Source organism: Juglans regia, chromosome 2 (assembly GCF_001411555.2).
Source record: "Juglans regia cultivar Chandler chromosome 2, Walnut 2.0, whole genome shotgun sequence".
Classification (NCBI taxonomy): Eukaryota; Viridiplantae; Streptophyta; class Magnoliopsida; order Fagales; family Juglandaceae; genus Juglans; species Juglans regia.
Genome location: NC_049902.1, coordinates 18793058 through 18865146, shown reverse-complemented (window position 1 = coordinate 18865146; position 72089 = coordinate 18793058). Strand labels below are relative to the sequence as shown.

The following is a 72089-nucleotide window of genomic DNA, read 5'->3' as shown; positions in this document are numbered from 1 at the left end:
AAAAAAAAAATAAAATAGTTTAACCTTTTCAAATCCTAAAATAAAAATTATATTAAAAAGTTATATTCGAATCCTCTTTTAATTTTATAATTTTTTATTCAACTTTTTCTCTCTCATTTTCCAAAACCTCATAAAATCTTAACTCAAAGAATTTTATTACTATTTACAAATTATTTCACTATTATTCATAGATTTCTAATCTCATCTGGTTTGTTTGGTTACCAATAGTTTTTGCAAAATTTTTCAATATATTTTAAAATTTTAAACCAAACATATTCAAATCTAAAAAATACACTATTTCAACTTTTTATCAAATAATTTATCAAAAAAAAAAAAAGAAAAAAAGAAAAAGAGAAATGATAAACTACCAACTAATTTACTACTCTTAAACTATTATTGAATAAAATAATATTTTTTTCAAATTTGATTTTTCTTTTTGGTTTTGATTTGATGTATCTAAAATTTGAAAAAATTATATTTTATAAAAAAATAGTAGACAAATTGTAGATGGGTTGTTAGTGTATCACTACTAAAAAAACAAGTTCCTGAAAGTGAGAGTTGTTGAATGGAAGTGCATAGGGGTATTGTGGTATTTCAAGATAAGGAAGTAATGGCGCGTGAGATCTACACGCATTTGAGATGGTGCTTGTGGCTCAAGTGCTCATCATTTGGGGACAATTATGTTGTCATTGGAAAGTGGATGGTGAGGGTAGGTGATTTAGTTGGCTTTTGTGGCAGTGTCTGGAGGGTAGCAGATCGGAACTACAAACTTCATCCTACAAAAGTGAAAAGACACCCTAAACACCCGAAAATAGACCAAAGAAAGGAGAATGGTTGACTAGAAACTAAGGTTAATGGTGAGGAGGGGAGGAAGAGAGAAGAAGGAGGGCAAGGGTGGTCTTGGCTAGAGGGCAGGGGCTACAAATCTCTCAGCTTGCTCCTACATTTTCTTGAGGAATCACATTTTTTCTTATCGGTAAATAAAATTGTATTGATCATAAGAATAGGCAAAGCCCAAATACACGGGTCATATACAAGAGCAACATCTAGGAGTGATGTTCTAGTGATACAAGAAATTCATAAATGATCATGCTATTAAAAGCAATTACAATCAACCATTGGAATAAGGTGTTAAAAAATAAAGTTCTAAGTTCATCCAATGACCGCTAACGATCTTCTAAGTTTTGCTCATTCCTCATCCTCCAAAGGCACCACCATAGACGTATCAAAACCATTTTCCAAATTGCAGCAATTTGAGAAATGCCTTGAAGACCTCTCCATGAAACTAAGAGGTCAATCATCCTTCACCCAAGCTACACCCACCCGAGTAAAAAAGTCATTTGACAAAGTCGTGGCAATTTTGCAATGCATAAGTAAATGATTGACGGATTTTTCGCTCTTTTTACACATACAACACCAATCTAATACTATGATACGACGTTTTTTTAGGTTGTCAATAGTGAGAATCTTCTCCAAAGAAGTTGTCCATACAAAACATGATGCCTTTAAGGGGGCCTTGTCTTCCAAATGTTCTTTCACTAAAATGGATTTGCATTATGCTTAGAGATGGATTGGTAGAAGGAATGTACAGTAAACTTCCCTTTAGCCGAGCCCCCCTCTCTCCCTCCCTCCCTCCCTCGCTCATAGGGACTGAATAGACTAGGGTGTAGAATTCAGAGATTGCGTCAACTTCCTAATCATGAACATCTTTAAGAATGTGACATATTCTATTACAGGGTGCTGTTAGAATAATGAAGGAGGTTTGCGATCGAGGCTTTCTTCATGCTTGCTATACAAAAGAAGCATGGATAGGCTTCCTTAAGAGCCTTATCACCACACCATATATCATGCCAGAATTTGATACATGACTTGTCACCTGCCTCAAAATGGGTAAAACTAGAAAATATATTCCATCCAAGTCTTATGTGCTTCCAAAGCCCCATTCCATAAGATCCACTCACCTCATTCGAGCACAAACCTCCCCATGCTCTACCATACTTTGAATCTAATACTGATCTCCACAAAGCTCCATGTTCTAGGGGATATCGCCATAGCCATTTACTCAACAACACCTTGTTAAAAAGTTACAAATTTCGGATACCCAAGCCTACTTGATAAGTTGAGGATCAAATGGTTGCCCATTTACCAAATGAAATTTAAACTCATCATTCATCTCTCCCCATTGGAAATTCCACTGTATTTTCTCCATGTGGTAAGCTACTGTTTACGCCCAAAGAATAATGCAGTAGTTGTAGCACAGCTTTGGGGTGTCGATTCCACAGAGAGACAAATTAAAAGAATTGTAGAAAGAACAAAGACACTAAAGAAAGAGATTAAATTCTTAATGGGAAAACAAAGATTAATTTTAAATGCAAATTAAAGTGAAACGAAGTGACTAAAGGAAAAAGTACTCAGTAAAGCGTCGGGAATTCCTTGCACAAATATGGTATTTTAATTATTCTTAATTCATTGAATAACTCAATTGAGAACTCAATTCCTAATATTCACAATCGGAAGGTATAGATTTATAAACAAAGATCAAACCAAATGTAACCGTTTGAAAAATCATTCACTACTTTTCAAATACGTAAATTATTATCACTATTGAGAAAATCCAACGACGACAATACTCAGGAAGCGATATTGCAGCAAAGAATTAACCAATATAGAAAAATAATTGATCCAAACATAATCAAAGATTCAATCAATTCAATAGAAAAAGCATGACTGAATCCATAAACAGAATAAATTCTATGATTATTTGGAGAAGAAAACATTAACGATGAATTGAGAATGATAAAACAAAAGAGTTTTAGTAATTGAAAATCAAATACATGAATCAAGAATAAATTAAAAATACCATCTAATGTGCAAGTTCATCCCTAAACTTACTTGAGAATTTAGTTATCCATAAATATAATGGACAACAAAAATTTCAAGAGAACTATAAAGCAAACGGTGGCCATGGAAATTAATTTTAGATCTTTCTCCTTCAAATTGAGCCGTCTCCCCTCTTCTCCACTCCTAATTTCGTGATAATGATGTGCTTAAATAGGGTAGGAAAGAAACCCTAATGTCTTCATACTCCCGCACACAAAATTGCCTAAATTTTAGGACTCAACTTGGCAGCCACGTACGCACTTCAGAAATTCGAATTTGGAAATCCTTACTTGGGGCAACTTTGTATCCCTTTAAGATAGCTTTCTAACACATCAAGAATCACACCAATCCGATATCTGAGCGAAAAGTTATGATTAAAATAATAAAGTATGTCCATTCTGTCTCCTAGCGCATTTTGGACTCTGATCCGAATTACTCTCAAACCACATCATTATCCTTATTTGAAGAGTCCTACACTCGTTGAAAGTTCTTAAGTTGTTCCAACGTCTTGCCCACTTGAAAGTCCTTTGAATTTGAATGGGTTTGGACTTGCTTTTTTATAAACTCTGAAATTAAATATAAAAATATGCTTAGGAATATCCTAAAGTAAATAGAAACTCAATTCAAGAATGCACATTAATTCCAATGATTTCTATTAACATTTTAGAATTTTAGTCAAGTAATAGGGTATTTAGAGTGTACTTTCGTACACTCATCAACTACCTATGATGGAAGCAGAAACAAAGGGAGGAAATAAGTCCGTATGTTGGATAGGGTACTTTTAATGAGTGCAATTCTGCAACCTTTGGATAAGTACATCCGCTTCCAAGTAACAAGTTTCAGCTCCATCTTTTCTAGGACGTCATTCCAAATGGATATCGATTTGTAATGAGCACCCAACGAGAGGCCAAGATATGTGATTTCATATATTCTGCAAAATTTCTGCAATGTTTGTAGAGATGTTTTCACAAGTAAATACAATTTCATTAAGGAGCTTTGATTTTAGGGGAGCAAATGCAGAAGATTGTCTCTCAATCTCCCACCAATATCAAGCTTGCAATAGAAATGGACCCTTATGAATGAAAGAGGAAAAAGGAAGTGGGAGACAAAGGGATCTTCTGCGTTACTTGAGAGGAGCTATAAAGTCAAGTCATTTAAAATCTCTTATTATTAAGTTTTAACTAAAAAATGATCAGAAAAATGGAACCCTACCATCAAAGTCACATTAATTGCAAACCTTTGACAACAGAATGGAAAAATGGAGAAACTTCTATGATTCTCATTGAGTGCTTTGTGTAATATTTATACATAAGTAAAAGAGAATAAAGAATAATAGTTGTTACAAATAACCTGATAGAAATAATGAAGACTTCCTCTACAGTTCTATTCTAGAAGGCTCTTGTGAATTGCTGTACAATGTGAGTAGAGTAATATCGGGCTTCATGTTATTGCCGTACCACCCGTAATGCCATCCTTGTGTTTGTGTAAAGTCTCAGATGAGTCATTTAGCTTGATACACCCCTTCGAGGCCAATGAGGTGTCTACCACATTGAGGCTCGATCTTAAACGATGAAAACGATCAGCAACAATAGGTTTGGTAAGAAGATTAGCCAATTGGTCTTGTGAACTGCAGAATTGAACTTGTAAGGTGTTTGCCGCAACCCTGTCTCTAACGAAGTGAAAATCAATGTCCATGTGCTTTGTTTTTGAGTGATAGATAGGATTCATTGATAGATATATTACTCCAATATTGTCACACCATAAAGTAGGAGCTGTGGAAAGGAAGACACCTAGTTCATGAAGTACTGTTTGCAACCAAATAACCTTTGCTGCTAAGGAAGCAAGGGACTTGTATTCGGCCTTAGTGGAAGAACGTGCCACTGTGCTTTGCTTCTTTGAACTCCATGATATTAAGTGATGACCCAAGTAAATGCAAAATCTTCTAGTTGATCGGCGATCATCCGGACAACCCCCCCAATCAGCATCAGAATATGCTTGAAGAGAAAAATCAGTTTGAGGCTTGAAGAGCAGAACATAGTTGATGGTTGCTTTCAAGTATCGTAAGCTACATTTCACAACAGTCCAATGAGAAGCTTTAGGTGTGTGCATGAATTGGCACACTTTGTTGACTGCAAAAGAGAGATCTGGTCTGTTCAAGGACAGATATTGGAGGCCCCCAACTATGCTTCGATAAAGTGTAGCATCTTCAAAATCTGGTGAGTCAAACTTGGAAAGTTTGAGATTAGCAGCCATAGGAGAATTGCTGGGTTTAGTGTGAAGCATTTTGCTACCGGTTAACAGTTGCTTGATGTACTGTCCTTGAAAGAGAATCAAGCCGTGTGCTGTGTGATCAACTTCAACTCCAAGGAAAAAGGAAAGATCACCGAGGTCCTTTACTAGGAAAGCACGTCCCAATGCTGAAATAAGACTATTAATGGTAGAGGAATGTGAAGATGTGATGACATTGTCATCTACATACACCAAAAAATAAATTTTGCTATCAACATGAATTAAAATGAATAAGGAATGGTAAATTTTGGAGGCAGTGAAACCGAAATCAAGAAGCCAAGAACTAAGCTGAGCAAACCCTGATCTTAGGGCCTACTTGAGGCCATAGATGGCCTTATGGAGTTTGCAGATATAATTTGAATGATTCAATCAACAAATCCTTGAGGCTGCTGCATATACACATCATTTGTTAAGGATCCATGCAAAAATGCATTTTGGATGTCAAGCTGCCGTAAGGGCCAAGATTGAGTCACTGCAAGTGAGAGGATTAGTTGAATGGTGGATGGCTTCACCACTGGACTAAAGGTCTCAGTGTAGTCCAAACCATGGAGTTGATGGTAGCCTTTAGCTACCAGTCGTGTTTATCTTCTTTCGAAAGAACCATCAGCTCTGGTTTTGGTACGAAACACCCAGCGACAACAAGGATGTTTGCCATGGGAGGAGGAGGGACTAAGCTCCACGTCTGATTTTGTTGCAGTGCAATGAATTCTTGATACATCGCGTCACACCATTTTGGAAATTTTACAGCTGCAGAGAAACTAGAAGGATAATCAGGAACACTTATAGAGGTAGTAAAACAATACCGAGAGGTATACAACGCGGTTCCATCCGTGAAGACTCGAGGACGAGAGGAATTTGTATGGGCACGAGTTATAATTGGTGAACGAGGTGGAATAAGAGAGATAGAAGGAAGAGAGGAAGGTGGGTGGGTGGAAACCGATGGTTGAATGTTAGACGGAATGGAAGTGTTTGTTGCAGAGGAGGATGTGCAAGAGGTCAAAGACGATTGTAAAGGTGAAGCTGAGTTAGAAGATGATGGGTTGGGCCTAGGCCCAAGAATAGAAGGTGTGAGTAGAGGTAAAAGAGTAGTTTCCACACTGGAGGAATTAGAAATGAGACTGGGCTGAGATGTACGAAAAGGAAATGATGACTCGTTGAAAATGACGTCCCTGGAGATGTAGAGTCTATTTTGTTTGAAGTCTAGACACTTGTAATGTAACGCCCCGTCCCCGAGGGTCCGGAGAGTTAACTCATATAACCTGATAATCAACTCTAACAAGGCTAGAGTACTTCCAAATTCAAGGATATATATATTTTCCCAAACCTCAAATCAAACGTAAATACTTCAATTAAATAAACGATATAAACTCATCTATCCAATTTTCAATCTAGCAACTCAAATAAAACCAACTCTTCTTCATGTCTCAAATAACAAACTAGAAATAATGAAACATTAACATAAGTCTCCATAAACCGTCTAAATCCATTGAAGCAAACTTAAGAAATATAAATAACTTCCAACATCAACATTAATACCACGAAATACCCAACAACCATTCACTGCTAATCTTCTCCATAAACTCTAATATTGATCCTCAGCTGAACCATCAATGTCATCTGAAATATTATGGAGATAAGGGGAGGTGAGTTGGGGAGTGTAGAAAGGAAAATGGGTCATGTTTCCGATGTGGAAAGACTGGCCATTTCATCAGAGAATGCCCATTACTGTCAGACGACAAGAATAAGACCAATACACCTCCAGGTCCCCGTCAGACGACACAGGGAAACAATCAACGTAGAATGGGACCAGCTCGAGTGTTTGCATTGACAACTGAAGATGTTGAAGACGATAACAATGCGATCACAGGTACCCCACTATTTCTTCTCCTTGAAAGCTTTTGTTTTAGTTGAGTTGGGATTAATCTTATGATTGCATGAAACTTTCCTAGTTGTATAGTTTAGAATATTGTGGTTTGGTTGGAAAGGTTTTCAAAGGGATTAGACCCAATATTTTATATCTACGAGGCTCTAGCTTTTGGTGTTTGATGAGTTAGTATGTGTTTTGGAAGTGAGAAGTTTAGGAAAATTTATGGTTGGAAGTAGATTTTCTAAGGATTCGGGAATTCGTGACTTGAATTACCTAGGACTTAATTTTTGGAGCATTTGATTGTACTATTATTTGGAGATTCAAATATTATTTTGGGAGTTATCTTTTGGTTATTTGTGAGGCTTAGCTGGTAAAGACTGATTAAATGTGGAGGTTAGCTCTTTCCCAACGTATGTGTTTGAGATTCAATGTTTTAGGACTAGAAGTTGTTAGAGTGAACAGCGGAAGCGTGGTTGTAGTGATATAATAGTTTGAGAGTGTCTTTCGTTATTTATTGAGGTTTTATATTAGGTGAAGATTTTGGAATTTATTGGTTGGTCTTTAATTGCATTATGGAGGTTTATATTCTAAATTTGATAAGGCAGTATGTGCGAACGTGTATGGCTAAGGATATTATAGGAGAATACAATCGATAATATTGGAGAGTTAGGATTTGAAATATGAGGTTCGACAATTTTTGGATTATTTATTAAGTGCAGCAATATAATCGACGTTTGGGGTAGGCATGAGATGTTTGTAGTGGATAAATATTTAGGCCTTGTTTGTGGTACTAGCAAATTTCGAGGACGAATTTTTTTTTAAGGAGGGGAGAATGTAACACCCGGACCCAAAATTGGTATGGTTGGACTTTAGATTATTTATTTATTTATTTATTGGAGCTTGATTTTTTTTTTATTCTTTTACTCTCCCTGCATGTTTAATTAGTTATTTTTGTTTTTGTTTGTTTTCTTCTTTTTTCTGTCTATTTTTTTTCTTTACTCCCATAGTGTTCCTCTCGCTCACTCCATGCACACTCACGGCACGTCCGAGCGCACGTCTCTCTCTCGGCTCTCTAGGGTTTTCTTTTCTTGTTTCTACACTTATATATTTATATTTTGTACGTATTCGAAAGATGCTTCCGCCGTGCCCTCCTACACAAACCTTAGCCCAGTATATATTTTTTTTTCTTCTCCTCTTGGCAAACAGCGCTCGCCCTCTAGCTCGTTCACCACCCTGCCACGCCCAACCTTTGTTTCACGCACACGGAACGACAACCACACAAAGTCCACCACTCAAGCCGGGCGCCACCACCCTCTCCGTGTAAACACCATCTCGGTTGTACCTCCAAAAACAGAGCACCAGCCCAGGCAGCGAGTCGCCACTCCCCGGACCCAGTCCACGCAGAACCTCAGCCACGAAGCCACCTCCCAACGCCTCCATTACCAGCCGAAAATCCTCTGTTTTAACTGTCCAAAACAGAGCAACCTACAGCCACTGCAATCACCCCCCACCGAGAGCTTCACCACGCTGTGCCTCCACAGAAACTACCGGCGAGGACTTTCCCCCACCCCGGTCCTCCGCACGCTGCCTCAGTTTTCCCACGGTAAGCTCGCGCCACTTCTGGTTGAGGGTCCTTTCCTTTCGGTCTCTCTCGTTCTCTCACCCTCTCTCTCTCTCTCTCTCTCTCTCTCTCTCTCTCTCTCTCTCTCTCTCTCTCTCTCTCTCTCGGTTTCAGCTCTCTCTCCCTCTCTTCCCGTGCGACGCCGTCGAGGAAAGTCATCACCACCTCTGTCCAGCGTCTGTCGCACTCCCACAGTGCTGCTGCCTCGAGTTTCTTTCTCGTGAGTATGTCCCTACCGTCACTCGCATTTTTGCCTCTTCTGATTTTAGTTTTTACTGTTAATAAGAGTTACTTAAAAAGAAAATTGTGGTCGTCTCGAGTAACTGGTAGGAGAAGAACGTTTTTACCGTTTCGCCCGTTTGTTTAAAACATCAACTAAGTTGGTTTTTTTTTTTTTAACTGAAATGTGTTTCGGATGAAGGGAATTTATCTATTTATTTATTTTTTTTGTTATGTTAAAATGAGTTTTGGGTTTAAGTCTCATAAAGCATTATTTTTGTGTAGAAAATATTTTAACAATATTGTTAACAAAAACTCTAATTTTTTTTTTAGAGGAGTTTTGCATGGCGTATTTTATAAGACTTTTAAAGTAGTCTAAATATTCTATTAATTTATAATATATTGTTGGTACTTTATATATTTTTGAAGATTACTTTTTATTGAGTTCCGCAAATGCCTAAATATTTGCTCGATTAAATCTCTTATTCGGTACAGATTCGACTAAGTGGATATTGGTGATTTTAGATAATGGTGGTATTATAGGAATTATTAGAATTCTAGGTTTTGAGGATTTAAATAGGTTCTTGGGTTCAAATACGAAATACGTGATTGATTGAAAATTTACGAGAATTACTTGATTATTTGATAGGTGACGATTGTTAATTATCGACATTTTGAGAAAATTTCTGAAAAGCTAAGAAGTCCAGATAAGCGGGGTTCCTATGCTAGAATTTGCATTAACTAAAATGAACTGAGGTCCGTTTTGGAAAATATGCATGCTTTGTTATAAAAAGAAATTTGAACTACCTCAGTTATTTGTTCTACATTACTCATAAGATTCTGTTTAAGAAGAAAGTATTTTCTGTCATGACTGGTGTAGACATAAGCTTATTTTTGACATTCTGTTTCTAAACTTTGAAAATGAGAGCGAATATGAATTTTGTGCATAAATTATGTTGTGATATGATTTTGTTCTGTTCCGAAGATTTTTGTTCGGTACTCTATTTGGAAAAGACGTGATTTCTGAAAACCTTTAGCATGACTCCCTGATTCTGAATTTGATTTTGTTTCCATTCTGTTCAGTTACGGCCCTGTCACGGGTTATAAGAAGGCAAGTAAAGCTTTGGGCTTCTATGAACTGGATCCAATACTCTGACTTTTTCAATCCAAACGATATACACAATTAAGAATTATAGCACCAAATTCAGAATTGGAAGATATGACATTATATTCATCTACTTTCTCAAATTTAATTCTAGAATCTATTCTCCCTTTACAAACCACAGTTTTCATATATAAAAATAAATATCAGATCTAAAGACGACCTTATGTTCATAAACAATAGTGTAGCAGAAGATCACATCAATGGTATGAAAAGCTTGTTTAAGTCACAATCATATATTCATAATCCAATAGTTCAACAAAATCAAACCATAGCAAGATTTAATATAATTCTCTCAAACTTATAATATCCAAAACAAATGGAGAATTGAATCTTAGAATCTTAAACAATAAAGCTTAACATATGAATTGAAATAAAGCCAAAGTATTTTCATCAATCAATTCTCACCCTAGGCTTTATACAAGATTTAGTTCTCCATAGAAGAACTAAAAAATAAAAATGGTATTTTTTTTCTTCTCTAGATTTGTTCCTCCTCCATTCAAAAACTTCCTAATTTTGTGCTAATGATATGCTTAAATAGGTGAGGAAAGAAGCCCTAATATTTTCATGATTCTCGCATAAAAAATGCCTAAATTTTAGGACTCATCTTGGCAACCATGTACGCACTTCTGAAGTTTGAATTTGGAAATTCTTATTTAGTTATATTTGTATCCATTTAAGATAGCTTTCCAATGCATCAAGAATCGCATCAATCCGAAATGTGAGTGGAAAGTTACGATCAAAATATTAAAATATCTCCAGGCTGTCTGCTAGTGCGTTTTGGACTCTGATCCGAATTACTCTCAAACCCCATCATTATCCTTATTTGTAGAATCTTACACTCGTTGAAAGTTTTTAGATTGCTCCAATGTCTTGCCCACTTGAAAGTCCTCCATTGAATTTGACATGGCTTTCACTTGCTCTTTTGTAAATCCTGAAATTAAACATAAAAATTTGCTTAGAAGTATCCCAAAGTAAATAGAAACTCAATTCAAGAATACACATTAAGTTTTATGGTTTATATTCATATTTTAGCATTTTTAGTCTAATAATAGGGTATTTAGAGTGCAATTTCATGCACTCATCACACTCTCCAACTTACTCATTGCTAGTCCCTAGTAATTTTCATGCCAAAACAACGAAAGAGACTAAAGAAAATCACACATAAAAGCCACCAAGTCACACTTTCCAGATTCACATATCAAAGCAATCTTAGGAATTCAATAACCATATCATAAGCAATCCATCTATAGCAATCCACAGAGTGTGTGTGTTCCAAACTATATCCATCAAACCAGAAGCCCTGACACATGCAACATCAAGAACATCTCAAGCGAAAGGTTCAACTCCATAACTCGCAGGTATGAAAGTGTTTCGTGTGAGAATTCTCTCGATGAAGTTAACAATGGGTGTACACACACTCTCATGGGGAATTAGGCAGTTATGTACAAGTAACAAGCAAACCTTGATCTTATGATAGGAACACTAACAAATGAGACTTCCACCATGCTTTCCAAAAGCTTACTGAGGATCAAAACAGTCAACACAAAAGGTTGTAACGTGGCTTGGGTTCGGGGCTATAAAAAATGAAAAAGGATTCAAAAACTTCCAAGTACATACAAAGTGAATCTTATTAAATATATCAGTAGACCACACTTCTCACTTGATGTACTCTCCAACTTTTCAGGTTATCGAATAATAATGTTTTTCCTTCTTCTTCTTCTTCTTCTCTTTTTTATTTTTACTTTTATTTTTATTTTTATTTTTATTTTTTTCCAACAATTTGATGAACAAACACAGGCCACTTTGGTATTCTTACTATTTCTACCCAACCTTGACTTGTTTTTTATATTCAGGAGCCCAACACGAAAGAAAGAAAATGCAAATTTCACACCTAGTATACACTTGGAAGTAAAAAGGGTAGAAAAACCAGTGTATAGGCTATACTCCAATGTGGAGAGGTATGGATGATGTGGGCATATGTAAAGAAAAATCTACATGTGTTTATTGGCTCAAAGTTGGCTACTAGGGGTCTATGGTGGAAATTGTTAACTTGAAAGGCTCAAACGTTGATCCTAAGTTGACATTCGTCATATCCCAAGTATATCCACCATCTTGCCACAAACCAAATAATGATATTCTTAAAAGAAGTGCCCAATTCAACAGATCAATGAACACTTATCACAATTAACTGCATTTGTAGGTTCTCAATCTTGTCCAAAACTCACATGAATACTTAAGTAAAAGAGTTCTCTAGTTATATGTGTCAAACAACCATCTCACCGCAAAGCTTGGATGAGTGCATTAGGGATTCTGTGAGTGCTTCAGCAAAAAATGATTATGGTGGGTTTGGTGAATTCGTGAAGATGGCTATAAATGAGAATGAGTACACATGTGAAAAAGATGCACGTGTGATGCAAATCAAAAAAAATTTGACACATGAAATTAAGCCATAGAGTTCCAACAAGCATTTTAAATACTGAATTTGCACCACCACCCCCAACTTAAATGAAACATTGTCCTCAATGTTTAAGAATCAAATTTGAATGAGGAGTAACTAAAAATGGTAGACTACACCTGATGAGAGACATGGGAAACTCGCTAAGCACCAACGATGGTAACCTGAAATGACAAAATGAAACTAACCTACAAAAAAAAAAAAAAACAAAAACCAAGAAAACAACATCAAACAAAAAAAAAAAGAATGAAAATAAGAGAAAAAAAAAACAAAACAAAACAAATAAAGAAAAACATACCTGCGTGGTGTGGTCTAGGTTGATAGACAGGATCCACAAGTGGAATGTCTTCCACTTCAAGAACTTGCCTATCAATTAATACTTTAAGGCATTGACCATTTGCTTTAACATGGCTTGGGTTCGGGGCTATATACTAATGTCTTATATAATTATATACATATGCTTTATTCATATGAATTATAGTTATATGCATTGTTAGTAAGTAATAGACTATAATTGCGATTATAAGAAATTAGAGTATTTGTATTTGTTTTTTTTTTTATTTTTAATTTTTAATTTTGGTTATTAATATAAGATTGTTACTTTTGTTTTTAATTTGTTTTAGTTTGTTATTTTTTAAAATAGAAAAAAATTTAAAATGTTAAATGTAAGGGATTTTGTAGAGGGAAGTTAACTAGGAAATGGGATGAAGGAAATAACAGAAGTAATTGAAAGGGAAAAATGGTGCGTGGCATTTCATAAAATGGTGCATTTGGTGGAGAATAAAGGAAGGTTTTAGCTAAATGAAATAGACGTTGCAAGCTTTAATGAAGTAGTGAGTTTTGGGCAGCGTAGGAGACAATAGAAGACTTAATAAAGCGATTGCGTATTGATGTAAATAAATGTAATAAAACGATACGTTTCTCTGGTTTGTAACCATGGGTATAAAAGCTTGAATTGGTGAAGTGTAATTCATTTTGGAGTTTGAAGATTGTTTTGGGAGTTTAGAGATTACTCAAAAATCGCTTTTGATTGTTCTTGAGTTCTTTAGTTGTTTCTTACGTTTCTCTTCCATGATCTTGTGAGTTGTGTTGGAGATAAAGACTTGTGATAGTTGGTATCAGAGAGATTGGCCCTCTTATGGTAGAAAACACGCGATCAATAGCCTTGAACGCACAATAGGAAGGTTTACAAAGGCAGCAACAAGGGATTTTGACTCAGATGGATGAGCATCATCATGCGATCAGTGGAATTACAAGCAGGTTAGACCAACTCACTGATATGATTAGATCTTTGGTATGAAGTCAACAAGTTAATTTTGTGTCTGAGGGTTCTTATGGGGATATAGGGAAGATCATGCTGAAAGGGATCATTGCCAAAGGGGGGTTAGGTTGGAATTTCCCCACTTTGATGGAACCAACCCTACTGGGTGGATTTTTAAGCCACTAAGTACTTCAAATTCCATAAAAAATAGTGAATTAGAGGCTTTTAATGGCCTCTTATCACATGGAAGGTGATGCTCTTGTGTGGTATCAAGATGTTGTTGATTGAAGGGGTTTTACAGGTTGGGATTCTTTTGTGAAGGCCCTTCAAGTGAGGTTTGGCCCTACGGCCTATGATGATCTTATGGAGACTTTGACTCATTTAAAGCAAATTTCATATGTGATTGATTATAAGGCATAATTTGAAACCTTGTCAAATAGATTAAAAGGATTATCTGAAATATATAAACTAAGCTATTTCATGAGTGGATGGAAGGATGAGATTCGGTTGCCTGTTAGAATGCTCAATCCTGTCAATCTAAATGCAGCTTTTGGTCTTGCAAAGATCCAGGAATAATTGTGAGCTTCGAGGAAGTCATGGAGAAATAGCACAGGGAATATGGATAAAGACCAGTCTGAAGTAGGGGGAGATTGTGCTAGAGTGCAGAAGAGCAGTGTTCCAATTATGAGGATCTTTTCTTTCCAAATGGATGAAAAAAGAAGAAAAGGCCTCTATTATCATTATGATGAGAAGTGAAGTCCAGCTCATATGTGTAAGAATCCTAAGGTGTATTTGTTGCAAGTGAAGCAGCCTATGTTAGAATAATCAGTGTTGGATGACAGTGAAGAAATTCCTAGTGTAGAAGAGGTACAAGGAGGTGAGGAAGAAATTTTAGAAGTTTCTATCCATGCTATCTCAGGGTTTTCTAATAATAATGCCATGAGATTACATGGAAGAATTGGGGCATGTTCTGTCAAGATCCTAGTGGATTCAGGAAGCACTCATAACTTCTTGGATCCAATAGTTGTTCAGGAAGCTAAGGTGACAATTGAGAGGGATTCCAACTTACAAGTTAGGGTTGCTAATGGGGCCAAGATACTGAGTCAAGGTAGGTGTGAGGAGGTGATTAGAATACAAGGGTCCAAGTTTTCAGTTCATTTCCATGTATTGACTTTAGGGGGCTGTGATATTGTTCTTGGGGTCCAATGGACCAAGACCTTGGATTCAATCAATTGGAATTTTACAAGAATGTCTATGAGTTTCAGATTGGGGAAGGAAACTGTGATGTTGCAGGGAATTAAACTTGGCAGCGTTGATGTGTTGGTTGGTGGAAAGGGGCTGAACTCTGATTTTGTTAGAAGACATGGCTAGTTTTTACAGTTGATGGTTGTGGATCAGAACCAAGAGATTGAGAGTCCTCAGGGGGTCATTACTAATGTACTCGATGAGTATAAAGAAGTGTTTGTAGAACTTGTTGGATTACCACCAAGGAGAGAGCATTTGACCATTCTATCAATCTCAAAAAAGGGACTACTCCTGTATCAATAAGACCATACAGATACCCTCATTACCAAAAGTCAGAAATAGAAAAAATAGTTTGGATTTGTTGGCATCTGGGTGGTGAGACCTAGCCAAAGTCCATTTTCTTTACTTGTTTTGTTGGTGAAGAAAGTTGATGGTAATTGGAGAATGTGCATAGATTATCGTGCCATTAACCAATAAACTATGAGGGACAAGTTTCTCATACCTTTCATTGATAAGTTGCTTGATGAACTCTTTGGACCTATAGTGTTTTCTATGTTGGACTTGAGGGCAGGTTACAATCACATTCTTGTTAGGGAAGAAGATATCCAAAAGACAACCTTTAGAACTCATGAGAGCTAGTATGAGTTCTTAGTCATGACTTTTGTCCTTACAAATGCCCCAGCAACTTTTCAAGGGTTAATGAATGACATTTTCAAAACATTTTTAAGGAAGTTTGTGTTAGTTTCTTTTATGACATACTAGTGTGTATGGGTGTAACCAGTCCGGTTTTAGACAAAATCTAGGACCGAACTAGTATGTACTGGTTTTGCATTTGTCAAAACCGATTACGCCCCGATCATCCTCCTAAACCGGTACCTCCGGTTTTATCGGTTTCCGGTCCATTTCGGTTCGGTTTTCAAGTTTTTTTTAAATGTAAAAAATATATAATAAAGTGTTACTTCTTATGATAAAATGTTATTAATAATTTAATATATATATATATCATGTTTAAAGCATATGATCAATTAAATTTTCATCTTTAAGATTAAACTTTTATTTTATAAATTATAACAACATTATCTTATATATAATTATATTAAAAACATATGATCAAGCAAATTACAAATGTTCATATTTAATATTAACATTTTATGTTATAATTTATAAATTATAATATGAAATTATTTTATATATGATATATAATTATATATATTAATTCTTTTCCTTTTTTCTTGCTCATCGTGAGGATTTCTGCAAGAATTCACGGGTAAGAAAATCAGGAATAGAATTTTGAGATCCTTTGATGTATTCAATATCAAAGTAAAAAATACTTAAAATAGCTTGCCAACGTGCAAAAATATGTTTTGATGCAATGTTTTTAACATCTTTTTCTAAAACAAATTTAGCACTCATGCAATCAATTCGAACCAAAAACTTTTGATTAAGTAAATCAGGTTGAAATTTAGAAATACATAATACTATTGCCAAAATTTCTTTTTTAATAGTACTATATTTTTCTTGTGCAGAATTCCAAGTTCCAGAATGGAAGCGAACAATTTGTTCAGAGGAACCTGGTGAAACACATTGTTTCAGAATGCCACCATAACCAATGTCAGAGGCATCTGTTTGAACAATTTTGAAAGAATTAGAAGTAGGGATACCAAGGCATGGGAGAGTTTTGACATGTGCTTTGATCTTCCTTACTAGATTAGTATGAACTTCTGTCCAAGGAGGAGGATTGGAAATGAGCCGTTTGAACAAAGGACGACACTGTTTTCTCATATCTTTGTAGAAGTCAGCAACATAATTGAGAGATCCTAAGAACCTCTGCAATTGTTTTTTGTCTGTGATGACATCAGGAAATTTGTCAGCAAATTCAATGGCTCGTTGGATGGGCCTGATTTTGCCTTTAGAAATATCATAACCAAGGAATCTAATTTTGGTCTGAAATAATTTGATTTTTGTTGCCGAAACAACAAGACCATTATGTCTAATGATGTCAAGGAACGATTGCAAGTGTTTCCAATGTTCATCAATAGATTTGGAAAAAACAAGGACATCGTCTATGTAGACAATGGTGAAAGCAGAGAACGAATTGAAAATGTCGTTCATGATATTTTGGAATTCACTAGGAGCATTTTTAAGACCGAAAGGCATCACATTCCACTCAAAGTGACCAAAGGGGGTAACAAATATATATAATTATATATTATATATAAATATTTTGTATAATGTATAAAATTAATTTATATATATATATTTTCCAACCGGTCCGGTCCTGGAAACTACGGAATCGAAACCGGACTGGATCTGGCCGGTTTTCATAAAATAAGAACCGGTTCAAAACCGGACCATCTGGTCCGGTTCGGTCCGGACCGGTTTTTTGGTTTCCCGATTTAAATTTACACCCATACTAGTGTGTCATCAAACTGTTTCTGGCCATTTGTTGCATGTGAGAACTATTTTGGAGGATACCTTGTATTCCAAAAATGTCAAAATGCAAGTTTGGTGCTCATGAAATCGAGTATTTGGGTCACATAATCTCAGGCAGTGAGGTGCTGGCAGACCCTTCTAAAACAACAACTATGGTGGAGTGACCTATATTCAGAACCTTGAAGTCGTTGAGGGGATTCTTAGGTCTCACGTGTTACTATAGAAATTCATAAGGAATTATGGGTCTATAGCAGCCCCATTAATTGTCCTATTGAGGAAAAACTCATTTAATTGGAATGAAGAAGCAGCGACAACCTTTGAGCAGTTGAAGTACGTTGTAAGTCATCCTCCTGTTTTGAGAAGGCCGGATTTTTCCAAGGAATTCACCATCAAGTGTGATGCTTCTGGGGTTAGTTTGGGGATTGTGCTTATGCAAGAAGGCCAGCCTATTGCTTTTTACAGCAAGGCTTTGAAGGGCAAGGCCTTAGTTTTGTCAACCTATGAAAAAGAGTTGTTAGCTCTAGTTTTTGTTGTAAGCAAATAAAGGCCTTACTTTTGGGGGCATACTTTTAAGGTCAAAACTGATCAACATGCCTTAAAGTATTTGCTTGAACAGAAAATTGGGATTGAGACCTAGCACAAGTGGATATCCAAATTGTGGCGCCCCAGACCCCCATGTAGAGAAAACACGGGAATCGAGACGCCGGGATGATGACAACACGGTCACACATTCCAACGAAGTGCCAGTGTGTGTACATGCAACGGTGTACAAATAAAAAACGCAGCGGTTAATCAAGTCTACTAAGTACCAGAATTTAAATACAAACTAAACATCAGTAAAGTTTTAAAAGCAGTTATACAGTCATCCAAAAATAAAGTTAACACATGTCCCAAAAATACAAAAGGGTAAAATAAATAACAAGCTAGTGATCCCAGATCACTCCTCGGGCGGAGCCGTCTCCTCAGGCTCACCCTCCTCCTCCTCATCTGCATCAAAATCTGCGTTACCACAGAATGGTACCGCAGGTAAGTATAACCCAAAAAATAATATCCTCAGGAATAAAAATGCATTAATGCCACCAACATGTATGCATATGAAGAAATATGCATTTTCCTCAAAATATCATTTTCCCCGAAAATGATTAATTTTCCAACACACGCCAAAATCCCATTTGGCCCAAAAATAATCCGTAAAACATTTTCCCAGAAAATGAATTACACAAAATCCAACACACGCTTTTTTCTCAGAAAATAGTCCATTATTAATGTATGCACCATGATCTCCCCTATAGGTCATCCGCACACCTTGGCTTCGTAGCGATGCCCACTTTTGCGCCCAACACGTTAGTGGGAAACATCCACTACACAACGAGCGATGCCCAGTTCCGCGCCCAGCGCGTACGTAACCAAGCATCCTCTAGTCCCCGCCAGCAGAAGGACCACGGAGTCGGCACGAATCTCTCGTCCGATCCCATTGTCGCCCAGCGACAATCTAGGGGACGTTACTCAGTTTATTCCGCTCCCGAGTAACCAGATGAGCTCCACCGAGATAATGCCCCATCTCGGCTTGGGGTTCATGATACACACGCACCCAACAAATCATTCACATGAAAACCCAGTTTTTATAAACACATGAACATGAATGCAATACACGAAAACCCAGTTTTCCTTTACAAACATGAACATGCATGAAATAATGAAATGCACATGAACCAACCAATCCAAAATCCATCAATAACCAATATCCAATAACCAATCCAATCCAATCCAATCAAACCAACAACTCCAATCACAAATCCATCCGACCCCCGTACTCCTCGGACTCAGTCCGGCATGCCAAAAAATACAGTGAAATGGGTTAGTGCAAAAATACATAAAATTCATGAGAATTCTTTGGAGAAATACTTACAGCGCTATATGATAATTTCCGGAGGATCACGAAGCTGAAAAAGGCGACGTCTGAGCAACACCACAGTGTAAAATACACTGTGGCCGTGGGTCACAAATACTCACTTTCCAACGGAGACAAATGAACCAACGGCCAATGGTGGTGGTGGATTGCCGTGGATGACGGCGCAAATGGTGGTTTAAGGCAAAAAATGTACAAATCGGAAATGGACTTGGTGGGGCTTCACCGGTGACGGATCGGAGCCGGGGTTGGGTCCAATGGGTTGCCAAGAGGTCGGGGATGAAGTGGTAGGAAGATGGTGGCCAATGGTGGCGCGACGGCGGCGCGCGAAGGAGGTGAAGGCCGCGGCTTCAAGCCGTGCGTGGAGGCTAACGGCGGCGAGTTAGGGGCTGAGGTTGGTGGGGGTTGATGACCGGCAGGAGGGGAAGCTACTGGGCTGGGCGGTGTAGGTCACGGCGGCAGTGGGTTGGGGGTGGACGACGGAACGCACGGGAGAGAGGGAGAATGCAGCTCGCACGGGAAGAAGGAGAAATAAGGAGGAAGAAAAAGAAAAGAAAGAAAAGAAGAGGAAAAGAAAAATAGGAGAAAAGAAATGAGGTCCAATCTTCCATAACTTGGGTAACAAAAATGATCCAACGGAAACGACTTTAAAACCATAAGTTAAATAAAATAATTTAAACGTAATGGTAAAGTCAAATTGAAATAATTAAATCACACAGTAGTTAATTTAAATATTAAAAGCAATTTAAATGCATATAAATAAATAAATATCAAGAAAGCACATAAAAATAATTTTCACCAAATTAAAAATCCTAAAAATAACCCAATTAAAATCCAGAAATTTTAAAACAAGAGAATAATTTTTTGAATAACATAAAAATAATCCTTCAATAAAAATACACTAAAATACGGGGTGTTACACAAATTAAACGGGTATGACTTCACCATTGACTACAAGAAGGATAAGCAAAATTTGGTGGCTGATGCTCTCTCTAGAAGAACCGAGGAAGAAACAACAACTATTGCCTTGATTTCCTTTCCAACTCCCCTTTGGATAGAGGAACTTAAGGATAATTACTCATCATGTCCCAAAGTGTATGAGATCATTTCTAAGTTGCAGCAAGGGCAGGAAGGTCCCAAGCATTTTTTTTTGTGTAGCAGAGTTTATTATTGAGGAAAGAAAGGTTGGTGGTGGTTCCTTCTTCATCTATCCAAGCCAAAATCTTACAGCACATGCACCACAATCCACAGGCAGGCCATGTGGGCTACCATAAAACTCTACAGAATGCAAAGATGGACTTTTATTGGGAGGGTATGCACAAGGACATTAAGAGATTAGTAAGAGAATGTGAAGTGTGCCAGGCCAATAAATATGAAACAATCCATTCCCCTGGTTTGGTATAGCCATTGCCAGATCCTGATTCTCCATGGTTAGATATTTGCATGGATTTTATTGAAGGCTTGCCCCTATCAAATGGCTATTCTGTGGTCTTCTTTGGGGTGGACAGATTGACCAAGTTTGCACATTTTTTCCCCTCTCACATCCCCACATAGCTAGTAAGGTGGCATAGGTGTCCTTCTTTGGAGTTTTTTTTTTTTTTTAACTCCATGGGTTGCCTAAGTCTATTGTCTCGTATAGGGACCCAACTTTCAGTAGCTCATTTTGGAAGTAGTTATTTTACTTTCAAGGGATTTCATTGGATTTCAGCTGAGCATACCATCAGCAATCTGATAGCCAAACGGAAGCATTGAATAAATATTTGGAGAGTTACCTTTCTTTTTTTTTTTTTTTTTTTTTTATAGAAGAGTCGGAAGCCACCTGTCCATTAGTGACCCCGTCCCAATTTTATTAAAAAAAACCTCACTTATGGCGGAGGAAAACCGTGGTTACAAAATCGAGACTCGAGAATTACAAACATCCCTTATATCTAAACCAAAACCGAAAAAAACACAACCTAACACATCAGACCCAACCTAACCTAACCAAAAACCTGCTACTTCAAAAACTGCCTATAAAAACAAACCACGATAGAAACCCAAACGCGTCCTCCACGAAACAAAAATCAGCACGAACGAAAACCAGTAGCAACCCACAACACACACAGATCAACTAACTATCTCTTCCGCCTGATTGAAGGGAGACCCCATTTATCAACTCTAAGTAAACCCCGTAACAAAGGAGCAACCTCCCCCATACTCTGCCATTCCACATCACCATCAGTTGCTCCCCTTCTAGCTAACCAATCTGCAGCAGCATTTCCTTCCCTATGAATGTGCATAAACCGAACATCCATAGCAATGAGCTGAAATTTCAATTCCTCCCAAAAATCCTCCAAATACCAGCTACCGCATCTGTTCTTATTTAACCATGCCAGAATCACTTTAGAGTCCATTTCTATATCAACTGCACTGAAATTCATTTTTTTACAATGTTTGACACCTTCTAACAGTGCTCTTAACTTCGCATAAGTGCTATTTCCATACCCGAGATTCTTAGCAAATGCTAACAGCAACCTCCCATGCATATCCCGAATCACACCGCCTGCCCCTGACTCACCTGGATTCCCTCGACTACTACCATCCGTGTTTAGCTTCACACGGCCTTGATCCGGCTTAGTCCATGCAATGTAATTAATGTTTCGTTGCTTGATTGGAACTTTTTGTATATTGAAGCAATTAAGAATGTAAAAGTCAGTTTGAGTAAATTTCTTAGGCTTTGAAAACCCTTGACAGATAATGCCCACCCACTGTTTGATAGAATACCACACAACTTGACCAGATTCCATCTTCCCTTCCATACGGGCCTTACATCTCCAATTTCAAAGCCTCCACGAAATAACTATAGGTAAAACACCCAATATGACACCAGCTTGAGAGGTATTTGAAGCCCTCCGAAACCAACTAAGACAGGTTTCATACCAGTTTCTTCCAATTGGAAGACCAAGCAAAACTCCAATTTTTTTCCAGACTTCAGCAGCCACTTCACCAGAAAATAAAACATGATTTAAATCTTCATAATTTCCTTGAATACAACAGTTACATCTCGAGACTAAAGGGATACCAAGTCTACGAATTTTATCATCCACAGCTAAGACTCCATGCCAAGCCTTCCACATTAGAACAGAAAATTTTTTTGGAAGAATTTTGTTCCAAATCCATTTATGCCCCTCTAAATTCTGACCTCTAACACGAACACATTCCCAAGCTGATTTTGTAGAAAACTTACCATTATCACTAGGAGCCCAGATTAGCAAATCCCTTCCTTCCTTACAATTAGCAATAGCCTCTAGAACCCTTTCTGCAGTATCAGTCCCCACGAGCCTCTCTAACCGAGCCATATCCCATCCTCTATCCAAAGTACAATCTTTAATCTTCAAAAGAGGCTGTTCACTCACAAAATAATTTTCTGCAAGAGGACCCTGCTCCAACCAATTATCATACCAGAAAAATACATTACCTTCTCGGATTTTCCATTTAGAGTTACTCAAAACTGTGGGAATACTTCTAACAATCATCTGCCAAAAGCTTGTACCCTTTTGAGCATCCATCAGAAACAAAGGTTTATTCTCCACATATTTCGAACGAAAGAAATTTGTCCAAAGAGAATCCTCAGTCATCAATTTCCAGGCAAGTTTTAAATGAAGGGCCTTTTGCATATCATCAAACGATCTAATACCCAAACCTCCTTCTTCTTGTGGCTTACAAATAGACCTCCAAGCAACCCATTTTTTCTTACTCTTTCCATCCCTTTCTCCCCAAAAACAAGAACTCATTAACCGATTTAATGAAGAAATAACTAGCTTTGGAACTTTTAAAACTGCTAATTGATGTAACGCCATACTAGACAAAACATGCCTCAATAGAATCACCCTACCTCCTGCTGAAAGTAATTTCATTTTCCAGCCACTAATTTTATTTTTAACCTTGTTCTCCAACTCTTCCAAATCACCAATTTTCATTCTACCCGAAACAATAGGCACCCCCAAATATTTAAAAGGAAACTTACCTTCCGAAAACCCCGTCAATCTTTTGAGATTCCTTCTTCTAGCCATTGGAAGTGTTTTAGAGAAATACATAGCAGTTTTCTCTTTATTAATCAATTGACCAGACCACTTTTCATAAGTATTCAAAATATCTAGAAGACACCGAATTGAACGACAACCACCATTAGTAAAAATGACCACATCATCCGCATACATTAGATGAGAAACTAAAATCGTACCTCTAGGTTGAGAGAAATGTCCAAAACTATTTTCTGCCACCTTTTTTTTTATTAGCCGAGAAAGAACCTCTTGTAAGATAATAAACAAATAAGGCGACAAAGGATCACCTTGCCTCAATCCTCTACCACCTTTGAAAAAACCTTTCGTTGTACCATTTCTTAAAATAGAGTACCAAGGCGTAGTAATACACTCCCTAATTAATCCACAAACTGTTGGAGAAAATCCAAAAGAATGAAGCACCTTCAAGAGGAACTCCCACTCAACACGATCATATGCCTTGGCCATATCAAGCTTCAAAACCACATTTCCCCCATGTATTTTTTTATTAATAGAATGGACCATTTCTTGAGTTAGACTTATGTTTTCAAAAATACTTCTTCCAGGAATAAACACACCTTGCTCAACGAAAATAATTTTTGGAAGCAAAATAGCCAAATGGTTTACAATCAGTTTTGAGCAAATTTTATAAAACACCGAACAAAGACTTATTGGTCTAAATTTCTCAAACCCTGTTGGTTTATCCACCTTAGGGATTAGGACCACATATGAAGACGAATAAAATCTCGACCATTTACCTCCTTTAAAAAATTCTTCCACTGCTTCCATCATATCCACCTTAATAATATCCCAGACACTCTTAAAAAAACCCGCCCCAAAACCATCCGGTCCTGGCGCACTATTAGAAGGAATGGAGTCCAAAGCATTTTTCACTTCATTAATCGAAGGAACAACACCAATAGTCTCATTTTCCTCCAATGAAATAACCGATGATATAATATGTGATAAATCCGGTATACTATCTTGACTTTCTGCTTGTAAAAAATTTGAGAAATAATGGACTGCACCTAAATGGATCTCCTCCGGAGATTTCAAATAAGTTCCATTTTGAAGCCTCATTTCCGTGACTCTTTTTTTTCTTTTATAAGATAAATACGTATGAAAGAAAGATGAATTTTGATCCCCTTCCGCACGCCATTTAAGTTTAGCCATTTGAGCTAATCTAATTTCTTCCCGGCTGCGCCAACTAGCTAATTCCATATTTTTGCTCACAAGATCCTGTTCGAGCCCCAGGTCCCAATGCTGTTGAAGTTCGGATTCAATCTCTTCAATTTTCGCTTCTAACCCCTGAATATGAATTTCAGTTCTGCCAAATATACTTTTATTCCATTCACGTAAAGCACCTCTCAATCTTTTAAGCTTAAAAGCCAACTTCAGAAGTCCCATTCCACTCACTACCTCTTTCCAACTTCTACCCACAAACTGATGAAAATCTGGATGCTCAATCCACATTTGTTGAAACCGAAATGGAGAAGGCCCATACGAAAAAATATCAGACTGAAATTGAATAAACATAGGTGAATGATCTGATGTAGATCTTGATAAATAGCAAGTATTAACATTTGGAAATCTGTTCAAGCAACTGGCATTTAATAAACCTCTGTCCAATTTTGCCCAACTTCGAGCTAACCCTCTTTGGCCATTACACCAAGAAAACCTTCTTCCCGACGATTTCATATCCATTAAACCACAGTTATCAATCCAAGTATTAAATTCCTCCATTGCCAATCTCGGACGCTATCTGCCACCTCGACGTTCCAAATCTTCCCTTATAATATTAAAATCCCCTACAACAATACAAGGTTCATTTCCTAATATTTGACCATTAAGAGACTCCCACACTTCTCTCCTAATAACCATATTACATTTGGCGTACACAAAACAACAAAAGACAGTATTATTTCCAACCCCAACAAGAAGTAAGATATATTGTTCTTTACAAAGAATCAGCTGAACTAAAATATCATCCTGCCAAAGCACCCAAATCTTACCAGACTCCCCCTCATTAGTAACAACCTTATCCATATGTAGAAACCGAATGACATCTTGCACCTTATCCGATGAAGCAAAAGGTTCCATTAAAGCAACAATTTTTGGTTTTAATTTCCTAACCAAATTTTTTAATCGACCTCTAGAAGTTCCAATCCCTCTAATATTCCATGATAAAATAGGGCCAATCATAGAGAAAATTTATTAGGCCGAGAACTCACCTGATTTGAACTTCTGACCTTTTGAAATATTTTCCGAGCTCCTTTTCATTTAGCAACCGCACCCTCATTATCCGAGGCATAATCTTTTTGTTTAGAAAAATGTTCCACATTTAACTCCGTATCTGGTTTAGAAACCGTATCCTCCATACATTCAGGATTCTCCTCTGGTATTTTTTCTAGCTCCGAATCTGAAAGTATCTGCTCAACTCCCTCGTCAAAATTCAAATTACTCTCCAAATTTTCTTTGATGACATCCCCAGCAAACCTCTCTTCCGGCAACCCCTCACCTGCCAAATTCACCCTATCTTTCACTTGCAAGCCCTCTGTTTCATCTTCTTCTATCTCCTCTACAAGATATTCCTTACCCGATGATACATTTTCGCCAAACAACCTAACTTCCATTTCTTGTCCCTCCAAATTTTCCAGAGGATCCCCCTCCTTTTCACCCAAGTCTTGAATTTGATCTTGAGCACCACACTCCCGTTGTTGATCCTGAGACAAATCTATTATATTTTCCGAATCTCCTTTTTCCATTCCTGCTTCCATCATCATCACTCCTTTGCCTTTATCCAACTCCACATTTATTTCTGTTTGTAGCTCTTTTTTTTTTTCTTCAGTATCCTTTACATTCTTTCGCATCCAAATCTTTTCTCCATCTTTCCGATTCTTTAAATTACAGGTATGTGCATTATGCCCTTGAACTTTACAATTTATATAGAAGGCTGGAAGCGTCTCATAAAGAATTTCCTGTTTACGTCCCGACCCTGGCATCCCAATCCAAAAATAAGAAATAGGTTTTTTTGAAGCATCCATCTCCAAGCATAAACGTGCTCCATCGGTGCGAGTTGCACATTTTGTTGGATTATCTCTTCTAATGTATCGACCAATCGGAGCAGTGAAAATCTTTAGAAAAGATTCATGATAAAAATTTGGCGGAAGACCCGGCAGCACAATCCAAACTGGGACCAACGACGGCTCCTCATCTTCATTAAAATCTGGTTTCCAATGAAAAACTCGATACTGAACCCCATTCACCTCACAAGCTTCCCGAGAAAAAGCTTTCAAGAAATCTTGCTCATTTGTCATTCGAATGAAAACATTTCTTGGTCTCCGCATAGCTGTAACCATCGGCATGCAAGATAATCCCCAGCGGAGATGTATAAACGACCGAATCACATCCAACGAGGGTCTCTGTCTTAGGAATTTCAACACAACAGAAAAACGAAAAGGCTCCGCAGATTGAGCAATTTCCTCCTTAGTGAATTGAAAACATATTTCTCCATCCACATACTTTGGCCCTCGAAGAGGCACCGATAATTCTGGAAGTGGTTGCGGAACCACCGAGACCAGTTCTGCAAATGAACGTCGACCTGCCTCGACATTCTTGGCCGCCATGGCCCCCTGGGAGGGCCCGATGCCAAACTCTTGATCAACTTCCCAGATTCTTGGAGCTTTCTTGGAGCATCATTCGGTCACATGCATTCGGTCTCCAAACTCGACACTCGGATCCTTGCTCAGTGTTGTTTGGAGAGTTACCTAATATGTTATAGCAGCCAAAAACCAAAGGAGTGGAGTCTATGGTTGCCCATGGCTGAATGGTGCTATAACACACAACACACTTCTATAGGGCTTACTCCTTTTGAAGCTCTTTATGGGTATTCCCCACCTAAGATGCTATCCTACATTCCAGGCACTTCCACCAATGATGCAATGGATCAACAACTAAGGTCAAGGCAACATATGTTGTCTTTGTTAAAAGAAAATATGCACAAGGCTCAGCATAGGATGAAGTTTTATGCTAACAGGAAAAGGACATAAAGAACTTTCCAAGTGGGTGATTGGGTCTTTTTAAGACTCCAACCCTACATACAAAAGACTATCTTGATGAGGCACAACATGAAATTAGCTCCAAGATTCTATGGGCCCTTATGGGTGCTGGAGAAAATAGGGTGTAACACCCCACTTAATTAACCCTTAAGCATTTTAGATTAGGCTTTTAATTTTGGGTTAGTTACTTATATTAAGGTTGATAGTGAGGTTAGCCTTAATCTTGGTACTTAGTGTCATTAAGTTAAGAATTTGAAAGGCAAGCCCAATAGTGATCTTAGTGAGGCTTTTTAGGACCTTAGAGCATTCATGGGCCTAGCCTTAAACCTTTTAATTCAAATTTTCTTGAATTAATACTCCATTAAACCATGATTAGACCCTATTAATACCCTAGCTAAACTACCCTACATGTTATTAAGAAAAATGACATAACAAGCCCAAACCTTGCATCAATCGGTTTTGTGCATTATCCTTTATAATGCTTAGACTGTTTTGCCCTTGAGTCCAACATTTTTGTGCTTTGTACTCAAGGTTAATATGGTCCGTAAACACCTCATGAGACCCTCCCAAACCCATTTTGAGCCTTGGACAAATTTAGTTGCACAAACCAACTCAAAGAACCAAACCGGGTGTACCTTGGTCTAGTTTGTGTAGGAACCAATTGGGTTGATTCTGAACCAACCTCCTGCCATGGTTTGTGCCACGACCCCAAGTCACCTCCTTCACCACCCAATCACCAAGAGGTTCCATGGCCATCATGAAGGATTTTGACTCAGTTTTGTTGCCCAAAACCATCCAAAACCGAACTGAATTTCTGCCACCTCAAAATCACCTCTATCCGTTGGTTTCCAAGGGTGGTTTGAGGGATTTTCTGCCACCCAAATGATGTCTCATGACCTGGACATCTCTACAGGACACTTGCAGCTACTGTGGACACTTGCAGCTACTGTGGAGAGGGAATCATGCTGGTTTTAGGCCACAATTCCCCCTGCACAAGGTGACATAAGCCCATGGAAGCAACCTGGAAAATTTCCAAACTTGTGCACCTCCCACTACAGCCAATCACCAAGCACCCAAGCCAATGCCTCCTACCTCTTGGCCACCTATAAATACCTCCCTCACCTCCTCATTTCCTCCACACCTCAGCTCCAAGCTTCCTCTTGAGCCTTGAGAGCACTTCTCCCTCTTAGAGATCAAAAGAGTGAAACCAAGTGAGTTCTTGGTAAGTTCTTGTGTAAGGCTATCTTGAGTGCTTGGAAGGCCACAAAATTTGTAATTTTTCTTAATTTTGATCTTAGTTAGCATGTCAAGCTTTGTTTCCAAGTTTTGGTATGAAATTTGGTTGAGTTTTGAGAAGGTTATCATGCTTAGTTCAAAACTGGGTCAATTAAGAGATGGTTTGAATGATTAAATCATTTTAAGTGAGAATTTAGCTATGGCATGTCTTAAGTATGATTTGATAAGATTTATCATTGTATTAACATGATTATGGAAGGTTTAAACTATGGTTAGAAGCATTCCATGGTAGGTTTTGAATCTATCTTGTTTTGATCATTAGGCATGTATCGGTTTTGAACATATTGGTGATTAAGGATTTCTTAGTCATGATTAAGTATGGGATGGACTTGATTATCCAAGAATTAGCCTTAATTATGTCATTGAATATGTTAGTGATAATTTGTGATTAAATAAAATCTTATATGCATGCATTCATAGGGATCAATAGTTTAAAACATACTTAGGTATCAACTAAAGTGCATGCCACGGGTTGGGACTGTTTGGGCAAGTTTTACTTTGATTTTTGAAAATCCAAGGGCATAGATGGTTTTATAATGCCAAAAATATGAAGTCCATGAAATTTGGTTAAATTGGGAGTTCGTTTGCAATAAGTAAAAATTTAGGGCCTAAATGGCAATTTTTAAAAGTTTAGGGGTATTTTTTGTAAATATCCAATTTTTGAAGCCTTTATTTGTGAACCTTATCCATAGAAGTACTAACTCTAACTTAGTATACACATGATTTATGCAACTATGACGTTATTTTTGAAATTCTCCGGAAGTTTGTAAGTTGGCCTCTAACTTACACATTGATTGATTATTTATGAATTATTGATAAATATTTCATTAATATTTCAATTATCATTTTGAGCATAAAATATCTTGTTATATGATACATTGAGTGCATACTTACATGACATGTGAGATTTTCACCATTTTTAGCATATTGCATATAAATGTTATTTTCACATGAAAACTTGCTACATATACACATGTCATGAAATACATTTTTCAAGCATAGCATAAAAATAATTTTTGTCACCACCTCAAAAGCTAGGATGAGGAATTATCCTAGTAGAACTCCTCTGTCACTCTAGAGTGTTTAAGAATGGAGTGGTAACCCCTAAGTTAACGAAAAATAGTCAACAGGCTTCGAATGAGTTCTTTTTAAAGAAAGCTGGAGCAGAGTCAATATGTTATGACACCTAACGCTAGTGGATTTACACGTTATGATTTTTATGATGTTATGTTATATTACCAATACATTGAGAACGAGTCTATAGACAACGTAGTTTCAACGTAAGTTGTACTACGATCACCGGCATGCACTCACAGTGCATATGGGGAACTATGACGTTATCACACATTATGATGTTAATTATGAATTGCTAATAATGATGAAAGCTATGATGAAGTTATGCTTTAAAAAATAATGGCAAAATTGTTTATTGAAGGAAAACTCGTGTCTCCATTTTTCTGAAATGTTGAGGAATCTGGATGGGAGACATGCTGTCACAACCCCGCCCCGGGAAGGGCGGGATCATGACGTACATGCCTGTTCTTTTCCTTACATTTTCATTTTCTTTATTTTCTTTCTTTTTCTAGTAACATGCGATCAACATGAACATAACACACGTGCACTCTAAATTTTTATTTAATAGAGGGAACACCTGATAGACATTCTATTCGAACATTCATCCATAAAGGACTCTCAGAGTCCATACACTCATAAAAAAAACATAACCTATCATCCATAAACATAACTGTTCTAGTTAGGGAAGGTCCTAAGCATCTACCTCTCCCTTTGCAGTAATGCCTTGCTCACTAGCCTTTTCATCATTACCTGGACGTTTAAAACATTTAAAACAAAATGAGTCGAATACTCAGTAAGTAGTACACCATGCAGTGAATATATTAGGCATCTATTCTGTTCTTTTCAAAACATGCATACATAAACCTTTTTGCTAATTCTTGACAATGCTTTCATGCATAACAGTTTAAGGAATAAACCATACTTTCATGCATAGACATTTCTTTGCATTCATGCATAAACATTTCTTTGCTTTCATGCATAAACATTTCTTAGAAATAACTTTACCTTACATTTCACTTTCTTTAGCCGGTACACACTATTACGTCCCATGTGTTGGGGTTAGCGATCTTCCTTTGGACCTGGATTCCACCCATGGCCACAGGTTGGGAATCCCATTCGGTCAGGGGGTAGCACTGGGTGCACTACCAGTACTACTTACCCGGCATTGCAATCTGCCCATTCCTTTGGTACCCTTTTCATCCATATGACCGTTACGTATTTTCATACAATAAGACATTCATTCATTCAGTCATTTCTTTCATTCATTTTAGTCATTTCAATCCTTTTCCTTTAATAGTTCATTCATGAAAAATATCATTTAAAAGCATGAACATAAACATCATCTTTTCATTTAACGGTGCATTCATGAAAAAAACGTCATTTTAAAAGCATGAGCTTAACATCATTTTTCATGGCATCCATAAAGCGTCAGTTCATAGGAACAATTTAACATCAATTCATAGGGACATCTTAAAATGTTTCCTTTCATAGAGATATTTTAAAATACTTTCTTCGCGTCACTTAAAGCATGAGTTCATAGGGGCACTTTAAAACACTTTCTTCGCGTCACTTAACGAATAAGGCATGAGACATTCATTTCCTTCACTTTGCAATCAAAACGTTTTCATCATCTTTCTTACTTCAATGCACATGAAATTTTATGAATAAGATACATTTTCATGCTATACTACGTATAGGAATAATCAATAAGTTTATTGAGAGTATGTATGGAAGTCTCATGACTTAGAGCCTACGTGCATGCATTACCTTATACACATACACACAATTATAATTGATAGGGTGTTTAACAGGGACTATCAAGAAAGGGCTTATACATACTATATACATTTATTCTTTCTTTAGAAGAACATTTGTAGAGAGAGAGAGACATTCTTTCATAAAGAGAACTTGGTATAAGAAACATGGTCATAGCTACTTACCTCTATGCTCCTCGATACTTCCATCGTCAATATTCCTATTCCAATAAATAGCATAAGCATGTTAATACTCGTACAATATTCTTTAGCCCTCCATTTAAAAGAGAAAGCCACGATATTACAATCTAACGTCCCTTCTATGCTTAGCATTAACCCAAATGACTACTTCTCACCTCCACTTATAAGAGAAATAACTTAAGTATTAAGACATGCTAGTTGTCCATGGAAAGGTTATTTTAAAATGCTTGCATGAAAAGTAGTTAAGAGTTTATAGGCTTCAAGCAAGGTTTCTTTGGTTCAAGCTCACTTTGGGTTATGGACATTAGGAGATAAAATCTGGAATTCTCGACAAAGGGCTTTAAAATAGATTTAGGCATCTCAATAGGCTATACAAGCTTAAGAAACATGCCCTTTACATCAACTTGTAGTCCCTCATTATAAAAATGTTAGCTTATCAATATTTTGAACTCTTGGGTTAGGTAGAATTTAACCAAACGAGGGATAACATAAATGGGCTATTTTTACATTAAGACATGGCATGACGTAGGCTTAGGGGTACTTGGACAGCTTTGCATATCATAATACATCAAGTACAATTAATCTCTTATATCTAAACTAACTAAACTATAACCTATTCACATAAGCAATATGTTAATTAGTTTAGATAAAACCTCCCATTAAAATTAAAGTAGCATAAAGTATAGCAAAGTTACCCATTAAGAAACTTTAAAACCTTTAAATACTTAAGCTTATGATTTACTTACTTAATACCTTTAAAAGTAAGATATAAAATTATAGAACCAAGCAAAACCTCTAAGCCAAACCTTTAGCATCCTAAAAATAGATTACCAACCAAACCTCAACACAAGACACATGGTACCAACATATATATTTAAAATCACTTTAATCATCACCCATGATTAAACCAAGTTTAATAACAACATAGCATTTTCAAAATATAGGAAAATAAATAGCAAAACAACTATAATGCCATTCGGTTTGGGCCAAAAATAGGGCATACATATTTATTTTCAACATAGGAATTTAACTACACCAAAACACAAGCTAAAACAACTTAATACGCTTCCAATTTACATTAAAAATAAATAAGTCAAATTTGGATTTTTACCTTAAGCTCTTAGGTCCTTTCAAGAGGAAATATGAAGGACCAAATGGTGGTATAGCCGTGTGGATGAAGAGCCAAAATAATAGAACTGTTTTAACCCCAAAACCGAAACATAAAAAATAATCGAAAGAAAACCCACTTGACCAACCATGGCTAAATTTGAAATACACAAAGGAGAAGAATTAAGGGTACTCTTACCTTGCTATTTTCCTCTTGAGAAGAAGGGAAATGGATGTTTGGCTTGAAGGAGATGAGAGGAGTTTGGTTTCTTGAAGAACAAAAGAGAGGAGAAGAAGAGGGGATCGGCTATGGCTTGGGGAAGAAGATTAAAACTTTATCTTTTTCTTTTCCAAGTGTAGCAAACGGGTTAAGGGACTAAAGGGAATTGATTTTAATTCTTGCCTTTTTGTGTAGCTTTGACCAACGGGTTTGGGGGGGAAAATGCTTGGGATTAGTTTTGTCTTTTTCTTTTCTCCTTTTTTGGCCTTAATCGATGGGTGCTAGGAAGAAAACAAGAAGTCAATAGCTTCCTTAGGAAGCTTATGGGTGTAAGGAGTTCAATGGCTTGCTTTAGAAGCCTATGGATGCAAAAGCTTATTGGCTTGTCCTAGAATCCTACGGGTTAAAGGAATAAATGGTTTAATTGTTTTAGTCAAAGCTTATCACATAAGCTTGGAAGATGGATGGTGGAGATCTATCCACCTCAATGATGCTTTTCACCTACCAATCCAAAGGTAGAGAATATTTGGGCCATTTCTTAAATAAATAAAATTAAAGGGCTTAAGGGAAAATATTTCAAGTCATAAAAATAATACCCTTGATTTATTTTAATAAATCATATTTAAAAAAAAAAAGATAAAACATACTCATCTTAAAATAAAATAATAAAAAGTAATAAAAATCTTTATCTCAAAATATTTAACTTAAAGAATTAATAATATGACGTAAGAACCTACGTAGTAGGACTCGGGTATTACACATCCATAATGTTTTCTTTTTGCATTTTATGCAATGCATATTTATCATGCTTCATGTTTAATTTTTCTTTGTGCAAGATGGTTGTTTAACTTACTGAGATTTCGAGTAAATCTCACCCCTTGTGGGACTACGATCATTACACTTGGAATGATAGAAGTTGTGTCAGGTCTAGAGGAGATTGAGCTAGATGGAGTGATGGATCCAACTAATTGAGGAGGAGCCAGACCTTGAGAGGAGACATGATTTAATCCTGATGTTTATAGCTCAAGTCCTTCATGCTTTAGATCGGATGAAGAGAATGACTTGACTTTAACTCTTAGTTGTACTAAGTCTATGCTACATTGGTATTTTGAACTTAATGATTTCTAATGAAGTTGAGATGTTTTTAGTTATTCTGGTGTATTTTATACTTACATCTTTTATTTTCACTGCGATTATTGCATACTACTAGTTGCATTCTAAGATTGCATTGCATATTAACTGTCATATATGGGGGTATGTAACCTTGTGTTGCATGTCCCAACGCTCTAAGTCTCCATTCCATCCCAAGCGGAGGTTGGGGGCGTCTTATAGGGCAGAACATCACACCATTGCCAACATTACCTCCAACTGATTCACGGAGGCAAATCCAACCTGAACCAGAGTTGATTTTAGAAAGAAGAATAAGGAAGAGTGGGAATCATGCTATGACTAAGGTGTTAATCAAGTGGGTTGAAGCACACGTGGAGGACAACTCTTGGGAATCTTTGGGGAAGTTGAGGAATCTTTACCCACACCTTGTGGACAAGGTCCTTTAATGGGAATGGGAATTGTCAAGGCCTCACTGTAAAGAGAGCCTTAAAGGGGAGGAGAATGTAAGGGGTTATGTGGAGGGAAGGAAGGTAACTGGGAAAGGAGATGAAGGAAATAACAGAATAACTAAAAGGGAAAAACAGTGCGTGGCATTTAATAAAACGATGTGTTTGGTGGAGAATAAAGGAAGGCTTTAGTTGAATGAAATGGGGGCGTTGCAAGCTTTAATGAAGCAATGCGTTCTAGGCAACGTAGAACGCAACAAAAGACTTAATAAAATGATTGTGTTTTGGTGTAAATAATTGTAATAAAACTATGTGTTTCACTAGTTAGTAGCCGTGGGTAAGCTCGAACTAGTGAAGTGTAATTCATTCTAAAGGTTGAAGATTGTTTTGGGAGTTTGGAGATTACTCGAGAATCTCTTCCAAGAAATGATAATTGCTTTCTTGGTGTTGTTCTTGAGTTCTTGAGTTGTTTCTTGAATTTCTCTTACATTTCTCTTCCATAATCTTGTGAGTTGTGTTGGAGATAAGCAAACCCGTGACCATAAATGAGTCATACCTTAACTGGAGTTTTAGTTAAGAGTTGAGCTTAACTGACTGGAAAATTTAAAAAGGCTTTGAGATGAAATCGAGCTTGATTTCAATATCAAGGAGCTGAGCTTGACCATAAGTAACTTGCTTGAAAATATCTTAAGAATAATCTCACTAAGCTTGTTCATTGATATTGTTGTGTCAAGTAGAATTCAATTCATATATTAGACATTTCTAATTCGAATATTTTAAATAAATCCCTTTTAAAAGTGTTGTCAGAGTTATCTTTTCATCTTGGCCTTTTGTCGTCAAATGTTCTTTGTTAAACCTGGTAAGATAAGCTTTCATGTTTTCATCCTCTTACTGCTTCATAGTGAGGAGCGGTCGGCTATCTTCTACTTTTGCTAGTCATGAACTACGTTAGGAATTGTTGGCCAAGCTCCCTGAAGCTAGTTATAGATCTCTCTTGCAAATTCTCAAACCAACTCTACGCTGCTCCTTTAAGGGTTAAACCCTGCACCAGAGGGTCATATGGGCTTTGTAGGTCTCTAGATGCTCCACCAGATCTTTGGATCCATCATAGAGGTTTGTTTGTGGCACCTTGAACTTCGACCGGAGGGGGGCAACAATTATTTTCCTATTATAGGGCTTATCCGTGCTATTGAGTAGGTTGTCAACCGACGAAGATGCTCCTAATTTCCTTGCCATGTCCTCGAATGTTTTCATGTGGTCAAGCAGGTTGTCATGCATCTTTCTCTTATCGCATCGGTTGATTTGGAATGGTCCCCCTTTGGTTGAGACTCTTCATCGCGCTTGTCTCACTCATGTGTCTTTCCCTTTTTTGATTCGGCCTCCCTCCGCTTCAAGGTGTCGTTTTCTTTCTGCAAGGCCTCCATTTTCTATGCCATCCGTTGCAACTTCTCTTCTGTCTCCTCAAATCTCTTGTCCAAATCCATACTACCATCATCCATTGTAGCTATTTCTAGTTTACGACTAGTGTGTGAGCGCGTTGTAGTAGGCTTTTTGATCTCAACTAAGATTTACGAATCCCACATATGGCACCAAGTTGTTGAAGCAATTTTATGCTTCGCTTGAGTCATGTGATTAACCTACAAGAAAAAGCAAAGCTTGGGGTCTCAGACTCGGGGAAGCCTCCAATGCTTAAGTTGGATTGGTTATATATGAGCGCAAAAAACTTTGAATGTAGAGAGAGTGCAGGGCGCACCTATCGATCTATTTATAGATTATGAGAGGCATAGTATGGCATTGCCCCTTTGAGTGCTTGATTTCTAGAATCTTACATGGCAATGCCTTTGAGTGCTTAATTCTATGAATTTAATGCGATAAATAATTATGACATTGCACTCTTTAGGCAGGGTGCACCTGCTGATTTGGTGAGCATATTTCGCTTGGATTTTCCTCTGCGTTAGTTAGTTGTGCAAAAACTGTTTAATGATGGTCGTAATTTAGATGTTCGAGTCCCATAGAGATACAGTGCGTTTTGACTTGCACGTCTATTAGTTGTTCCCACATATGTGAACCTTGTATTGTTGAGTCTTTAGTCGCCCATGGCTTTTTCTTCGCCTGGCCAGCTGGCTTAGGCCCAACAATTACAACATACATAGCGCCTAAATGATTATGACATTGCACACTTTAGGCTCAAACATTTGTAAATGAATCCTAATCTTCATACCTCTAGGTAATTGTCTCTCAACATGGTTCAACCACATTGAATGTATGCCTATAATCTCAATTCTTAGTCTAAAGTTTGCATGATCTCGAGTTGACGCCCTTCCAAAGGTTCTTAACAAAATTATTTATGGATTTGTCTTATCCATACCAATCGCGCTTCCATTGTGTATTCTGATAACTTTACCAAGAGTCCCAAGGTTAACACATCTTAAATATACTATTATTTGGTGTAATTCATTTCAATACACACTAAAGAAAATCTTACAAAACTCCAATATAACTAAATGCTTTTTACATTCCTATATTCATGAACAAGTTATGGATTGTCCTGAATAGTTCAAAAAATCGCAAATCTGTAGCCATTCTTGATAAGAGCAATACCAAAAAACACCTCTCACCACATCAACATTCTCCTCTACTATGGGTTGCAGTTACTTTCATTGTTGTTTGATGGTAAAGTACAACCCCAAATTAGGTGGTTGCCACATCAAAAATAGATATTAGCATCCCTTCTACACTCATTCCCTTGCATTTTTACACTTTAGACATGAGATGCTCTGTTGATAACCTTTGGTAGCCCTATTCCTTTTTAGTTGTCTTTGAACCAAGTTCCTATCATCATTCCTTTTCTTCCATGAACCTTGTTCTTTGTCAAAGCGCAACCCTTGAGGTACTGGCCTTTTCTATTGATCATAAATATTTTCACTTTTCTCAAAGCTTTGCTAAAAAATGGTTCCTTTGTCAACCAACTCTGAGAAATTGCGTATTTGGAAGGCCATGACTTGTTCATAGGTTTGATGATTTAGGCCTTCCTCAAAATTTTGAGCTTTCTTTTCTTCATTTGGGATTAATTATGAGGTGAGGATTGGTAGCTATATGAACCTTGCTGCATATTGGAGGACACTTGATGGGAACCAAGATGAGCCTAGTCTTAAAGATCATTTGCAACTTCCAGATGGGCCAAGAAGATCAAAGAGACAATGCAAGGATTGATGCAATCCACCTGAGATAAGTTTAGCAAGAGGCCAACATTCAAGATGGGGCTTGAAGGATGAGGATCCTGTTTTAATTCATTTGATCAGTTACGGAAGAAGGCAACGATAAGACTTAAAGGCTTTGGGCTCTTGAAGGGTTTCAACTTATTTAATTCATTTAAAGAACTTATTTTATTAGTTTAGAATAATTGAATTTATTATGGGAAGCACTTAAGGGGGCCTATGCAAGGGCATGTTGGGAAAGTTATTATTTTATTGAACTAGGGTTAGGGTTACTGTAGCCGAGTACTGTAGCACGGCACTGTAGCCGCGGCACTGTTCATCCAGGGGCACTTTTGGAAGATGGGGGGTTTATTTTGGCTAGGGTTTCATTAGGTTTTCCTTTAAATATTCTATGTAGCCTCATTCTAATCAGATTATGAAGTTTATGAAATTTGATGAATTTATTCATTGTGAGTTGAGTTTTATCTCCTCTTGTTCTTAATTGAACTTTTGAACTTATCAAAGGTAAATCACAACCTTTGTGGCGTTCCTCCTTTGTAATCTGGGTTCTTGAGACGGGTTCTTCAACGGGTCTAGATTTTAATATAATCTAGGTTCTTGAAACGAGTTCTCATCGGGTCTAGATTCTCCATCCTTGACTTGATTTTGGCTTTCTTGGGAAGTTTTCAAATTGACTGTGGGTTCAAGGGATTTCATTCCCGCGGGTTCATATCAACACTCATAGCATCCTAGTCTAGATTGACAAATTCCTTTGCTCTTGCATCTTCAACTAATTTTCAAATGAAACACTCAAATAATATCTCCTTAAATTGATGCTAATTTTCCTCCATTCTCTTGCATCTTCAATTAACTCTCAAATGAAAGCCTAAAAGAATATCTCCTTAAAGTGATACTAATTTGTCCTTGTGAGGACCATGCCAGCGAAAGATGACAGACTGCCATCCAGGAGCAAAAATGAAGGCGAAGAAGAGAGCCTTTCTTTGTCGAGTGGAAGACAAAGATTATTTTCCCTTGATTTGGTGGGAAACGAAGCAGCAGTGGTCTATAGAGTGCAGCTAGTCCAACATATGGGAGAGCATCACTGTGTAGAAAGCCTGGCACATCCTAGAGCATGCAACGGTCAAGGAAAAAACCCTTGCAAACGTACGAGCTTTTCAAAATTACACGAAAATGCTCAGAAAGTGGCAGTGACGTACGAAAAAGCCCACACTTAGTTTGAATAGTCACATCTGAAGTTGGCCTACATAAATGATTACGACTCAGCATATCATATCCTTTGAACCCAGAGGTATGGTCCAACACCATGTGGGAGACCCTTGCTCAAAGTGAGATTGAGGATTGGACATAAGCCAAGTCGTATGGATGTGCAAACCATGCCTTATCAGTCTATCTCTGTCATCCTGCAATAGGACGATCAAGACTAAAGGACTCTTATTCGAGCACATATGGAGTTAGAAAGACGTCAAAAGGACACTTGATGATCACATTCTATAAAAGGCTTAAGGTAAAAGCCAACATCTCACTTTTGAGATCGTAAACACTTGAGAGCTCTTGGAGTCGGATTCTTCGAATGAAGCAAGTGACTTCAAAGTAGACAAAAGAAAGGAGTAGCGCAATGCCCTCATAATTCTAAGGCAATGAGGTAGGTTACCTTCTAAGACAATGCCGAGGAATGAGAGGTAAATGTTGTGTGAGAATGTTATAGAATTTTGGCATATGCATACTCTGTAATCTCCCAATTTCTAATCCTGAAATAATCAATGTTTTTGCCATTATGTATATGAATATTGTTACTTGAGTGTTTTTTGAGATTTGAATACATTTTTTTTCAGAGCCATCTCTATGTGAGTAATCTTATCGTGTGTCAATCATCATGGATGAGTAGAGAGAGTCCCCGGACAATTCATGCGGTGCATCACCACGTGCTACATACATGAGAGAGTCCCCGTGATGAGTGGGGTGGGGCTGTATCGTGTTGGCCTCACTTGATAGACCAGATGAAGAATTATCCCAGCGTATCACGTGTGGTGTCTTCAAGTTGGTAGGCTAGGTAGACATTTTCCTGATGCAACATGTTTATCTCTATGTGAGAGTTGGCTTGTGTTGAGGATAGGCGAGTCGACTTGCACCATGTTGGTGGGTGGGAATGATGGTAGAGTAGCTCTCCCCCTTTTGACCCATCAGGTGATGGATGTTTGTGTTACGAATATCTATGTGATAATTGTGAACGACTATGTAATTGGTGTGATGAGTTTTACGTGCCTGAGAAGAAGTGATTCCTTGCCTTGAAGACATATATACATATATATATATATATATTATATTGAGTTTTGCGCAAAGGGTGATTCCTCGCCATATACATGCGTTCACCCATTTCATTCCATAAAATTGTTCAATGCATATTCACGAGCATTGTTTCTTATTAGCGATCTTGTCTAACTGCCTAACCTACCTAGACTTTGATATAGAGGTAGATCCAGGAGTGATACCCGAGGAGGAAGAGCCAACCCAATCCGAGCAATAGGCGTGTAGGCCTGTTTTGATCGTAGAATATGTCCACTTATGGTAATTGTATTTGTAATTATCATTTAGATGACCATATGTGTTCGGTCAGCCTTATTTTTGGGTTTATAAATCAAACAACTGGACGTGTATTATTATTTAAGCAATGAAGTAATTTGTGGATGTTGTGAGAATGTATCTTTGGTTTGTAGATTTCTAATACTATAACATTTAGCTCTCAGACTAAACCTTTACATTTCTGCTACAAATCTGATGTCTATTTCCTTATATGTGCACTTCCTAGCGCACATTGCAAGCCTAACCCGAATTAAACCTTGACTGTTGCCAACTAGTTGGCACCCTTGGCACCATGGATCATCGCTAGGTTATTTAGTGAGAAACGAGGTTCCACAGCTTGGTATCAACGTGTGTTTATGTCGCTCTGGGTAAATCCACAATGTCAAATAGGAAAACTAGCAAAAACATAGGAGTCTATCTTGGCATCATAAGCTTGAATCTTAGAGCATGATATGTGTCAAATGTGTTTAGTGAGTGTAAGGCAAGACAAAATGTGATAGGTTTGGATTTTTTGGCTAGGTTGGAGCTTGGTATGACTGAGAGTTCTGCAAGGTGAGCACCTGATAGATAGTCACGAGGGAGAGTCACCAAGGGAAGGGAGAGAAAGCGAATTAGTGAGGGAGGTTAGTCGTATTTCGAACGTACTCAAGCAACAACATGAACTTTATGCACGACATATAGAGATTTAGCAAGTTAATCTCCTAGGGAGGAGCAATGAGACTGCTCATACAAACGATTTTTGGCTTACTGTTCTAATCAAGGCGGAAAGGTGGCTCACATATATTGAAAGGACTTCTAAGGTGTGTGGATGCATCAAAAGCCAGAAGGTCTTGTATGCTAGCTATTTGATCCAAGGAGAAGTGGCACTTTGGTGGGGTGCGAACAAACAACTTCTTACCATGGAACTGGGAGCCAGGGAAAGGATCTCATAGGAAAGATTTAAAAAGAATTTGATGATCATTACTTTCATGTTATTGTGAGGCAGAAGAAATCAGAGGAATTTGCTAACTTGGTTCAATGAAGCATGCATGTTGAGCAGTATGCTGCTAAGTTTATGGAATTAGAGAGATTTGCCCCCACACCTCATTTTCACCAAGAGCATGAGAACTGAATGGTTTCAAGATGGACTACTGAGGTGAATTAGGGCTCAAGTAGCATGTCTAGAGATTAAGGATTTTCAAAAATTGGTGAATGTGGCATCCATAACTGAGCAAGAACAATGTAATTCATTGGTCATGTCCACGACCTTTATAAGGAGAATGTCAAGGAAAGCAGTTTGGGTGCTCCCCTAGAATTTCATATCTAGGATGGGAGGACGACTTCCAACTACCCTTAAAGTGCGTATGGGAGAGTGAACGTTGGTATGTGGTAGTTTTCATAGGGCTCATGAAGGAGAGTGTCATCAGATCTCAACCTTATGTGATTGTTGTAAGCAGATGGGGCACTATGCCAAATATTGCGCCAAGGCAATACCGATGCAGTGAGCAGGACATGATGGAGGACGTGAAGACCACAAACAAGTTGTTCAAGCGAGAGTGCCCACCCTCACTCGAGGAGAAGGCGACGAAGACGCTCCAGAGACCTAGGAACATAGAGTAAGTAGTAAGTAATTCTATTCGTTCCTATTTTTACTAATCCTAACTAAGGAATTAGAGTTCTTTATTAACCAAATCAAAATAGCAAGATGTAGTACACCCTGTCCGTCATAGCTTCAAGCCATTAAAACGCAGTTGACATATTAGACAGTTCAAAAATCGCTAATGACGGTTTCTTCTTAGTGGGAATAGACAGGGATAGTTTGAACAATCTCATATCCATTTTGTTAATGTTGTATTAATAATTTAAGTAAATCTTCTCTTAAGCCGGTCCATTTTACCAACACCACACACCATGATGTGGTGAACCTAGTCTGGTCTCCACATCACGGTTTTGCACCCCTTTCCCTTGTATCCCTTTCTCATGCAGATTCATTTTCTCTGAAATATCCATAATCCTGAATCATGCAAGAAAGGAGAACATTAAAATCATGAACTCGTCCAACAAAGCAGATGAATAATTACCACATACGAAAGTTTTGCAATTTGTACTACTATTTTTTTTAGGCATTCAATTTGCTTTACTGAAAACATCATACAAGATAAATGAATAAGAAGGAAAAAGAGGCGATACCAAAAGCAGAAAGACTTCGATTTTGTTTCTTGATACTGATCCCACAAAAGAAAATTATTCAGGAGTGATTTCTAAGGAGTCTCTCCTCAGACCATTGTTCCCTTCTATCCAAGATGGGTTCTTTCTTTTTTGCTCAAAAAACTATGCATATATAAATACAAGAAAACATGCAGTAAAATAAATAAGAGAAAACCTATAAATTGTGTATAATCAACGTTTGGATCCCGCGATGTACAGTGAGAGAGAGTACTGAAAGATGAGTGTGAAACCTGAGTGTATCATGAGAGGGATTTTCTAGAGAGAAATGGAAAAAAAGAAAGAAGAGGAAGAAGTGTAAAACTTTCGGTTGGTCGACTTCGTCGGCGGCACTAGGTTGTGGTACGAGGGGCGAATATGTGCACAAAGCGAGGGAGGGGAAAAAAATTCGTCAGATAGAGGCACAACTCAGGGGAGGGGAAAGAAATTCGAAATGGGTACTAGAGCTTGGGATAGAGACGAGGGAGAGTAAAACGTGCATTTTGCTTTTAGAAGGGAAAAAAAAAATCATGTCACAACTGGTGTGGTGTTGGAGAAAGAAGGGTAGATGTATAGAGGTACTCTAATAATTTTGGGATGGTTGTATGGTTTCCCCATCCCTTACTTATATACCTTGTATAACTTTGAAACACAAAAAGGATAAAAAATAAAATTAAAAATAAAAAAGTGCTCGTGCCTTGTGATTATAAAAAAAAAAAAGAGTTCCGCTTCTAAGTGGTTCGACCAATTATGTGCATATAACAACTTCCCTTTCATTTGCTGCCACGTCAGAAATATCACCAAATTAACAATAGCCTCATTCATATGGTATAACTCTCAAACTAGAAAAAGGAATATAGCAAGATCAGTTCCACCACCACCCTCAATATCTACTCCTCCGCTGCCATACACACATACATAGAGAGAAAGACTAGTGCACTACGTTTAGTTTTCGTTAACCCACCCAACAATAACCACCATCATAGCAGCCCAAAGCCCCACCATGCGCCACCACCCTTTGCCACCAAAAAAAAAAAGAAAAAAAAATTGCTGCACCATGAGATGAAAATAGCCCGACGCCGTGTCCCAACCACCCAACAAGCTTTTGTTTTTGCTCCTAAAAAACAAAGCAAAGTTTCTTCCCATGCATGACAATCCCACAAGGTTACGCTGTGCCAAAGCGCCATCACTACCTACAGCCCACAAGAAACCAGCAACTCCACCGCAAGCTTACTCTCTTCTGTTTTTTCATACCCAAAAAAAAAAAAGAAAACAGTTGTGAGCACCCTATGAAAACCACACCAAATGTTCCCACACACCATAGATTTCATGCACATGAAGCCCAAACAATGCTTAACTCAGATCTGTAGGTCACTCTCTCTTGCTCTCCTTAAAATCAAGAAGTTAGAGGATGAATGCGTGAAAGGTAGAGACGGAAACAAAAAGATGATATTTTGAGAGAAATTTAGCACGAACGGACAGAGGAAGTGAGATTTGAGAATCTCTGACGGTAGAGAGAGAAGTTTTAGAGAAGGAATTAAAGGCTGGAACAATTTTCTGCAAAATGGTTTCCGTCTCTCTCTTGTGTTCTTAGATGGTGGTGAGAATCTCATGTTGTGCATCCACATGATAATTGTGGTGGAAAGCCTACGTGTCACTTAAGATCTATATAAATTGAGAAGTGAATTCAATTCATTTTATTTTTATTCATAAAATTTAATTTATAAATTTTATTATTATTTATAAATTATTTTAACTTATCTCTAAATTTAATCGAGACATTAATTATTAGTGTGCTCTTAATTGGCAGTGGATGGAATGACGGGTTCCAAGTTCTCTCTAAAAGAAATTGCCGCTGCCTTCGCTGCGTGGAAAAAAACGCCGCTCAAGAGAAGTAACCGGACCAATCTCACATGACAGGAGTGTAAGCCCCAGATCTGTCAGTCTCTGGTAACGAGCCCTCCGTCTCTCTGTTAGAACAGACTCAGGTTCCATCTTAGCTGCTCAATCCGAAAATGCTCGTAAGTCTCTCTCTCTCTCTAGTTTAGATCTTCTCTAAAAGAATTATGAGGAAATTAAGAAAATAGTTAAATTTCTGGTGGTGATCGTGTGTGGATGGGTGCAGTTCAGGAGGTTGATAGAAGTGGAACCACCGAGCCCGGTTAGGTACTTTATCGGAGCGGCGATAATGGTGATTGGAGTTGTATTGCCCGTCGGATACATGATGTTCCGAAACAAGCGTGTCCCTTCCTCTTCCTCTTACTCCAAACAGACGTAGGTGTGCTTTTCTTTTTGGTCAATTTCGTTTTTTTTTTGTGTGTTCTGATTCATATTAGTTGGAATTTGTGCGATTTCTCTTAGACATATCAATTGGATCATTGTTCTGAATTTTACGGTTTTGAAATATTTATTATTTATATTCGAAGAGCAGGGTGTAAAAGAAAAGAAGTTTGAAATTGAAAAAAAGGACTTCCAGTTGACTGTAACTGATGCAAACAATTAGGGTTACATGGGTGGCCTTTTCATTTTATGGGAAACCACGCTGATATGGTACTTGGGTTAAGATTTTATTTTGTTCAGTTTTTTTTTTTTTTTTTTCTAAATTAAGAAATCAAATCTTGAGTTAGAAAACTTGTTTGGATACAAAATATTTCCATTGGTTACCTTATTGGTATAAAGTAATTGAAGAATTGCGTTGTGTTGCTATTTCCCCAGGAACAAAGTTTTGATATAGAGAGACCGAGAAATGGAAGCTTTGGATTCGATTTGTGGGTCATAACGTATGAAGAAGATTTACTTATCAAAAAAAAAAAAAACGTATGAAGAAGATGATTGAGAAAAAGGATTTTCAGACCCTCCAAGTACAAATGTAAATTTATTGGAAATCCTATTCTATTATATGGGGGGATTCTGACGTCATATTTGCTAAATGGTATGTGTGCATTTCAAATCATTTTTGGTCTTGGATTTTATCGTCGAGCTGATTTCATATAGTGGGTTAGATTTGGTCCATCTTTATGTCTTGGCATTTGAGCGACATTTAGCTTGCTGCTGTCCACCAATAAGCTGTTGTTATAGGAATTTCTTTAAGAACTATTTTTTTTTTATAAGTAAAGGAATTTCTAGAAGAACTAATTATCATACTTAGTTCTGTTTTTTTAGCTCTATTGAGACTAGAGTTCATTCTGTTGAGTGTTAATCGTTAGAATCCAGATTTCTGTTCAGTGTCATGCACTCTATGTTTGATAGATGGAGTAGATATGCTTTGGAGGTGTCTATGAATTCTGTTATTGCATTTTTAAAGTGTGCTATTGTGACTTAAAACTCAGTGCTCAAGTAAGGGATGTGGGAGCCCTGGAATTTATTAGATGTAAAAGCCGGGATGGGGTCAGTGTACATCTAAGATTGCTGAGTGTGAAGGATCAGCGTTAATAGTCGCTGTCAAATTGCTCAAAGATCACTTGTTTTGGTGGGAATAAGATGTTGGAATAGCAGTGAGGTATATTAAGGCTGCTTGATTGGTTGTGCTTGGCATGAAAAATGAGGTAGAATAGTGTTGAATATTAGAAAAGTATGGAAAGAGAGAGGAAGATACCTAGCAGTCACACCTAAGTTTTCCACCAACTACACTTTAAAAATCTTACCCTTAAAGAAAAAAGAAGCTAGAAATTCTAAACCAAAAATTTCGGTTTCTGTCAGCCTTTAATATAGTCTAAAAAGGTACTATTATAGTTGTGTAAGCATGTCAATAATGTTGAATTCTTGTGGTAGCATTTATTCTATTGAAGTTTTTACATAGGATTGGTTTGGGGAATTTAGCATTCCTCTTGACATCTAATTCCTCTGAATGTGATGCCTGAGAATCTGGATTCTCATAAATACGACTAAACCTACATTTGGGAATAATTAAGATTCTCATAGGATTTCTAGGAATATTAGATTCCCATATCTGGTTTTATTCCTAATCCTGGAAGGATTATTTATGCTTTTCATATTTTCCTTGTGTTTCTCTCTTCAAATGCATTCCACTGTTTAATTCAAAAGTTAAATTGAAAAGGATAGTCTAAGAAAATATAAACTGTATAATTTCCATGGTTTTTCTTTCGTTTCCAAAAATATAAACTGTTTCATTGTTTGGTTTAGTCTCTAACCAAATAACACCCATTAATTTCCATTTCGTAAAACCAGATTTAAATTCTAGGTGACTGAAAAAAAAAACTACCATTATGGATGAAAAACAAACATCTCCTACATAAATCTATTCTTTTGTTCCTCATTTTCTGTTTTCTTAGTAGGTGTTTGTCGTGTATTCACCATATATACTTATTACTCAGGCAAAACATTGCTTTTAGTGTTCAGTGGTCTGTGTTTGATAAAATTTTATTGTTGAAACTAAGCATTCCATTGGTTATGCACAAAAAACAGTTCTGCTTAAATTCCTCTTACAAGGGCAGCTCTAGAACTCTAGAGAGAAAATACCTACTGATCAACAGCCCACATTTACCAGAGCTAGGGAGACTCTCCAACTAAGCACTACATCAAAGTATACTTTTCAAAGTCAACTTCGCATTTGTTAACTTGACCAGAGGCTAGATGAAGGGTCATGAGGCTGTTAATTAATATGTGGCGCAGGTGCCAAATTCTCCACAGCTTACAACTTACAATCTTGACTCCTCTTTAATGCTTGCACGTCAATCGTTGTTGGTTTTTGAGTGTTCGTGGTAAGGACAATGGAGAGTCCAACATCCTTTTAGGGGAGGATGCGGTTTAGGCCGTTGAATACCTTGTCGCAGTCTATTTAGCTATAAAGTAGAATCTAACAAGGCGTACACTATGCTTAACGAGAGTCGTTGGAAACTGAAACTAGACAAAACAAAATAATATTGTCTTTCTAGTAGTGTCTGCATAACATCATTTGTTCCTTTCATGGATGTTCTTTACTTTGTGTAGCAACAAGGTTAATAACCTCCATGGAGATTCAGGCCATTTGTGTCTGGAATCCTCAGCTCAAGGATAGCTTGAAATAGTGTCTTCTATGTTATAATCATTATGTACAATCATTACAAGCAGGAATGTTAGAAAGAGTGCTTTTGATTAATGTGATTCTTCCTCCTTTTGACATGTAGATTCTCATTTTCAGCCTCGTAACCTCTCCTCTATAGTCTATCTTCTAAAAAATGCGACTCAAATCACCTGACTTATAAGCAGCTCTCAAGAGGAGACCAACATATTTTATGGGGAGAGAAGATACTTTTAAACACAAGATACTAGCCAAGCCCTTATATTGTGAACATGACCCACCCAAACCATCTTAGATTTCGTAAGGTTCATCTTTAAGCTAGATACAACTTCAAAACAAAGCAAAAGAGCCCTCAAAGAACGGATATGGTTTGGTTTGAATAAAAAAGGAGCAATGTTTCATCTGCAAAATGGAGGTGGGAGACATCTACAAAACCATTGTTAGAGCAACTCACAAAGAAGCCTGAGAGAAAGCCCTCAACGGCTGCCAACGTCCGACTAAGTTCTTCCATGACAATGATAAAAAGTAAAAGCGGCAATGGATCACTTTGTCTCAAGTCACATGAACTATTTAAATAACCAATAGGAACCATTCACTAGGACCTAGAGTCTAGCAATGGATACACAAAATGCTTAGTCCATAGACACCACCTCTCCCCAAAACCAATCTCTCAAGTAAATAAAGTAGAAAGTCTCAATTCACATGATTGAAAGCCTTCTCCATATCCAACTTCCATAGAATGTTTGGCATACCAGCTCAAATTCTACTATCCCAACATTCATTAGCAATGAGCATCGAATCCATGATTTTTCTCCCCTTGACGAATGTATTTTAAGGCTTTTAGATAATCATCTCCGTAATGAAGCTCAGGTGATTAGCAGAGACTTTGGAGATGATCTTATAGATCTCATTCACATGGTTGATGAGTCGGTAATCCTTCAACTCTAAGACTCCAACCCTCTTCAGAATGAGAGCAATGAAAATTGTATCTTTTTTTTTTTTTTTTTTCAATTCCCTTCCAAGAGTAAAATTCATAAAAAATCTTTAGGACACATTTCTAACAATATCCCAACAAATCTGAAAGAATGTCTCGAGAAGTCTTCTGGACCCGAAGCTTTACCTTTAGTCACTTACTGTTTTTAGAAGTAAAAATGATACCTTTAGCTATCCCTCTTATCACATGATGAACCTCTTCCTCCTCAAGCTGTTTTTCCAACAAATTTGCACTCTGATGTTCAATGGACTCGAAGGCTAAACCATCGAATTAAGCCTCCAAGTGAATTGCTTCAGAATAAGCTTTTCGTAAAATTGAACAACAATATGATCGTTGATCTTAGATTGATTTGAAAACCATTGGAATGGAGCAACTCAATGGAATTATTTTTTGGGTAAGAATTAGCCATCCGATAAAGAAATTTGGTATTAATTATCCCCTTCCTTTATCCAAAGCAGTCGAGATTTTTGTTTCCACGATATCTCCTCCATCAAGATTACCTTTTAAAGCTCAACAACAACACATCTTTTCCTTTACCTCTCCTCATTCGAGAGAGTCCCAACATCTGCCGTTCCAAACTCTGCAACTCCTCAAGAAGGGTTTTGACTCACAACATTATTGAAAACTTCCTTACTTATTTAGTCAAATCATTCTTCAAAGTTTTAAAGCTTATTTTTCAATATAAAACTTGGGGAATGGAAAATTTGATAAGATGATTACCATTGTCTCACCAAGTCCACAAATCCATCAACTTGTGATCACATTTTTTCAAACTTAAAGTATATGTGACCCTCATGGATTTCCCCTCAATCCATCAAAATGGAGAAGTGGTCTGAACATATTCTGGGGAGTCTCTTTTGACAAAGATCAAGAAATTGCACCTCCCAAGAAGGAGATACTACAAATCTATGTAATCAAGGTCAGACCTGATCGTTGGACCACATGAATGCACCCCCAACGAGGGACAAATCCACAAGATCCATGTAAAAAATAAAGGTTGAAAACTCACCTTTGTCAAACTAGGCAAAACTTGCCTGATCTCTCGCCTGGATATTGAGAGATGTTGAAATTCCCTCCAACTAGGGGTGTAAATTCAAACCGGAAAACCAGTCCTGCTTGGACCGGTTTTACCGGTTCTTAGAATGTGAAAACCGGTCGGTTCCGGTCCGGTTCCGGTTTTAGGATTTTTCGGACCGGACCGGACCGGTTGATAAAAAAATATATATAAAAAATAATATTTGTATTATTGTATATATAAGTTTTATACAAAATATTATATATATATATATTAATATATATAAGTTTATATATTATGTATAATTATAAATTTTTTTGTGAAATTTTTATATATAATTATATATATTCATATAAGAAATAATTTCTTATTATAATTTATAAATTATTACATAAAATGTTAATATTAAATTACTAAAAGTTTATAACTAATACTAATAGTCTAATATAGACTAATGACTATAGTTATACTCATAATTAATACTACAAGTTTTTACTAAAAGTTTATAACTAATACTAATATTAAATATATAGTTTATAACTAATACTAATATATAATTTATAATTATACCAATAGTCTAATATTAATACTATTATATAGTCTAATATATTTATAAAAGTATAAAACAGTTTTTTTTAATTAGTTTTTTTTTTAAACAAATTTTTAATGACAAATTGTAAAACTTACATTTAAAAAAAAATTGGAAAATCGGACCAGACCGGACCGGAAACTGGAAAAACCGGAAGTACCGGTTTAGGAGGGTAACCGGTGCGTAATCGGTTTTGAAAAATACAAAACCGGTACATACCGGTTCGGTCCTAGATTTTGTCCAAAACTGGACCAAACCGGACCGGTTATATCCCTACCTCCAATACACCAAATGACATCCTACAAACTACAAACACTAGCAATCTAGTACCATAGAAATCTCCCACATGTGAACGTCCTCGCAAGCTTTTGATAGTACATTTGTCAATAAATCTCAATATGGTTTCTTGCAAGCATCTGTCAACCTTCCAAAGTCATAGTATATTCTTAAACGGGCGTGCTTGTCAATATCATCCAATCCCCGAAATCCCAAGAGAGGATCTATGGCTTCATAAAGAAAAGTTTGACACCCCCTTGGTCGTATGTCGACTTGCACTCCCATCCTTAACTTTATGATTTGTTGAGGAAATAAGCCTCTCTTTTGGCAATTGATTTGGATATGTATGGATCGCCCGTAACAATAGCAATGAGTGAAGCCTTAAAGTAATCTTAAAGCCCTCACACGAGACTGACACTCTTGGATCTCTTTGACTTTTTCAAGCGCCTTTATATTGAGCTAGTTAGTTTTTTCAAGTTCTTGAATAAAAAAATTAATGTTGAAAAATTATAAAAATCATAAATAAATAAATAAATAAAACTTATGGATAGAAGTCTAAGACAAAGACTGGAAAAATCGGACCGAACTAGACCAGAAGTTTCGATTTTGATTATGAATCGTTCGGTATCGGTTCTCCAATTCTCAAAACCAGTATATTTCGGTTCGGTTCTAAAATATGTCCAAAATCAGATCAAATCAGACCGATTATACCCTTACTAAAAACAATTACCCAACATACATAAAAGGTAATAAGAAAAATACAATAAAATAACTGCACATCAACTACTAAAGGTCCAAATTATATATAAAAAAAAATTACAAAACAACCACTTACAAACTCCTAAACTAAAATAAAATAAATTACAACTACATTTTGCTAAATACCAAATAATCCAAGCATGAACATGCATCTAACAACTGTTTCATCACCGAAAGGATCACCTCAACTTTTTCTTCTGCCACACCACCGCCGAAAGACCAACTATCATCTCTTTTGTGTAGCAAGTGATGACACTTGGAGACACGTGGGATGGCTTGACTGAACTCATTATTAATCATTCAGCCTCCCTTCTGAGAGCCATCAACACCCTTGAGAGTGCTATGCTCTAATCTGCCAAAAGACAAACCGGCTTAGCCAAAACTCTCGTATATGACCACCCCTTCCGCCTAAGAATTCCATAGGAAGATGGCATAGTTGAAATATGACACCCATTTTGGACCAAAGCATTGCCTCTTGAAGACTCTTTCACTCTTGTATCACCACCCGAAATAGAAGATTTTGAACCAATCACTCCTAGTTGTATCAGCAAAGGATTTCCAGCCCATCCCCCTTAAACTCGTTGGGATGACTATGAGACCGTGTCTCTAGCTCTGTCCACATGCTCCGACAATACCCAAGAACCGCCCAAAAGATTTAGAAAAACGTTGTACCAGAGAAGAATGGTTATCGCCTCGCTATGATTGATAGAACCCAATGCTGCCTGTTGACACAATACAACCATCCACCGAATTCGCCAATACACACGCCGACGAGAATCGATAATGATAGACTTAACCAACCCGAGAACCCAAAAGAAAGAAGAAAACACAACATGAGGAAGAATAAAGAACGAGGAAAAGAAAATGTCAACAACGATATTTTCAATAAGAAGCATCGAAAATCAATGCAATAGGGTGAACTGTCATTGATTCCTAGAACGTGCCATCCTGAACATGATTAACTTTGCCGTTGATGAAGTCATGACTCTTGGCTGATTACATGGGTTTATCCTCAATATATTTATCAAGATATACTAAGGCTTGTTTGGACATTAAGAATATCTTAGATTATCTGTGAATAGTAATAAAATGGTCTGAATTAAGATATTTTATTGGATTTGTTTCATCAAGAAGCTCTCCACATTATTCATGGACACTCGAATATCAATAGATGTTAATGGGGTTTTAACCAATTTTGATCACAAATGAGAGCCTCCATGATTCTTGAAGCCAATGAACTCCAATAAAGACGAAGCACACGTTTAAGAGGGATGGGCTAAATGCTGAGTCGGATATAATGGTGGAAACAACATGGCCAACATGTTTTGTGCAATGCCTCAAATATAGAATTGTTAGCCTCATTAAATTTCGATCACAACAAGTCAAACTTAGGATCCAGGCTTTACAAGTATCTGATAAATACTGATTTGCCTTTGTTTTGGCAGTAGTATATCCCAAGATGGAGGATGCTTGATCTCACTTATCATACCATTGTTTCTCAACATTGCCATTACATTAATTTATGATTGTAGAGATGGGAGGGGGCTCATGTTGTCGACTAGTAGCAATAGATTTGCGTTAGAAAAACTAGATCAGGCTACACAATGGAAACAAGATTACCTTGAGTGGTAAATCTTGGATCTAGTACGGTTGTTCCACGGATTTTGATCGTTGTTCTTGTTGATCCAAAATCATCCCATCAATAGTGGAGTGTGCTACATGGTAATACCAAGCAATGCTCATAAATTCCACAACATAGATGCCGAGACTAAAGAGAACCGACACATTGAGAGAGAGATTATGTTTGGGGTGCAAGTGCCTCATCCAATGAGGGGAGGGGCTATGATAGCCCCTCTATGTGTAACTCTGGCTGGCCATTAAGGGCTAGCCATCAAGGCTCATGAAGTGGCTATTAAACCACTTCATAATCCCTAGCCAAGGGAAGGGGAAGGGGTGCCCACTATGGGCACGCCCCTTTACTACATCTCTCACTCGCACATTGTGGACAAGACATCTCAATATGTTCTCAATCTTGTTCATATTATTAGCATATAGACTATGCGATCACCGAGCACACTTGTAAAAGAAAAATGTGATCACTGTACTCAATCTCTCCAAGAGAATATTAGCATAGCAACATCCCTAAAAATATCTTGTTATGCCCCGACTCATTTGGTCACATCAGATTAAGCATCCATATTCCCTCTTGAGTCCAGATGACTCAAAACAATGCTCAATCTCAATAAAACATGATGTACTCACAGCTATGTTGCAACCCCCAAGAAGCAACAAAACATGCCGGCAGTGAGTACACACAATGATGCAAACCAAGGAGCTGGACATGCTGATCATAAAAGTGGGAATGAAGCTGAATTTGCACAAGACCCTTTGTCACTTCCTAGTGGCCCAATTACAAGACTTAGAGCCAAACGTTTCAAGGAAGCACTAAATAGGCTAATCCAAGAGAATTGAGCTGATTCTAAAAAGACCAAGATGGGCTCAAATAATAATCAAGACTTAGTCCATGTCATCAAAGGAATTGAAGAGGCTAATTAGCAAGCAGAAATATGATGTATGGTCTAACCATTAAAGGACGTGAATTTGTTGAGTTTCAAGAATATTAAATAGGAGAATGAACTTGGTCTTGCCTGGGTATGTTAAATACATTGAATTTAGTCATTTAGTCATTTTTGGCTGCCTCTAGAAGTCCAAGAGGCCTAAAAATTGTGGGACTTGTTATGTTAATATTTGTGTTGCTTTTAAAGTAGTAGTTATGACTTTTCTTATTCTTAGAGGGTTGTTCCAAGTATATAGAGGGGTTATTTCGAGTTTTAATATCAGATTTGGAATTTCATAAGCTTATTGTCTTTGTGAGGTCTTGTGTTCCTCTTGGTTCTTCAAAGAACTCTTTTAATTTATCAAGTTAATCTTGTGGCATTCAAGCTCCAAACTTATCACCTTGATTCTGATTTCTTGGTGTGGCATTTTAATCCTTTGTAGTCTTGGTTTTCATCTAGTTGGGTGACTGGTCAAGGCTCAACAAATCTTGTCTATACGATCTTGGGGTTCCAAGCCATCATCGTTATCGGGTTTCATCACAATTGTTGGTGGAGTTCATATCACACACCATATTGATATGTTTCCAAATAGTCTTTCCTTAGCCCTCATGTTATTCAGTCTCAGTCCAGTCTCTTTTCCAACAATATCTCTTTAGATTCTTGGTTATAGTTAACATGCCAAAGTAGCAGACACTAAAACATCAATATCGTAACATAGTCAAAAGTCTCCTAAGGATATAAATAAATTAAGGTCATCAATTATAACCTACAAGACTTGTGGTGAGGAAGCATGGATCCATTCACTCATATCTACTATTGGTTGTAAAAGCACATGTAGTATGAAGTATATGCTACGATGGAGTTCTCTTTCAAAAAAATAGAGCATACGTCCAATCTCAATACACCGTACAGATCTTAGTCTAGTCAATAATTCAGCGCCTAACCCGAGTCTCTCCATTTGCTCGCTATCCAAAGTGCCAAATAGGATCTCGCATCTAGTTAAACCACAAGTTACATGGATTGTGGGCTTCCCATATACGATTTAAACAAAAATAACAAAAATCTCATCTTAGCCCAACTAATGCGACATATATTTGTGTCAGCCATCTCTATATGCTACACAAGCATTAAGGGACACAATATATCATCTCCACTCGCTATCTGAGTGCCAGAGGCAATCGTGTGAGTGAGCCGATCTAAGTCTGTTGACATATATTTTTTACCATAACTCTCAAATTTATGGTGCATGTATGTGCTTACAAAAAAAATGTTTCAAGCCACGCCACATGATTATAGAACACATCAATATCATGTGCATGAAGAGCAATACCATGAGGGAGAGAAGTCATGGTCAACTACAAGCAATTAAACCACAACTCTCAAGTGGTGCTTTAGGACCATCTCTCTCCATGTGCAATCTCATATGCAGTAACCTTTAAAAAACAAATGCCTCTACCAAGAGATTCTGCTTTTATATAAAAAAATCTTTGCACAACCTTGAAGTCAGTGATTTATCACAAATATAAATCTTAAATTCTAGTCAGCAAATCCAACTGCGATTTTTAAGAATCCTCAAGGTAAACACAAATATCATTCTTCAAACTTAATTTGCAACTTTAAAGTTTCATATGAATCTCTTATACTCAACCGCATGTGAGATAACCAACATTTATTTTTCATTAAGGGTAAAGTGAATAGGGTCTTTGCCTCCAAGGACAATCACAACAATCTAGCCATTACTTCTAATGACTTGTCCAAATTGCATCACAAACTTAATTAATCAAATAAGCCACATTTACCCTCTAATGAAATCTTAACTTCTAACTCACATGAGCAAACCATAATGGAAATACCAAATAGTATAGGCAAAAAAAGATTCTTTGGTATTCACCATCTCATTAATTGTCAATGGATTTTGAACAAAAGTTCCTAGAAAATATTTTTCCTATAAACAGTTTCATAAGATATGAAGTTTGAGCTACTTTTCACAAACTCATGTTAGTATAGAAAGCCACTCATTAGATAATAACTGATAATCTAAAACAATCAGATCGTCATCTCTCTTAGGAATACACTTTTCTAGGATTGTCAATAATGTTCAAAGCACTCATTTTATTCAATAGGTCGTTATAATAACGACTAGCTACATTGGGTATCTTTGAACAAATGGTTGGTTTAGCATGAAAACAGTACCATTCATTCATTTTTTGTACAAAAATAGTACAGGCAACAATCATGCCTTCAAAGTATTTCACGCCTAAACATCACAAAAGCTAACTATTTAATTCTCCTACAAGAGTCTACTATTTAACTCCTAGAAAAAAGTTTCATCAAATGTGCAATCAATGGTCATTTAAAAGTAACTCAACTAGCTAGTGCAAAAAGATGGATTTATACCTCTATCAACTCTACTTTTCATTTGCTAATCAAGTCAACACCGAATTGGGTCTATAAGTGAAATGAATCTAAAATTGTATGTTAAGATTCCTACAATGTGAATTCAATACCTTTAGCGGAGCACATATTACAAATATTCTCTTAGTCTTTAAACGATGAGAGAATAGTGATATATTGCTACCACGCTATTTATGAGGATCTTTACATTCTAGTGAGTTTTGGGAGTCATTATTACTAGTGGTACACCCTCATTCAAATGTATACTCCCACTAATTGGTGAATTACTCCTACTATTTTCAGTGATCTTTTATAAAAAAAAATTGAAAATTTTAATATTAAGGTAATGTGGAATAAAACGTTCTTTCAAAACAAAACAAAACAAAAAATTCCAAAACATTCTTTGCAAAAAAAAAAAAAATACAAATCTTATTAAAATCCACAATAGTCCACCCTTGCTGAAAATATGAATCATTTTCTTGACTCAACCAAAAATATTCAAATTTAAATCCTCTAGATTTTCATCTGAATTGAATTCATGTGTGCACAAAAATAATCACTCAGCCTTACTAAAAGGCAAATGAACTTAATCTAAGGACAACATGTTAAAATTAAGGCTGCAAATCCATATTACATCAGCCCAAGTGTGATATACAACTACTTTACACCATAATTCACTTATAATTCAATTATCAGCAAGTCATAATACTACAAGATAACTGTTCTCATCATATACCTTTGACAATTTCGATTCAGTAAATATTTTATCTAAAATATATGTTTTCCCTTCTGATTAAAAAAAATGGAATCGCATTCATATGATGAGACAATTTTTCATTATTTCATGTCCTTAGTGTGCATGTATGGAAACTTCAACATAGAAAATGCTCATATTGCTTTTTCTTGTTGACTCTGCAAAGCAAAGGAGAAGGATTTCATTAGCGAGAAAATCTTCAATTTCTCAAGCTTCACACCCATCATCTTATGCCTCTATGACACATTTTAGTATACCATCTCTCTACTTGAGAAATAATATCACCGAGTCAATGAGTGACTATCCAACTTTTAAACCTCTAGGAATTCTCACTACCACCACTATATTCATTGAATTTTAAATCAAATTAGGTATAGACTTTTCCAATGTCGCGTTAAAAGCACAAAAAACATCACATTGGGCAAAAAATGCAGTGACAAGTGGAGAATGTGTCGACTTTTCAAATTTGAACAAGGCTTGCCCAAAAGACAGCTTCCCCTTTCCCCGGATTGACTTGACAGCAGATTTCATTGCTCGCCATCTCATGTTGAACTTTATGGATGCTTACTTAGAGTACAACCAAAGACGTTGTTCATCACGGATAAGGGATTATATTGTTACACAGCCATGCCTTTTAGCTTGAAAAACAAGGTGGCCACCTACCAATAGTTAGTCAATTGCATGTTCAGGCAGAGGATTGGGAGAAACATGAAAGTCCACAGGGATGATCTACTCGCTAAGAGTAGAACCCCTGAATAGAACTTAGCCAACCTGCATAAAGCCTTCGTAGTGCTATGGTGTTACTAGATGAATCTCAACCCGGCGAAATGTGCTTTCGGAAGCGAGTCTAGGAAATTCTTGGGCTTAGTGGTCTCGGAGTGGGGAATAGAGGCCAAACCGAAGAAGGTGGAATCCGTACTAAATATGGCCCCACCTCAAAACACTAACAATGTACAAAGACTCGCTAACAGAGTGACAACCCTCAATTGGTTCGTGTCAGATTAACGGACAAGTGTTTGTCGTTCTTCAAAGTGTTGTAGAAGGTGTAGGCTTGGGATGGTAACTACGACCAAGCGTTCGAGACTCTCAAACGATACCTCATCAGCCCACCACTCCTCAGCCAACCAGAACCCAGAGAAGCCCTAAATCTATACTTGTCAGTCCTGGTATGTGACTTCAAAGGGACCCAAAAGCCAATATACATGACTTCAAGGGGACCCAGAAGCCAGTGTATTACACCAATCGCGCTTTTCAAGGAGCAGAAGCAAGGTACCCCCGCATGGATCAACGTGCCTTCACCCTGGTAATGACTGCTCGACGGCTCCAACCATATTTCCAAGCACACCCGATATGGGTCCTGACCAAAGCCCCCTGAAGAAGATTTTGCAACAACCAGATGTCTCGAGTTGCCTAATGAACTGGGCGGTGGGGCTAAGCAAGTTCAACATCGAATACGTACCCATAAATGCTATCAAGAAGCAAGTGCTGGCAGACTTTGTAGCAGAGTTCATCAACTTCCCAAAAGAAGTCCGAGATGCACCTGCCATGAATCCCTAGTAGGTTTTCATCGATGGCTCATCCCGCCAAGCTGGAGGGAGAGTGGGGGTGCATATTGTTACAGACGCCGGAGAGGAGTATGACTATGCCATCAAATTGGCATTTAAAACCACAAAAAACGAAGCAGAGTACAAGGCACTAGTAACCGGCCTAACAATCACCGAGTCCATAGGCATTGATAAGGTGGAATTGAAGGCCAACTCCCAAGTGGTTGTCAACCAATTGCGGGAGGAGTTTACCATGAAGAGCGAAAAGTTGAAGAAGTGCTTGACGCTAGTCGGGGATACGTGCAACCACTTTCGATACTTCCAGATCCAACAAATATCAAGAGCCGAGAACTAGAAGACTGACAATTTGGCGCAAGCTGCTTTCAAACAAGAGGACTCCCCCTACCAGAGCAGATAGTGGTAAGGATGGTGGAATTGCCAGCAATATGGGTCAAAGTCTCAGAAGTAAGGTTGTGAGCTCCAAAATGAGCTTGAACATAATGAAGTACCTGGATGCCTATGAATTACTTGACGACAGGTGGGAACAAAAGAAGATCAAGAACAGAGTAGCGTGCTTCACCCTGACAGATAGAGTCTTGTATAGGTAGGAGTACCATGCCTTTCCTAAGATACCTCTCGCTTGAGGAAGCACAATACTATTGGTGAAGGTACATGAAGGAGTGTGTGGTAACCACTTCAGAGCAAAAGCGTTGGCAAGCAAGGTTTTAAGGGCAGGATACTACTTTCCACACGCCCTCAAAGACACAGAGGATTTTGTCCAAAAATGTCAGAAATGTCACGAATTCTCCTCAATACCTCACAGCCCGCCAGAGGAACTGACATCAATCACGTCTCCATGGCCCTTTCAATAATTCGGCATTGACTTGGTCTGCCTCTCCCCAAGCATGGGAGGAGTAAAGTTTTAGTAGTCGTGGGGACTACTTCACTAAGTGGGTAGAAGATGAAGCCCTGATAACAATAATGGTGAGAAACTTCACTCGTTTCCTATGGAAAATGGTCATCTGTAGATTCAACACCCCTCGTTTCATCATATCAGACAACGAGAGACAATTTGACTCGGATTTGTACCATGACTAGGGCAGAGAATTGGGAATCAAATTCAAGTATTTATCACTGGGGCACCCACAATCTAACAGACAAGTCGAGGCAACCAACAAGACATTGCTCAGAATCCTTAAGAAGAGACTCAATGACAAAAAAGGCGCCTGGGCAAAAGAACTTCCAAGGGTGCTTTTGGCCTACCGAACCACAATCAGGACTCCGACAAGCAAAACTCCATACACCCTCACTTACGAACATGAAGGTAGTGGCAACTGTCGAAGTAGGAATGCCCACTTACAAGATCCAACACTTCAATCAAGGCTCCAACGACGAGATGTTAGAATGATAGCTCGACTTGCTAGAAGAAAGAAGACTAGAGGCAGAGGTAAGGACTACAATCAACAAAAGGAGAGTCGAGTGATGCTTCAACAAGCAAGTCCAGCCAAGATAATTCAAGGTTGGAGACATGGTACTGAGGCAGACAGGGACGACTACCCAAGAAGAAGGAAAGATAGAGGCATGATGGGAAGGCCCCTACATAGTCACTGCCATGAACCACCCAAGCTTCGAGACTCCCGAGGAAAAGAGTTGCCACACCCATGGCATGCAGATCACTTGCGAAAATTCTTTTGCTGAATGTGTAAGTTATGTTTTCTTATCAAAGAATGTACAAATGATAAATAAAGTTGTGATTTTCTCTCATGAATGTGTCTCGTCTCACCCAACAACTTACCTCCATGCGAGGCTCAAACAAGAGAGTCTAGTCTCCAAGCTACTTGACCTCTCTTGTGATAGAGTGCAGGTCCAGCCCTTAGGAGTCAACAAGCGGGTGCAGATCCAGTCTCAAACTGCTCTGACAACTTATCTCCCCGTGAGGCACAAAAAGAGAAGTCCAATCCCCGGGTTGCTTGGCCTCTCTCACAATGGAGTGTGGGTCCAGACTCTTAACTTCTAGTATACTTACCTCGACTTCTGTCACGGGGAAGTATGAGTCCAGTCCCAAACTGCCTGACTACTTAGCCTCCCCATGGGTTTTAAAGAGGCGGTTTAGTCCCTAGGTTGCTCGACCTCTCTCACAGTGGAGTGCGGGTCTAGCCATTGCCTATCCGACAACTTACCTTCCTCATAGGCGTCAACAGGCGGGTGAGGGTCCAGTCTCAAACTGTCTAACAAATTACCTCCCTGTGAGGCTCAAAGGAGCATGTCTAGCCCCTGAGCTGCTTGACCTCTCTCACATTGGAGTGTGAGTCCAGCCTATCGGCTGCCCAACTACTTACCCAGACTTCTGTCACGGCAAACTGTGGGTCTAATCCCAAACTGTCATACTACTTACCTCCCTATAGGTTTCAAAGAGGCAGGTTTAGTCTCCAGGCTGTCTCTCAGGGTGGAGTGCGGCTATAGCCCTTAGCTGCCCGACAACTTACCTTCCCCGTAGGCGTCAACAAGTTGGTGCGGGTTGAGTCTCAAACTACCTGACAACTTACCTCCCCATGACGCATAAAGAGACAAGTTTAGCCCCCGAGCTGCTTGGCCTCTCTCGCGGTGGAGCGTGGGGCCAGCCACTTGGCTACCCAAGGTGAAGTATGGGTCCAACTCCTTCCTACCCGACAACTTACCTTCCTTGTGGTGTCAATAGGTGGGTGCGGGTCCAATCTCAAACTATCCGACAACTTACCTCTCCATTAGGCTCGAAGGGGCAAGTCTAGCCCCCAGGCTGCTTGGGCCCTTTCACAATGAAGTGTGGGGCCAACCTCTTGGCTACTTGACTACTTACCCCAACCTCTATCACAGCAAACTGCTGATCTAGTACTGAATTGTCTAACTACATACCTCCCCGTGCGGCTCAAAGAGGTGGTTTCAATCTCCAGGTTGCCCAACCTCTCTCACAGCGAAGTGATGGTCCAATCTTTTGACTGCCCGACATTACTCCTGGGATGACATCTCCTTCAACAAACGCTAAGCATTTACAATCGCTCCATAATCGTTGCCTCAAACCTTCACCACACTCCAACAAAACGATTCAGGTTTGCAAATTTCACACTTGTGATTGGGGACTATTTACGCTAATCGGTTTTGCTTCTGTGGCACTGTAAGCGTCTACTACTTACCTCCCCATGAAACTCAAAGAGGCGGGGGGGGGCGCCAGACAGCCTGACCTTTCTTGCGGTGGAGTACGGGTACAACCTTCGAGATTCTAACTGCTGATCTCACCCGCCACTCAGGTTTGACTCACCTCACACTTATTTTTGGAATTATCTTTGTTAACTAATCCGAGTTGTTTTAAGCATTGTTACGCAATCCCCCTATGACACACTAACTCCCCATTGGGAGATAGCAGGCAGGTCCAACCAGCTGACTAACTGACCATCTCCACTCAAGGTCACGACAAGACAAGAAGCAAGGAGAGCCTCATCCTTAACTCCTAATCCATTGCACACCCCGACAAAGGAAGCAAAGAAAAAGGTGACAAAGGGAGGGGGAAGGTAAAGAGTTTGCAAAGAAAAGAAAAAATGTCATTGATATGTATATGTTGTACAAAGAGCACAAGCTTACAAAAAAGAAAGAGAGGGGGGAAGTACAAGATCAACCAACAGGGTCGTCAGGGAAGGCATCCGGCATCAGATCCTTGCCCACAGTAACACCATGCTTTAACACAGTGACCTCCCGGGGAAGAGACTTCAGGTTCAGGGACCTCAAGTCATCCTGCGGATTCACCGGCACATGGTCCCGCATTCTCTCCAAGCCCTCTAGATAATCAAAGGACCAGGCTTGGTCTTGGACTACCCTGACCAGCTTAACCTGATCATCTAGACAGGGAACGATGTCTTGGATCTAGGTCAAGTCTGACCTCAAGTCCTGGATGATGAAGTCGTGAGAGGACACCTAATGCTCCATCTCACGCAGCTTGACTTCCAACTCCTCGACATGAAATTTCCCTGTCTACACTATAGCATGAGCCACAGCCATCTCGACCTCTAGGTCCTTCAACTGTCGAGCCTTGGACTCAAGCATGTCTGACTTACGCTTCAATGACTCGAAGAGGAACGTGTATTGGTTGTTGAGCCAATTGTATGACGAGTGTTGGAGTCGCGTTGCCTCCTCAACTTTAAGTTCTCTTCCCAAAGCTCCTGGGCCCCCTCCTTCAATTCATCAAGATCTTCCCCAAGGAGATGCTGGCCAGCCTCTTCGAGGGACTTTGTAAGATCAAACCTCATCCGAGTCATCCGACGGTGGAGTTGGTCAATCCTTTTCTACTTTCACCAACTATTGGACTCCACTTTGCTAAGGATCTCCACCAGGTCTTCTTTCTCCTTGCTCACCTGACTGGCATGCAATCTGACTAGGTTAGAAAGGGAACAGTGGGCTCAGTTCTCCTCCTCTAAAGCCCCCCGACTATCCACGATGAGAGTGGCCAACTATTCTAACCCCAACAATCACGCGAGTCAAGTCAGCAATAAGAAAAGGAAGTGGAAGAAGTAAAAGGACACGCCAAAGCTTACCCTAGAAAAGAATGCATTAAGTGTGCTCACCATCTCCCCAGATGGACTTAGCACGGGCTCTCTCAAACCCAAATTCGGCCCATGGGACCTCGCTCCCTCCTACCTTGCCCCAAGTGTAGGGAATGGAAATCCTCCCAGGCAGGACAAAGGCCTAACATAGCCTATCGCATCATCTCAACAACCTTCTCTCTGATGCCGACTTCAAGACCAACCTTCACCTCAGCCTTTGGGGAGATGATGACGACCTCTACTTCCCCCTTCACTATTAGCTTCACAGAGACCTCCGCTACTGCCTTCTCAACCTCGATCTCTGGCACGACCACGACGAAGGCTGTGATTGTGTTAGTGGAGGTCAACAAAGCCTCAGCCTTAGCCTCAGGACTAGAGCCTCATTGGCCTCCACTAACACCTTCAAGACCTCATCCTCGGGCAAAGCTGCCAATACCTCCTTGACCATTCTATAGTCACCATAGGAAACTCGCCCTCCTCTATGGCATCCACCAGGGGCGTCTCCATCGAAGTAACTTCATGCTCAAGAAAATAAGGGGACTCAAGGATAGAAACCCTATCTTCGCCAAGGTCAAAGACATCTCCGCCCTCGCCTGCCTATACCTTCCCCCTGGCGGATGAGGACCCCTCTCTACTCACGCGCTCATCTCCCTCTGGGGTGGGAATCATCTTGAAATCGACCTCATGTGGAGGGACAACGATCTTGGACTTTCTTAAGGGGCAGTCCATGGGGGACTCGTAGAAATGCAACGCCAACATCTCCTCAGCCGAAGTAAGGACCTCGGCCTTCCTCGCTTTTCCTGACAGGGTAGGAAAAGAAATGGCCTGAGAAACTAGAGGGGGGATCACAGGCCTATGGGCTTTGGCCACCACAAAAATAACTCAAACCCCCTAGGACTAGCCAACCACTGCAGAACCACTCGATGGGGTGGCAGGCAGCGTAGTCTTGGAACCAAGAGATGGCAGGGTAATCTTAGCAACCCAAGCAACAGCCTAAGATGAACTCAGCCGATGAACAACAATGGGGATGGATGGTTGCTCAGATGGGGTGGCGAAGTAGAGTTAGAACTACTATCCCCAGGCTTCTCGGCCCGAAGCTTTTTCCCCTTTCCCTCCAACGGTGGGCTCAGAAGCCTTTTGCACCCCTGAGGGGTAGTGGGTCACAAGGGGATGGCATTGTCATCGAAGCAAGCGTGTGTTGGGAGGGCCAGAATGAACTCCCGAGCAGTGAGATCTAGGAACACTCGACTGACCTCCTACAATGCCCGGCGCCAGATGATGCATCAACTAGTCAAAATCCTCCAGAGATTGGGGTGGACCTACATGGGAGCAAGACGAAGGAAGTCTAGCACGTCGTGAACCTGCCGGCAAAAAGGAACCTGCAGTCCGCAAGTAAACATGCAGGGGTATAACGCCACCCTCGAGGCATAACCCTTAGAGGCAATGACCCCTTCATGGGGAGCAGGGACCCCGAAAGAAGCCTTCAACGACCTCAAAACTATCGGAATGGTCTCTAACCTCCAACTGTACCCATCATAACATTGGGAGTCAATACGAACTTTTGGAGGGTCCAACCCCCCAGGGGTTCTGAAGGATTCAGGGGGGTTGGCAGAGCTTAATCCCTGGGGAGCAGCATAAGAAGTATTCTTGGGTGCCATGGAGACAAAGGACAGAGAGATGGGATGTGAAGCAAGAAGAAGAGGAAGAAGGAAGGATGGTGGTAGGGGAGCAAGAGGACAGGTTCGAAGGCTCGAAAAGAGAATGAAGGCAAATGGACTTAAAATGGAAGGAGGGTTGAGTTTAAATTAGCACCCAAGATGGTTGAAGTTCCCCAGACAGCGAGGGAGCATGCACTATGAGAATGAGAGTAGAAGGACACAAATCCTGCGATGCACCTTGCACGAGGTGACGCGGGAGAGAAACCTTCATACGTTATCCAAAAAGACGGAGCCAAACAGGCAAAATCAAGTGCATGACAACCTATCAAAGACGTGCCACTGAGACATTTCAAGGACAATGAAATTCCCATCGAACTTGTTAAGTCGGAATTGGCAGGGTAACTGGAAGAGGGATTCTCTTCCCAGCTAATGGGTTGAGCTTGTGCAAGACATTAAGACCTTTCTCGACCCAGGCCTCATCCTCCTGCAGCCTTAGGATCGCCAAAGGAGCTTGGCCCACAAATTGTTCCAGCTAAAAGAGGGTACATTGCATGGGAGATTAGACTGAGGGGGCAGACAGGACACGACGACCCTGACATCCCCTGTGACACCTAGCATTAAAGGATCTAGCCCGGCAAGTGAACAAGAAGCACGAACAGCCCTCCATTCTCTGACGATGGGCATGAAAAAAGGTAGCACCAATCATCCATCGTCGAGGCACCACCCTGGGAGCCAGGTTGTATGAATGGCGCCACCCCAGACTCCACGCCACAATAAAGGCCCTGACTGGGGTTACTGTGGAGGTGGCGTGAACCCCCTAACACAGAGTACAAAATGCCCCCAGAAACTTCATATAAAAAAACCGCACCCCAGGTACGAAGAACTCTCTCGAAACTCTACGATCCTCTTGCATTTTTACTCAGACATCTACTAACTTTGGCATCAGAGACTCTCTAAACCACCCCCGAGCCAGCTTCATCTCTGTGTTTGCAAGAAGGAAGACCTTGACTTGGGTTGCTGGAATCTTGCCCAAGCGAACAAAACATGATGTTAACAGATACATTAAGAGATAACATTTTCTTACAATCATTTTTCTCATTTTATGCACTCCTCTTAAACTTATCTAATCTTGCAGGGGAGGAGTACACATATCTAACCACATTACAACACATTGGGATGTCATCATCACACTTTTGCAAACCCTTATTCACAATAAGATTCAAAATATTAGCACAAGATCTCATGTACTTATATTTTCCCCGCAATACATTGCCTATCCAAAATTACCTCAAAGATTCAATTATAAGGTCATTTGAGTTTACATTAACAACAATCACAATGAATATCTTCACAATGCCCTAATCAAATAAGCACATTTTCCTGTACTTGCCAATAGTCTTCCTTCAATGATCTGGAATAAACATAAGAATTTATTTGTGTAATTTTCAATCCCTATCAATAAAATGTACAGATAGACATATAACTAAGGTTTTGTACCAATGTATATGTATCAATAGTCAAAGAGTCCTCACGTCTCTATCCTTAAAAAACTTTTTAAGGTGTCCTTTCTCCGAGGCAAACAACTTCATGCAATCTCTTGTAGTCGTGATGCAACATGAAACTTTAAATCTCAATTGAAGAGACCACCACACCTTCCTAAACCCTTGCCCGTCCACAACCCTAAATGGCAACTCATCTACAATTATCATCTCTACAATCTTCAACCTCACAACCTTTTTGCTATACTTGTGGGTTACAAGGGTCCTCATGGTATTCTCAAAACTATCTCTAACCCCCATCTCGAGTGTTACCTCACCTACCAATATTCTTTAGTACCTATGTAAATGGCACACGTTTATGGGGGGTTTTTGGGACCTGAAAGTAAATGGTTTTGCATGATTGAAGTCATGTTTCTATTTGAGTGGCAAGTTAAACTTGCCACAATAATTACATTTGGCCTTAGACTCATTCACAGGACAACCCTTTACTTTTTTAAGATGGTCCCAAACAAACAATGGATCACTCCCTTTCTAGTTTTTAGGGAGTGAACAAGTACTACAGATAGGGGCACAAAGGGGTCTTGATGTCAAGCTCTGTCTCAAGGCATCTCTCAAGTTTGTGATCAGTTCGTTTGAGTCAACATCAATAGGAGTTGATGAAGAATCCATCTAACATGTGAAAGAAAAAAATATTACAAAACACAAAAGAAAAACAAAACACAAACACAAACATAAGAAAAAAAAAAGTCTAATGCCACAAATACACAATAGTTAGTTTGCAACATGACAAATATCATAAGTCTAAGACTCTAAAATCTAAATTCTTGTTCACTCATCTTTTCACAATCTATATCACAAAAACATTGCAATGACAATAAATTCTAGTAACTAGATCACTCATTATACTTTTCTTATCTATCAACGTTTCAACATTTCAACATAGAAAATTCTTCTTATTAGCCAATTTAAGATTTTCACTCCCCACACCCTATGTGACAAACTGGGTTCACTAACAAATGAACCGATTCGCACTTTTTCCCACAACACCACACCTCCTCTCATACCCTCTTCTCAATGAAATCAAGCTGCCCCAAGACTATCTCCCCTCCTCAACTCCCCTATTCTCTGTGAAATCAAGCTCCCTTTTTCTCTGTGAATCAAGCTACCCAAGAAGATTTCCCCATGCACAAAGTCAGTGGCCTTCCTCTCCTATATGAAGCCGATCTCCCGTGTTCCTCTCTTGTAAGTCTTTACTCCTCTCTCTCATCTCTTTGTGATTCTAGGCATAGCCATTCGTGCTCCTCTCTCTCTCACTTCCTCCCATTTTTACCTCTCCCTCTTTACTCCATCTCTGTATTTTTCTATGATTCTAGGGCAAACACGGATGGCCATTTGAGCTCGATAGGTACTACGTCCAGATTTGTATAAGAGAACCCATCTCGAAGTCCAGATCTGCGCCACGGTAATATAATTTTGTCCAAAGAATCTTCTATTCAAATTGTTTCTACAATTTCATTGTGTTTTTCTTGTGTTTGTGTTGGGGTTACGAAAACAATATTGTGATTGAGTATTTTGTTCCATTGTTAGTTGGAGATCATCTCAAAAATGAAACTGAAAATAATATTTGCATTCTGTCTGACTATTCTTCCTTAATCCTTACTGCATTCATAGCTGCGAAGGAATGTAGTAGTTCTGGTCAATGTGAGTCTTTTGTTTCTCTTTATCGATTTCACTTCTTCGTTCTGGCCAAACCAATGAATTAATGATGCAACTTCCCAATGCAAGAATTTTGTTTTTTGATCAGTAAAAAAATTTTTATTGATCAAAAGAGAGACAAAAATGCCCCAAGTATACGGGACATATACAGGACAAATTTTACAGGAATTTGATAGGGCATATGGACCTGGGTGGCAATGCCTTGTCGGGACAAAACAAAACAACATAATGCTCCTTCGCTAAGAGTAGGAATCTACATTTCTCTACAAGAAAACTTCATACTCAACGAAAGGATATGCAATATGGTAATCCAATTACAAGGAACCCCACCAAAAATAAGGAAACAATGCCCCAGTAGCTTCACCTATTTACAATCTCAAGCGGCTTTTCGAGCTTCAAGTAGCCACATATGAAAAGTTATCCTCAAATTCAAGTAACCCAGAAAAGCTAACTAGAATCTTTGAAAATTCGCTTTCTTAATGACAACTTGAAGCACTTGCTAGAGCTCCAGAGCAGTAAAAGAAAAACAAACCGAAAGTCTTCAGAAAAGTCAACTTTTTTTAAATTTTTGTCTACATAAAATTGTAAAATTTGTTTAGAATATTGAGATTGAGAAACGGAAGGATATAGAGAATTGACAAAGGGGCGCACCAATATCGCTAACTAGAATGCAGTTATCCCGATTTTCTCTATACGAGATAGCCCGAAGCACAATAAAACATAAATCTTTCGACATCAAAGATTAAACCGAATGAAGCACCACAGTAATACACAGTTGAATGAAGAAATTTGGAACTGCAAAGTTACCTGGAAAGCTGGGCAGAGGGGCTCCCAAACAAAGATCTACAATGTTTTATCTTTCACGAAGAAGAAGAAGACTTTAAAGATCACCAGGAGCGCCAACAGGGAGAGACGAAAAGGGGGGAGGGGTGAAAGGGAGAACTTCAATTGTTGCGTAGAGGGGCGAGAGGCGAAAGGGAGAACGCCCGGCGCTGGGTGAGGGACGAGGGTGAATGGTTCGACTTATATTTAGACCTCTTCTAACATCCAAACGCCCAACTCTCAAATCAGTAAACTCATCTCAACTCAAAACATTTTTACACGTAAGACCCACAACATTTTTCAACTCAACACCTCTTTACATGCAGGACCCACAAACTTTTTCAATTTCTCATAAATACATCTAAACTCATCTTAGGTGGGCCCCACAGAACTCACTCCACTATCTCAACTCACTACTATTCATAGAGAGTTCAATTCAGCTCAATATCTAAACGCAGCCTTAGTCAACCGTTGCTGATGAATAGTTTTACTCTTTTAAATTATACCAGAATATGCACATTACAATTTACAATTAAAACATGATATTATATATACCAAAATCATGAACAGCATTTTGATTTATAAATTTTCAAACTAAAGCTTATACCAAAATCATTATATCATATGATTTATCACAATAAACATTAAAATGAACATGCAAATCACTCATTCATAATGGAAAATAGGGCTCTTGGTCACTATACTTAAATGATTCAAAATTTTGTTCCAGAACATCCAAATGCCTAGACATAAATAAACAAACAAACAACTTAGAATACAAGATGATAAAACACCACACTTACCATGACGGGGATGGACGAAGGGGAAGGACATTGGCGACCGAAGGGGAATCGAGATGGACAAGAGATGAGGAAGTGTTGATGGAGACTGACAGGCGATGGGTTCAGGCCACTAGAGGACTAGCAAATGGAGGGAGAGTGAGAGAGAGATAGAGAAAGAGAAAGAGAGAGGGAGAAGAGTGAGGTTAAGGTTTCTACCATTTATTAAGTCAAACGACGTCGTTTTAAGTAGCTATTTTTTTCAGCTAATGGAAATGATGACATTTGACTTATTTAAATAAAAGGGCATTGTTTTATATAAGTATAAAGTAATATATATATATATATATATATTTATATAATTGGTTCACCAGTTTAATGCTATTCCAGCTTCCCTAGACCATTCACTGACCAATTTTCCACCGATTCCGGCACCCATTAGGAGGTTTTGGTCGATTCTGGCCGGTATAGTCGGTTACTATTCACCCTTAGTCCATGTGGCTTTTTTTAGTTAATTTTTGTACCTTTTAATTAAAACTTTTACTGATTGTGATTTGTGAAATAATCGTTAAAAGGTCATCAATATCAATGACTGTTTGACAAGTCATTTAACAAGTTACATATTATTAAAAAATTTTGAAAACTTGGAAATACTAATAGAAGTAAAAAAATCATTAAAAATATTATTTTTTTATAAGGGGAAAAATAAAAATAAAAACAAATGATAAAAACCTTCAAACAAAAACTACAAGTATTATTTTTAGATCGCCAGACTCGCTCTCTCTCCTAGAGTTTTCTCTGCCTCTCTCAATAGTGTTTCTCGTCAACCTTCTACACACTCTTACTATCTCAATTGTATTTTCTTTATGGATATGGAGCAGTTGATTCATCAAACAGAAGCCCGCTCTTGGGAAGGTTTAAATCTATCTCCAGAAAATGAGCATGCCAATGGTGACCCCGAATTAGCTCTTGTCGGTAGAATAGTCGCGACTCGACCACTAAATAGAATCTCACTACATGCTTCCTTCAGAGCTTCCTTAGCAAGTTTCACATTGAAGATCTTGATGTAAACACTTTCCTCTTTACTTTCCAAAATGCTAGGAACAAAAATCGAATTCTAAGGCCAAATCCCTTGGAACTTCAAAGGGCATCTTCTCATCCTTAAAAACTGTCCAGCTGAAACCACATGGAAAGAGATTCGTCTCAACACATCACCATTCCACATACAAATCCATGGTCTCACCTGAAATCACATGACATAAAAAATGCTTACAAGACAGGAAATGCGCTTGGAACTTTCCTAGGAGTGGATGTTGATCCTCTATTTGGGTTAGCCTTTAAGAAATTCATCAGAATAAAGGTGGATTTAGATATCACTAAACCTCTAAAGCAAGGATTATGGGAACCAAGAGAAAACAATTTTAGCACATGGGTTTCTTTTGAATATGAACGTCTTTCTGATTTTTGTTATGTCTATGGAAAGATTGGGCACTCTCAAATTTTTTGCAATTCTCTAAAGTCTAATACAGAACAATTGCCATTTGGGCCTTGGCTACGTGCATAATCCCCTATTTTCATGGCAGTCAATCCTATTCACTGAGGTCAAGAAAATATTCCTAGAATGTCCATGGATTTCTCTCAGATGAAGAAAGGACTGAAGAAAGTAGGAACTTCCCAGACATTGAAATGCTGGAAAACAGGGGTTTTGATTCGTCAAACCTTATCCTACCACTCTTCCCCTCAAACAAACAATCAACAGACGTTTCAAAGGGAAAAGGGAAAGTTGTCATCAATGAAGACAACCTCTCTGTAAGAGGAAATTCTTTCATTAGAGGGAAACAGGGAAATAATTGGGATCTCTATCATACTAATAATCGGACATTTCTCAAAGACTACTCATCCAAGCCGGTTAGAGTTAGTTCCCCATATGAGCTTATTTCCAGCACAAATTCAATCGAGTATCAAACAGATACAAGCGGCAAACTGATGTAAGCAAATGCAAACGGCAAACACAGTGGAATCTCCAAAGACATGTTAGCGAAAAACCCAATGAAAATACAACTCACCTCCCAGATGTTGCCAAGGAAAAGGGAAGCCGGGCCAAAACTGTCGCTCCCAGCCCCTTGCAACGACATATTGATCGGAGCTCGAAGTAGTGTCTTTCGTGACGCTCATAATGGAATCCTCAGCGATGCCCTCTGCGAAGCTCTCAGCAAAGCCCACAGTGGGAGTTCCCAGCGAAGCCCATAGCGACGCTCACAGCGGAGCCCTCAGTGAAGCCCACAGTGGAGCTCTCAGTGAAGCCCACAGTGGAGCTCATAGCGAAGCTCATTACGGCAGGCTCAATGAAGCTCTCAATGGCAGCGCAGCAAGTGGAATCCCTCTGGATCGGATGGTGAGGATGGCCCTGTCGACTATAGCCTACAGTGACTCTCAATCTGTAATAAATGGCCCTCCAACAACCAGAAATCTCTCATTCACTTCGGGTGTAAATTCCTCTCCACCAAAC

The 72089-nt window shown here is 38.5% G+C and overlaps 3 protein-coding genes and 1 long non-coding RNA gene across 7 annotated transcripts; 2 read left to right on the top strand and 2 right to left on the bottom strand.

Moving 5' to 3' along the window:
- Nucleotides 1-4320: 4320 nt before the first annotated feature.
- LOC108989918 (uncharacterized mitochondrial protein AtMg00810-like) lies at nucleotides 4321-5887 on the bottom strand. Its single transcript, XM_018963683.1, has 2 exons — nucleotides 5742-5887; nucleotides 4321-5377 (listed from the first exon to the last, which is right to left on the bottom strand). The coding sequence occupies exons 1-2, from the start codon at nucleotides 5885-5887 to the stop codon at nucleotides 4321-4323; spliced, it is 1203 nt and encodes a 400-aa protein (XP_018819228.1).
- A 24564-nt stretch (nucleotides 5888-30451) lies between these two features.
- LOC108989924 lies at nucleotides 30452-33218 on the bottom strand. The gene is made up of 3 exons (XR_001995902.1): nucleotides 33074-33218; nucleotides 31753-31787; nucleotides 30452-30562 (listed from the first exon to the last, which is right to left on the bottom strand). It is a non-coding gene; the product is annotated as an uncharacterized LOC108989924 (long non-coding RNA).
- An 11221-nt stretch (nucleotides 33219-44439) lies between these two features.
- LOC108989913 lies at nucleotides 44440-45767 on the top strand. Of its 4 annotated transcripts, none has more exons than XR_001995900.2 (4): nucleotides 44440-44653; nucleotides 44758-44906; nucleotides 45348-45423; nucleotides 45461-45767. XR_001995900.2 is itself a non-coding variant. In XM_018963677.2 (3 exons), exons 1-3 carry the CDS (start codon nucleotides 44648-44650, stop codon nucleotides 45364-45366), a joined length of 174 nt encoding a protein of 57 aa, XP_018819222.1. In that variant the 5' UTR covers nucleotides 44440-44647; the 3' UTR covers nucleotides 45367-45767. The 4 variants fall into 4 exon arrangements, 2 of the variants coding, with proteins under 2 accessions (XP_018819222.1, XP_018819223.1); XR_001995901.2 differs by having other exon boundaries at nucleotides 44758-44910; XM_018963677.2 differs by having other exon boundaries at nucleotides 45348-45767.
- Nucleotides 45768-57798: 12031 nt separating this feature from the next.
- Nucleotides 57799-58890, top strand: LOC108989917. The gene is made up of 3 exons (XM_018963682.1): nucleotides 57799-57980; nucleotides 58174-58294; nucleotides 58552-58890. The coding sequence occupies exons 1-3, from the start codon at nucleotides 57799-57801 to the stop codon at nucleotides 58888-58890; spliced, it is 642 nt and encodes a 213-aa protein (XP_018819227.1).
- The last annotated feature ends 13199 nt before the right edge of the window (nucleotides 58891-72089 follow it).

Excerpts from the sequence above, each read along its gene's own strand:
- LOC108989918 (XM_018963683.1), bottom strand. The coding sequence starts at position 5,887 with ATGTATCAAGAATTCATTGCACTGCAACAAAATCAGACGTGGAGCTTA. Across the intron at positions 5,378-5,741 it reads AAAGAAGATAAACACGACTG|CAAAATTTATTTTTTGGTGT; the intron begins GTAGCTAAAGGC and ends TCATGTTGATAG.
- LOC108989917 (XM_018963682.1), top strand. The coding sequence starts at position 57,799 with ATGAATCTCAACCCGGCGAAATGTGCTTTCGGAAGCGAGTCTAGGAAA. Across the intron at positions 57,981-58,173 it reads AGAGTGACAACCCTCAATTG|GGACCCAAAAGCCAATATAC; the intron begins GTTCGTGTCAGA and ends GTGACTTCAAAG. Across the intron at positions 58,295-58,551 it reads ATCAACGTGCCTTCACCCTG|GTTTTCATCGATGGCTCATC; the intron begins GTAATGACTGCT and ends AATCCCTAGTAG.